Genomic DNA, 71,904 nt, shown 5'->3' on the forward strand with positions numbered 1-71,904 from the left:
GCAGAGACTGATTAGGAATCTTCAATCAATAATCCTTCTACAGCAAGGAACAGTAGAAGCCCTAGTATAAATACCATGTTTCAAGGGACGTTGACTAATCGCACAGATTATCAAAGTCTCTCCGGAGCAAACCTACCCTCAACGTCAGTTGAACCAGCGAAGCAAGGGTAACGCCCTCGCAACCCAGCAAAGCTAAAGTCACGCTTTAGCAAAACCCGTGCTTTCTCCTACTTCCCAGTGATTGCTCTGCTTAACCTACAACGATAAGTATCGATTCGGTGAACGCAAGAGATCGATCACACCACAAGTCCTTATCCATAAGGCGAAAGTCCTTTTCCAAAAGGCAGAGAAAAGAATCTAGTGACGAGGTTGGTCCTCTCATCGTCCACAGTGTTTGGTTAAGAATCTGGTGACGAGTTTGGTGCTCTCCTCGTCCACAGTGTTTGGTTAAGAATCTGGTGACGAGGTTGGTGCTGCACCTATTGGTTGGTGCTTCTTTCCCTGATCATAGCACGCATGTAGCATGCTTGTATGATTATGGATTTTGGCAAAGCCTGTATATTTAATAAAAACTTGTATTACTTTATCTTCATTGATCCAGTGATTACAAAAATTTCTGGCTCACCAGCCATTCGTAAACAAAGATCTGAAGATCAAACTAAACGAAGGTATGAATTTTGACTACAAGAGGGTGTGTAGCTACGCAGAAGACTTATTGATTCATTTCTATACCTGTTATTGTATTACTCCTAGTCTCAATGCAGGAGAGCAACAACTATAGATTGCAATTTAATGTTACTTTATGAACCTTCTTCACTTTTATTTTTATCACAATATAGAGGCAGTCACTTAATCAGGCATCAGACCAGAATATCTGCATTTCACCCCAGTCGCTTTCCTTAACTCCCAAGGCCTTCCAAACAGCTGGAGAGGCATCAACGATGTTGTGAGGACATGGAGGCTGGTAATCATGATCAGGATCACAACCCATTGTGGAGTCACACTCATCAACAACTTTGGCTTTCACACTCCTTCCATTACCATGTATGGTAATGTAGTGTGAACACCTCTTCCTATTGTTGAACCACCCGGTGGACAATGCCACGACCCGGGTGTTATCCGAGTGGAATTTATTGTCACATTCAGACGCTCCACCACCATCACCACCTTTCTCGAAGCTGTTGATCGTCAAGGTTGCTTTTGTATGCTTGGACACCGGAGGAGAGCACTTGTAAGTGGTGTAGAGCTTGCCTTTTTTGCAGCATTCAGACTGGTTCTCAGGGTTACATTGTCTCGGAGGAGGCTTTTTACCGACTATTTTGCCACTTGGATTGCAGGTTTGAGCTTCAATGCTCAAACAGATTGTTACAAGAATGATGAAGATGAAGAGAAAAGCACCGGAAGAACAAAAGTGGAACTTCATGTTCTTCTGACTCTTGCTAGTTTTGTTTTGGTTGGTCTGAGGAAGTTGGATCCTAAGTAAGCTATATATAGAGATCAAGCTAGCTAGCTGGTTTTTAATATCAATTGACTTGATTCTCTCTAGAATGATCATACTGTCTGTGAAAGATACCGCTTCGTAATATTGCTGATAAGTATACTGTCAAATTGTGCAGTAACCTTCCATATACATACAATCTGACTGTCCGCATACAGCTCATTATATCACCATATACAAAGAACCATTTTTGTACTTAATGATAGTTCTGTACTGCAGCTGCCTGTGTAAGATTGGTTTGGTTGATTAATACTAGAATAAGATTCCTTAATACAAGAGAAATTAACTAAAGATTCATTAATGATAGATTACTCCAAAGACCCCTTAGAATCTTAAGCTAGAGTAGCCTCTAACCTACATATATATCACCATATACAAAGAACCATTTTTGTACTTAATGATGATTCTGTACTGCAGCTGCCTGTGTAAGATTGGTTTGGTTGATTAATATATACTAGAATACGATTCCTTAATACAAGAGAAATTAACCAAAGATTCATTAATGATAGATTACTCCAAAGACCCCTTAGAATCTTAAGAGTAGCCTCTAACCTACATGAGAGATCAAAGTCAGGAGTCTATTGAAGTCTAACATGCATGATATTTTTCTTTTGGAAATTGTAACTGCTAATACCAATTCTTGAACATTAAGCTATACCTAATTTCCTTCCCCATATGATGAAATTTTACTTCAGTAGTCAGTAAATTAGGAATCAATTAACATGATAATTTCATGATTCTGATTCTACTAGTAGTAAAAGTTAAAACAGCCAATAGATCCTTTCTGGAAATTCCGCTACGGCTGATTCTATACTAAAAAACAGTACGTCTAACTGAAATGTGTATATATTATACTAAATGTCCTTATTTGTTGTTCTAGTTTTTTTTTTTCATCTGAAGGTGTCCCCTATTTTATTAGAAAAGTGTTTTCTTATTGTTCTGCTAGTCATGTAACTACGGAGTAAAAATTGGCCATGGAGATGTTGAAGGCGATTCCATAAAACTGATGTATGAAACACCGCAAGTTTTCTCATCTTGAATAAAGAAAGTAAGTAGTCAATTCTAAACACAATGATATGATAATTTTCTTTAGTTAGTGTTGTAAATGATAATGACTATTCATGCAATAGGTATTGCTTAATGTATACGATTGACATACTTGTAATGTGCGATTGACAGACTTGTAATGTATGCGATTGACAGACTCGTAATGTGCGAGTGATTAGTATGGCTATTGTGGTATCAAAGCAATACCGCACTGAAGTCAATGCTGGACGGATCACGAGTTTTCATAAGCTTATCAATCTCATATCTGTAGCTGAGAAACATGATAACATACTCGTGAGGAATTACTCCATTGAAGAATGCCAACGTAGAGAAAATTGGCCTAAATGGAAAGATGTGATCCAGGTTGAATTGGATTCACTAACGAAGAGGAAGGATGCCAACACCTCCTAACATAAAACCTGTTGACATTAATAGGTCTTCGTTAGATAGCGTGATGAGAAAAAGAGATGATAATCTCACCTTATGGCGCAAGGCTTCTCACAAAATGCCTGATTACACGCATTTATATACGTGTAATTATTTCTAAAACACTAGAATTAAGCTAATCTTCATGTCAATTATTATGTAATTAATCCACTTTTATTTATTTTGTAGGAAATAAGCGGAGTTACGGAAATTATGAGAAAATGGTGCGAATTGAAGCAAATTGAATTTTCGACAAAAAGATGAAAGTCAACCAAGAGCGATATTATCGGAAATGGCGAAACTTGAACACACAAGGCAAAAGAAAAAATAGGAATGAATTAAACTAATTAAATATTAGTTTAATTGGAAGTGTGGCAGCTTAACTTTTAATTAGTTTAATTGGAAGTGTGGCAGCTTAACATTTAATTAAATCAAATTGGTTTAATTAAGCTATCTTCCACGTGCAGCAATCAAGCTTATTCTCTTCTTTCATCTCCTAGCCACCCATATGCTGACACGTGCCTGGCCCTCTCTCACACCAACCAGACCACAATTCCCATTCATTCCTTTACCTCTCGGTGAACAGGGGACGACCTAACGATATATATACACAGTACCACACAGAGAAGGGGGAGACCACAATTCCGCCGCACACCAAAAATCCCATCAGACCCTCTCACCTGGACCTCACCATTAATTCCAGAGAGATTCTTGCGTAGGGCACCCGCACGGGACACGTGGTGGGGAGGGCCAATCACCGTCCAGCAGGGGGGGTGTTTTGGGTATTGCACATTAGGGAGCAGGGGCATTTTCAGAAAAGATGAAAAACTTTCTTTCCTCTGATTGGGTGGCCGTAAGGCCACGTGGTGGGGAAGCCCCACCTAAGTATTTTTCTTAATTCCAATCTCATTCGATCCCCTTCTTCCTCTTCTCCCAGCAGAACACCGAAACCACCCACCTCCAATTCTTCTCATCTTTTTCTTCACCTCACCAAGATTTACACCTCCTCACCAAAATTCACCAAGATCTACCTCACTAAGATTCCATCTTCTCATCAATTCCACAAATTTCAAAGGGGGAGCCCAAGCATCAAGAAATTCATCACCATTAAATTTGGGTAAAAGTGGGGAGCCATAAATCAAGGCTAGTCATAATTGCTTTATAGCAATTTGTGGCTTGTTCTTGTTACTCCTACTTCTCTTCACTTTGTTCCTCTTTAAATTATGTATATTGATGTTTGTTTAATGATGGGTAGTGAGTAGTGTTGTTGTTGGGGGCTAGGGTTGTGTGCCCTAGTCCAAATCTTGTGTAAAATATGCTTATTTTAATGTAATGATGCAATTTTCATATGATGGATGCTTATATCTATTTTTGTTGGGTTAAAATGCATGTCTAGGAGCCTAGTCAACTCTAGGGTGTGTATTTTGAGCATGTCTAGGATGGAGTTAGAGGCTTGACCTCCTCTAATTCCTAAGCTAGAAACCTTCAATTTCGTATTCGAGGGGTTATAAGCATGGTGATTTACACCCGTTGCGTGAATGCGCGGGCGGGTCGCTTAGTAGTCTAATTCCTCGATCTTTAGGCCTCTTGATGTGAATTAGAGACCCTTGAACCGGCTCTAATTCATGCCAAGTGAGTTCCTACGACCCTTGAACCGGAGTAGGAATACCATGAAAGGGAATTTCGGTCCTTGAGTCTTGAACCGCCTTGGATACGACTACCACCAAAGTAGGAAATTTGCATCTACATTAGATTAGCTTCCGACACATGAGATTTGGGTGAAGTAACCTCCCTAGCACCCGACATTCTCATTATATTGTTCACACTTTTCTAGTTTAATTTCCTTGCATTTTTATTAATCGCTTTGCATTTTATTACTTTTTGTTTAGTTCAAATCAACTCTCAAATATCAAATCCATCGACTCATTTGTGTATTCCCATCTTGAGGCTATAAGTTAGTGGCTTTGAATAGGCTTGGTGTGAGCTAAGCCGAGCATTGCCAAGACTTGGTGCCTTGTGAATATTTTATTTTTATTGTTATTTTTATTTTCATTTCATTGTGTGCTTTTAAGTTATTCTAGTGCTAATTACCTCGGTTAAGTCCAACACCTAATCCCCGAGGTACGATAATCAAGGTTCTAATACTTCCCTTACTTGACAACGATTCGTACGCTTGCGAGAGTTTATGAGTCAAGTCAATGCCCTGTAATCGACTACGAGAAGACATATTCTCTCGTAATGGATGTCATTGCACTCCACTACCTGGTCAGTTTGGTAGTTTCCAAATAACTGAACATGCAGCTTACGAATGTGGTCACTACGTATCTATATGGGGATCTAGATACGGAATATAATGAAGGTTCTTGTGGACTTCATTTACCCAAATCAAGTGGCTCTTGACTACGGAGCGCGTTTGCAATGAGGGTGAAATGCTCATTAAAGTGACTACTTGATTGGGAAGGGATATGATGAACTATGTCCCTGCGTTTTCATGACAAGTTCTGGATTTGCAATTGTCACGGTTTATGTTGATAAATATAATTGGAACCCTTGAGAGTTAAGGGAAACCGCTGAACTCCTTAAATCCGAGTTTGAGATGAAGGACCTTGGGAGAACACGGTTTTGTCTAGACTTAGAACTTGTATACCGTGTCAATAAATGCTTTGCATTTTGATAAAGTCAAAGATGCACTCCCATGGTCGTCCGTAGTCTTGACCCTATGAGGGATACGTTTCGTCCCAGGGATGATGACGAAGACGTGTTAATTGGCAGAAGTGTCTTACCTAAGTGTAATAGGCGCATTATTGTACTTAACACAATACAAGACCGGACACCTCATTTGTTATGAACTTGTTGGCTAGATGTAGCCCTGCGCCAACGCAACGCCATTGGACTGGTATAAAGACAATCTTTCGTTACTTAAAATGTACGATAGATATGGGCTTGTTCTATCTCTGTAGAGAGAAAAGAATGACAGAAGAATGAGAACGGATCTTATTAGCCCAAGTGGCACCGTCCAAGACGCCGTGATCGGCAAAGCCGCCGGCCATCCATCCTCCTCCCTTACATCAAAACGATGATGATGTTTTGATGGATTTTGCTGATGTAGGGTATCTCTCTGACCCTTACAAAGGTCGCTCCCAAACGGGTTATCTCTTTACCATGGGAAGCACTGCGATATCTTGGAGGTCTACAAAGCAGACCCTTGTTGCTACTTCCTTGAATCATATAGAGATTATTGCTCTACATGTAGTTGTGCGAGAATGCATATGGCTAAGGTCTGTAATTAGACATATTCGAGGAAGTTGTGGTTTGAAGTCTACCATAGATGAACCTACATGCATTTATGAAGATAATGCAGCTTGTATTGAGCAAATGAAATTAGGTTTCATCAAGGGCGACAACACAAAGCATATATCGCCTAAGTTCTTTTACAATAAGCAACAACAAACACTTCTAAATATTGAAGTGAATCAAATCCGATCTGAGGATAATGTAGCGGACTTATTTACTAAGTCGTTACCTAAATCCACCTTCGAGCAACATGTGAAGAGCATCGGATTGAGAAAGTTATCCGAACTCCCATGATCGTAGCAATCAGGGGGAGATATTGACATCAGGGGGAGGTATGATGTCTACATGTTCGATCTCGAAAAGTGAAGGACATGTTGTGCTCTTTTTGTCCTTCGACCAGAGTTATTTTTGTCCCATAGGGTTTTTGTTACCTGGCAAGGTTTTTGTTACCTGGCAAGGTTTTTAGTGAGGCAACAATCAAAGAGTCATCACCAAGTTTGAGCGGCACAAGGGGGAGTGTTGAAGGAAGTCGACATCATGTGTGCCTCTTCAAACTAGAGTTGTAATAGGAGAAGGTTCTAGATTTCCTAGTTATGTTCGGATTCTATTACATTTCTTGTACTCTGTAAATTCCCTATATAAAGAGCTCCTATTGTCAATAATACGACACATTTCTCTCTGCAATTCCTTTTTACTTCAACAAGAACCAGAAATTTCTTATAAAGTGCGGCAATTTTGGAAATTTGTGGATCTTGATGGAGAAAGATAAGTATAGGCTCTGTATAGAACCAGAATATAGATACAATGATAGAGAACATGAAAGATATAATGGAAGAGGCTTGTAGATAAATCCCCAACATGCTGTATAACTGTGCACCAAATCCTTGCCCACACAAAGTCTCAAGAGCTCCACTTAAATTAACCGACCTAAAACAAGAAATTAGTATTAGACAATTAAAACAGTTACGAGCAAAAATGGTTGCTACAAATTTTGTCATCTCGGGTACAATGAAGTTACAACAACTATAATCATTTCTTCAGAATTGCTTGTTATTAAAGAGCTTGATACCCCCAAATAGATGTAATGTAGTGTGAATGAGAGGGCTATGGTTTAGGTAGCTACCTTACCATGAAACCGAATCCGGTGACTGTAGCCCATGAATTTGCAAGGGTTGCACCAGCAAGATCAGACTCACCTAGATGGCCAGCAAACATAACCGATACCAAAGTAATCAAGTAATAGGAAAGATTGGTAAGAATCATCGGCAATGAAAACAAGACGTGATTCTTGGCCTCCTCCACGTCCAATACTTTCTTCCACCACCTTCCTTCTTCTCCATGGCCATGACAACCACTACCTTCCCGTAGTAATGGTATAGTACTATTAGTAGTAGTAGTAGTAGTAGTATTCATGGATTCCAAGTCTCGGTTTCTTTTTTCTTGTTTTTCTCAAATTAAAGTGCAGACAATGAGAAATCAAGGAATGAGATTTAAGAGAGGGAAAGCTAGCTTTCTCCTTGTGTAGCCTTTTTCTTATCATCAGTTGCCCCATTTTCCATTTTAGGTTGAGGGATTAATAAAGTAAATTACAAGCTACCACTCCCATACCAGAGGCTATGACTCTCGTCCTGGATTCAAACAAGCTATATATAGAAGCATTAAATTCAGGACGAAAGTCATACCACTCCCATTTTCCATTTTAGGTTGAGGACTTGATAACTCATAATTCAGATGCATGTGTGATATTTATGTAGTGTGCGCACATTAAACATACAAGCCTAGGTCTAAGCCTGCATCTGAATCAGCCATAGTCCATAGAGGAGTTGGAGAGAGTGAGACTTAATAGGTCGTAGGGTATTTTTATGGAGGACTTTGAGGATGGCTTATAGCTATTCGCTTCCCCTGCTTACTTATTTTTCATGGACATTGCATTCTCTGGTGGCTGGAGAACCATCACAGGTGTCCTTTGTGCCAATACCCATTGCCTCATGAGTCATGACTAAAACATATCGTTAAAAGTGGTAGAAGCCGCCTGTTAGCTGTTAATTGCTGCCACATGAGGCAACAGAAGATTGAACATGTAGTACAAATGTGTGAAGAAAGGCCAATCATCAATATTTATGTGGCTGGAGAATAATTCAGACGACACAGTGTTATTCTTGCCAAGGAAGCCACACTACAAGACTGCAAGAATATAGTGAAACCATGGAAGTCCAGTTCTTACAGTTGCAAGGTCAAATCAACAATGGAGTATGTTTCTTTTGCGATGTTATTTGCAGCCTAAAGCATTACAGTTTATGTCATTTTAAACTTGTCTGCATTTCCAAGTCAGAAGAGAACTAAATTGTTTCACCTATGGCTATGTTTGTTTGTTTCAGGTCTTGTTTTCATTGCCGATGATCACGTACACAATAGTTTTCACTTGAATATTGGGTGGTAAGGAGTCACTACATATCCAAATTGCAATCCAAATGAACTTTAAGGCATCCATGGGAGCTGCAAAATCAAGTCCATGCCAGTATACATGTACATAGCTCGCAAATGAACTTTAAACCCTACGCATGTATATAGCATTATAGCTTGCAAAGATCAAGTTAGGACTCTACATAGTTCACTTGTTAAGAGCCCCTTATACTTAGAGGTGCAAAATGTAAATAGCCCCAAGGAACATATATAACCTTCTTTCAGCTAGCTGATTTATTTGTAGAAGTTCTCATCGAGACTTCCAAATTCCCTTCAAGAGATGCATTTAGATTCTTAATGTTTAGAGACCTCCAACATCCAGCCAAAGGCTTAGCTTTGTTTATTATTTTTGCCTGCTCTTCACTTAATTATGCTGCATTATGAGTTAAATCTAATTCAGTCCATTTTGTGCGCAATGTAATCAACATAAGTGCCCCAGCTTGACAGGAAAGACCACAGATTAAACCAATCCACAGACCCTGTACCAACAGAAATTAATCATGTTAATATACAACAACAGATCAACATATCAGTGTAGCTGCTTCTTCCTCACTTTAAATGCAGTTAAGCAACTGATATATACTTGGAATTGATATGCACGTGTTTGTATTTTATGTGCTAACAATTGAATGACTGCCTCACCTTGGCATATAGTGTCAACTTAAATCCAAGAAGACATGCAATCGGCACACCAATCAAATAGAATGTACCCAAGTTCACATACACTGCCAAGTGCTGCCACCCACATCCTCTAGCCACACCTAAAATGATCAAAACTCACTTTCATAGGCATCCAAGAAAAACCTGTTAAGTGGACAAAGTTCAAAGGCAAAGCAGCAGATAGAATTACCCACCTGATAAGACACCTTGCACTGAATCAAGCATTATTGAAATTGCAAGAAATGGTGTCATGGAAGCAAATTCCTTTATTATTGCAGTGCTGTCACTGAAGAAGCCAGCCCAGATATTGTGACCAAGTGCTAGCACCAGAACAACTAAGAAACCAAGAAGCACAGAGAGCTTCAGAGTCACAGCCATTGCATTCTTAGCTCGGTCCGGTTTGCCTGCTCCCAATTCATTTGACACCCTTGTGCTAAAATGTAAGTAAATCTTAATTTTCTTGAATATAGGAAACAGAATGCAGATATCCAACAAATTTTAAATAACAAAAGTGACCTGGGAATTATTGTTCTACCAACCTTGCTGCAGCACTGAGGCCATATGTAAGCATGTAAGCAATTGTTTCTGTATTCACACTGAATAATGAAAAACAACAAAAAGAAATTAAAACAAAGCTTCTTCAGTCAGGTGGCAATAACAGATTTCATGCAGGAAAAAAAAAAGCTAGTGTAGCTTACCACATTGCAATTAGTGAAGTGGTTTGTTCCGAGTTTGGCATTAATCCTGCCAAGAGCACCAGAATCTCAAAAGCCCAGTACTCCAAGCTGGAATATAAAAATGTGAAAAGTTAAATAGTGAAAAACTGAAAATCATGTTTCATCCTCTGCAGAACTGTAGAACCTCAATTCATTTATGTGTCCATCAATCAGGCCATAGAGCTACGTCTGATCAGAATTGGGCTTCCATAGTCCATCCAAGACTATGCCATTTTTCCAAGTCATAAATATAACCTTGATGCTAACAAATTTTACCAAATGAACTACATGTATTTAGCTCACTCAACTAAACTCGAAGTCCGTCTCTCATTTTAGATTTGATGAGCATTTGCAGTTCTATAGTCTATTTACTCTATTATATAGCTGAATGAGGCTACATGCCTCTAAAAGGGCTTTTAAACATTTAAAATACAGAAAAACACTTACCAAACCATTGCTGCAGAGGGGAGGGCAAGTTTCAAGTCAGTTAGGACATAATGGAATGATTCTAATGAAAATCCTTCCCATGTGTGCTCAAACTTCTTAGCATGAACAACATACGTGGCCAGCATGAGGACCGATATCCATAATGAAATCGAAGCTGCTAGTGGAGCTCCCTTGAACCCAAGAGCTGTCCAATGTACCAAACCGTATGCAATACCAATATGAAGAACCACTGGGATCACTGAGAGAAAAACCAATGGCATGACAACAGATTGTGTCTGAAGAAATCTCAATATGTTATTCAAGAATCCATATGCAAATAATCCCGGAATCAGATACTTGATATAAATCGCAGCAGATTTCGAAATTTGAGGATCTTGCTGGAGTAAGATGAGTATGGGCTCGGTGTAGAACCAGATTACAGATATGATGATAGAGAAGAGGAAAGATATGATGGAAGAGGCTTGCAGATAAATTCCCAACATTCTGTATGACTTTGCACCAAATCCTTGCCCACACAGGGTCTCAAGTGCTCCGCTCAACCCAACCTAAACAAAAGGAAGCAATGAGATGCTAGCAGAATCTGCAATATCCATTTGATAATGTAATTTCATTTTCACTTTCAATTCATCTGTTCATATCTATCATATTCCTTTACCATACTGTTCACCATCAGCAGTATTGCGATAAGGAGTGACTATAAGTTCATGGAAAACACCTTCTAGTACTAATGCTATCCAAATCATTTTCCTCTTCCCCTTATCATTATCATCACTATCATATTACTCTTCCATACAAGTATAGATATAAGTGATCAACATAAATAAACATTTAACTTAAACATAATCAAAGCAAAGAAAATACAAACATTATCTCGATATCATGCATAAACTACGATTGGGAAAATGGAAAGCCACCTCTGTCCTCTGAATGCTTAATTATTAGCAACAGAACATCAAAATCAACAATAGCTTCCACTGTTCTTCTCACAGAAGAATGAAGTAACTCTCAGATACGAAAAGACAAAGAAAATGCTAGAGGATGAGAAGGGTGAAAACATATTTTGAAAAGCAATACCCCAAAAATGGTGCTAAAGCCTAGCTAATAACCAACACGCCTATGTTTCACCACTACCTCTGGGATATATACTAGGGAATAGTACTCCAACACTGTTCCATTCATTTTCCTACTTACTAGAATTTGAAAGTGAACACATATCAATGGAAAGCAACACAATAGAGTGACAGAGAGAGTTACCTTACCATGAAAGCGAAGCCAGTGACAACGGCCCAGGAATTGGCCAGTGTTGCCCCAGCAAGCTCAAGCTCACCAAGGTGACCAGCAAACATAACTGAAATCAAAGTGATCAAGTAATAGAAAACATTGGTCAGAATCATCGGCAACGAAAACAAGACCTGGTCCTTCGCCTCCTCCACATCCAAAACTTTGCTCCACCACCTGACTCCTTCAGCTCCATGAACTCCTGACTCCAATAAGGGCACTGCTGCATTAGTATCTGAACTTGCTGTGTTTTCTGACATCTCTCTTACTTCCTGGTCTTTCTCCTATTTCTTGTCTTTATTTGTTTGGTTTGTGGTTTGCAATATGTTCTCTTTCTACTTAAGAGGACATATATCTATATATAGAGATTTTGCAATCTAAGATATAAGAGAGAGAAAGCTCTGATTCCCTGGACTCTTTTCCAACTTGAGACTAATAAAGTTAGAATATACCCTTCATTTGCCGGCCAGGTTTATGGTCTTTGATGGTTTTTATATACTTTTTGTGTTTCGACTCTTCGGTGCTTCCTGTCAGTTTCCCTTTCCTTCTATATTTTTTTTGTTTTTGGGAATTCTCTCCTTCTATATTTGGAGTACTTGGAACAGAAACCTTACAAAATAGTCTGAGCTAGACTCTGAGCCACTGCATTGTTTAAGTAAAATGAAGCTGAAAATGAATCCGAACGGTCCCTGTCCACGTGCCACCGGGGTTGATATTTACAGAATACTCGGAGAAACAAAGACTGATGTGACCAACTTTAGACCGACCGAAGAAGTTGTATTAGGTAGGATTTTCATCAAGTACAGGGGAAATAAGTGTTCATGAATGTGGAATTATCTACAATAACGCATAAAATATACTGATCTATTTAAAGCATGGAAAAACAACTTAATGGGAGTATGAAGTAACTATTTTTACGATGAAAGAACCAAGACTCTGTCTTTCTCGTCTGCTTAATTGTTTTGACCAGGGGCAGCTTGTATAGTTGTATTAGCTGAGAACTTGACTATGTGAGGCAATATATATAACATTTTAAGCTCAATCTTTAAACAAAAGCCACACTTCAAACAAAAACAGGGAGAAAATGATTTTAAGAGTCGGTCTTTTTGTCCTAATATTTTGATCAGGTCAGCTTGTACAAAATGGAGACTTCGGGACCAGCACGCACCCACTACGCTTAATTTTGAAGAAAAGTGATTTGTTAAGACATTTTATCGAACATATTTAGAAAAACTAAAAACGCCAAGCCCTTCAAACAAAAACACAGAGATGAAGAGTTGCTGCTTGTTGAACACCCTGGTGATTGATGATACGACGGGTAAGAATGAGAGAAGGCAGTGGGAGAGACTTTCTTTAAGCCAATCATTATGGTCAGAAACATAGGGCTGAGATTTTCTCTGTTTCTTCACAGTTGGATATATCTCTTTACATCTAGAGAAGACAAATCCAAATTGTGGATCAAAAACAGACAAATCCAGATCGAGACGTTTCAAACACTACTACTTCAGACTACCATAAAATATTGTACAGAAGTAATGACATTTGAGTCTGTGACACTGCATTTTATGTAAATGTGTCTCTTTCTCTGGTCCAAAGGGTTTTTTACTTTTTTATGTCATGCAAATTCAATCCAAGTAAAAATTATATCATGTATTTCACATGCATCTACGTTGTAAATTCTACGAAAGTTATTGTCACAAAGTAGTACTCTTCCGCTGAAACTGATTCTAGAGCGCTAGCATTTCCAGTTGAATACTCCTTCTATTTTATATTTACAACTCTAATTTCTTTTGACAAAAAAAAAAACCAATACTATTTTTTAATGGGTCCTTGACCCAAAGCACCAAAATGAGCCAAAATTGTCCCACTTACCCCATCAACAAATTTTTATTCCCACTTACACTATTTAAAGTAAAATGACAATTTTACCCTTGACTTAATTAATTAATTACACTTACCCTGTCTCTCTCTCTTTCACTCTCTCCTCTCTCCACGATCTGCACTCTCTCTCATCCTCCAGAGCAGATCGGAGATCTCTCTCTCTCTCTCTCTCTCTCTCTCTCTCTCTCTCTCTCTCTCTCTCTCTCTCTCTCTCTCTCTCTCCCCCCTCCCTCCCCAGCACGACGCCGGCACTGCCTGGACCAGGAGTTTCGGAGCTTTCTTCGCAGCTAGCGTCGTACGCGGCCGAGCTTTTCTCCGGTTGAGGCGGAGACTCGGCCTGGACCAGTGCTCCGGCATCAACAGCTTCGTCGCCAGCTTCGCCGTTCCCTTACTCTCCTTCCACTTCATCTCCGGTTGCGGCGAAGAGACTCGGCATCAAAAGCTCGTAAGGATTCTATCTTAATCTTTCGGAAATTTGTTTGAGTTTCTAGGCTTGTATGATTTTGATTCTGGTCTGCGTTTTGGATTTTCGATTTGATTAAATTTGATTTGTGGTGGAATGAATGTATAGGAGTCTGATTTGGAGGAGTTGGAGCGCACGGTGGAGCCTACCTGGCCGAAGCTGGTGGTGCCGGAGAAAATTGTTGAACTCTTGACCGCACATTGTTTGTTTTCGACGGCGGAAGCCGGAGTTGACCTCGGTCACAGGGACAACTACGGCGGTACTGGATCAGAAGGCACCGTAGTTGGTGCATTGAATGCTCCTGATACCGGAAAGCGATGCAAATCAATTTTGGGTGCCCAAATCAATTTTTTTTTTTTTTAGTAAAATATGGGCAGAAGGCCCAGAAAGAAAGACAAAAAAAAAGGTTCTATTGGGGGGCAATAGACGTCTATTGGGGAGCAATAGATGTTTTGAATTGATGTAATATCCTCTATTTTTTCCTTAATCAAAGTTTTATTTGTCTAATTTTACTGAGATTAGTTCCCATTCCGGTGACCAAAAGTTCTACTAGGGGCAATAGACGTCTATTGGGGGGTAATAGACCTTTATTGCCCCTCTATTGGGGGCAATAGACGTGTATTAAGGGAAAATAGACTATTGGGGGGCAATAGACATGTATTAGGGGGCAATAGACTATCGGGGCAATAAACGTCTATTGGGGGGCAATAGGAGGCAATAGAAGTCTATTGGGGGGCAATAGACGTCTATTAGGGGGCAATAGACTATCGGGTCAATAAACGTCTATTGGGGGGCAATAGAGGTCTATTGGGGGGCAATAGATGTCTATTGGGGGCAAAAAAACCTTTCGGGTGAGATTTTCAACAAATTCCGGTGACCGGATTCCGGCGGCCGGTGACCGGATTCCGGCGACCGGTGACCGGATTCCGGCGACCGGTGACGGGCTCCGGCGAAGTCTCCTATGGTTTCTCTCTCATCCATTTTCTCTCTCTCTATAAGTAACAAAGGGGTGAGGGGTAAAATGGTATTAAAAAAATTTAAAAAAAAAAAAAAAAATCTTAATGGGGTATTAGGGAAGACTCCCTTAGAGTGTATTGGGTAAGAGGGAATTAAAAAAACTTAATGGGGTTAGTGGGAAAAAAATCCCTAAAAATGGGGTAAATGGACAAAATCCCTTTTTTAATTTCATGTGAAATCGATAGTAGGTCGTTAAAGAATATTGGGTTAGTCCATATAGTGAAAAATTGTGAAAGTTAAAGTTAAAATTAAGTTAATGTTGAAGAATATTCTTCAATCAAAAAAAAAAAAATGTTGAAGAATATTCTATTATGTGTGTCTTACCAAATTAGGATTATTTTTTATTGTTGTAATAGGAGAAGATTGTTCTAGATTCCTAGTCCTAATTAGAATAGGATTCCTTGTATTCAAAGATTATGTACTTGTAAAAAATTAATCGTTAAAACCCTAAGCGTGCTCTGCCGCGCCTCCAAGCTCCTAAGCCGCTATTGGTAGTGCCTTGCGCACCACCCCGCAGCCGTCTTACGGCCTTTCTCCTCCTCTCCTCCATCTTTGTTCTCAAATGGCTTCTCTTGAGGAAGTTACTGCAAGCTTCCAAGCATCTCTTGCCCTAGCAGGAGATGATGTAGTTGATATCACTATGCTGTCACGTGGAAAAACTAGAAGAAATTCTCAAGCCTACTTGTTGGGAAGATCCCTATCTCCCAAGCCTGTGGAAATCAATGATCTTCGTCGTCACTTTCGTAGGATTTGGGTGGTGGAAAAAAGCTTCAAAATTCAAGAGAGATCAAACTCCCTTTTCCTCTTCTCTTTTGATCACCGTGGCGACCTGCGCAAGGTGATTAGGGGAGGGCCTTGGAATTATGCTCGAGCTCCAATGGTGTTGATGGAATATGATGGTGTAACACCAGTTGAGAAGATCCCTCTGAACCTACTTTACTATTGGGTACGTATCACTAATATCCCTCCTGCTTATGAGAAAAAAGAAACTATCATGGATATTGCTACTGTGGCTGGCCATCCCCTTGAACTTGATGAAAGGCTTTTTAACAACAAAGGGGAGATTAGGGTTAGGGTTAGCCATAATATCCTGAAACCAATTTTTTTGGAGAAAAAGCTGAAAATTGATGATGGGGTTGAAGAGGTAATCCATTACAATTTTGACAATCTCTTTGGACGTTGTGAGGATTGCTTGTTGGTCTTCCATCCTACAGGTTCGTGTACTGCTGCAGGAAAAAATAAAAACACGACTGTGGTGCAAACTCATGTACCAAAAATTGATTTTCTGAATAGGAATTTTCTGGTTGATGGCATGTCATTTACTTTTAAATCCTCTATTCCAACTGCTGTTACTATATCACCTTTTGTGAATCTGAAAGATACAGGGGCTCGTAAGGCCAAAAAGTCTATTGTGCTTCGTGAGCCTGACACAAGAAAAGACAATGGTTTAGCTATTGTGCCTGTTGAAGATCAATTGCCCAGCAAGAGAGGTAGGCGTACTCCTACCCCTTCACCTCAGAAAGTTCAAACCCCAATTCTAATTGATGAAAACAGAGGACAAGTGGCTCAACCAAAGAAGCTCAAGATGCCTGAATTCACCACCAAATTTACTGCAAAATCTTTGGGGCTTCAGGAAACTCCAGGAGGTTTAATGGTGCCAGTCGAGGCTACAGAGACAAAGAAGAAAAGGGGGCGTCCTCTTGGAGCCCGAAATAAAAATCCATCAAAGACCAAGATTGAAAAGAAACCTGCTTCTCCATTGTGTCTCACCGATTCACCATGTTCCTCTAGCCCTTCGGGTAAGGGCAAGGGGAAAGGGATTGAGTAAGCTGTAAGTTGGTCTTTAGCTTGCACACTAAACTCTGCTATGTTTTTGCACTAAATATTTGATCCTTCTGGCGCACCACAATTGCGTGCATTGGCAAAGGGAGGCTCAAGTCCAAAGTATTTTTTGTGAGCCTAGTTGTTTGTTTAGCTTTTTGGCAAGCTCTTGAATAGTTGAGCAAGATGTGTAACAGTGAATGGTACCGGGTGTCCTAATGGACCGTTTGTATGTGCCGTTCTGGCCATTCTATTAATGAAATTTCTTTGAACTAAAAAAAAAAAGATTATGTACTTGTACTCCCTATGTATAGGGACTCCTATTATCAATAAAAGATACAACTATTTTCCCAATTCTCTCTACAATTCTCTTTTCCTTAAACATGTTATCAGCATGAGCCCTAACCTTGATTTTCCCATGTACTGTGCACCACCTTCTTACACGACACCACCATCCTTGCGTGCTACTTTCAAGAAGATTACAAGAAGAACAAGAAAATCAAGCATCAAGAACACCAAGTAAGTTTTAAGATTAAAGTTCCTGCTTTTGAATTTTGTTTCTTCTTCTTTTTTTCTCGGGGACTTTCAAAATCTCTTCTTCTACATCCCACCTTTCTTGTAACATGGGTTCGATTCATAAAAGCGGAACCGTGGGGAGTTCACGCTAAACTACGAACTAAGAGCGTTCGTGAGCATCGAAAATTGACCATTCAAACATCAATGTTTCGGTCTAATCTGAATTTCTTGAAAAAATGATTTATTGGTAGCAAAGAGGCTCAGAAATACTTAATTAGTTGTCGTGGAAGTATTATACTCCGAAACTAATTTATTGTATAAAGATATGAGAGAGCATGAGGCTTATCTCGCAGCTGAAGGAGATGATGGAGAAGGCAATGACGCCAATTTTATAATTAAAGACTTCAAATCTGGCGATGAAAATATGGATTCCGCAGATTTTGTTTAGATAGTATTTTTCTAAGAATTTATGTAATGGCATTTGCCTTAAACTATTATCAATAATGGCAATGGTGATAACTTTTTCACAACTAGGCCCATCCAATTAATATGATGTCTAGGAAAATAGTTGAGATAAGTGGTACTGAAGCGAGCTTTGCTCCACCGACATCTCCTCTTACTTTCCTGGTTGTGCTCAATTGGAGTTACCGAAAGGATTGAGTAACAACCATTAGTCGAGTATTGATTATAACTATTTCGATTAGAAACTTTGATGTAATCATTGGCTATTATTAATAAAGCGTTGATTCTTTTAATTCGAGTTTTATTTACTTAGGCCGTTTTTCAGAGATTTAGAATGTCTCGCGGATTGTGCTACTACGCACACCATACCTTAACATAGGGAATTATTCCTTGGGATGATGCCTGCTCGATCTTCTGTGACTACGATGGCAGGATCATCACAATTGATTCATGATCGAGGACCAGCTCAATTTCTGTTGCCAAAAGGCACATTGATTAATGTCACTAAAGCTCTTTAAGCTCCTGGGACCGGAAGAACCCTTTTAAGCTTTAAAGATATTAGAGCCAACGGTTTCCATGTGGAAACACATAATGAGAATGGACATAAATTCTTTTGCATTACCTCTAATGACTACGGACGAAAACTAGTATTAGATAAGCTTATGTGTCGCTCTAGTGAGTTATATGTAACCACTATTTGAGTAATTGAGTCCAACAACATCATAAGAGATGACCTTTTGAAATTCCGACACATACAAGCTTTGGCATGACTGTTTGGGACATCCAAGTCGTGATATGATGATCCGTATATTAAAGAGTTCACATAAACATCCTTTCTTCATATTGAAGAGAAGTACGAATCAAAGATCGACTCAAGGAGGGAAACGGACCTCAGTCGCACCACACAATGTTGCCGCCATCCACCATCGGCTGGCTAACTCCGGCGCCGTCATCCTCCTACGGCATAGAGATGGCATTGACGCCATATATGATGATTTGTCTCCTCTCTCCACTTCTCAAGTCAATTGTAATTTTGTGGCTCAACCAAAATCCTCATTGGTTGCTTCTAAGGCCCATCTTTCATTTTGCGAAGCCTACTTTTTAGCTAAATTAGGATCGAGACCATCCTATGCAAAGGACACATGTGTTCTCATCGAATGCAAAGGGATATTCTGTGGATCGATTCAACCAACTTGCGGACCATTTAGATGTTTTATGGTGTTGGTTGAATCGCAGACACGCTGGTCACATGTCACGCTATCGTCCACTCATAATGCTGCTTATGATAAACTCCTGGCCTAGATCATATAGCTACAGGCTCACTACCCGGATCATCTCATTCAGTCAATTCGACTTGATAATGTTAGAGAGTTTCCATTGAAGACTTTTGATGGATATTGCATATCATTGGGGATTAATGTTGGGAATCTTTTCCTCATGTACACACATAAATGGTCTCACGGAAAAGCCACCATCAAACTACTACGATGGTAGCCCGGACTTTGGTAATGCGCACCAATATTTCCTCTTGGGGTTATGCAATATCGCATACAGCTATGCTAATTCGTCTACAACCCACCGCCATTCACCTTTCTTTGTGTTACAGCTAGTGACTGGGTGCGAGTCTGATATCTCGTACTTACGCATATTTGAGTGCGTGGTTTATGTGCCAATCGCTCCGCCACAATCGCATCCAAATAGGTCATAAGCAACGAATGCATATATATATATATATATATATATATATATATATATATATATATATATATATATATATTTGTGTTGGATGTAAATCTACAATTGTAAGTCTGTTATGTAGAACCCTTGACAGGCGATCTCTTTACCACTAGATTTGCAGATGGTCACTTTGATGAGATAGTCTTTCGTTGTTAGGGAGAGATTAGAATGTCAACGTTTAATAGGAACAACAAGAATTATCGTGGTCTGTCCCAACTATGTCTCATCTTAATCCTCTAAAAGTGATGATATCACATATACCTGCTGTAAACATGCTTGCAATGAGTGATGTCCCCTCAAGAGGACAATCAGGACATAGCACCACCCAAAAGAGCTGGGCACGTCGCTGCCACCATGGATAGTAGCATGGTCCGCCACAAGGTGGCATAATGGCGTCACAGGTCGTGGGTTCCTCTAGGGAGCGTAGAAGACCCATAAGTTCGATGGATTCTCGCCCAAGGAAGAGAGCGAGTTTGGCACAAACTAATCCATTGATCATTAATATTCAAAATCCGTCTCAGGAGACTATTCTAAATTGTGGTTATGTCCACAAGACATCGTTAGGGGACGCCTCAATGTTAGAATCAATCCCTGAGAATATAGAGATCTCTACAAACTACACTAGTGTACATGAGGATGTGAGATTATTGAGACTAATGACATCGGACCTTGCTCTGTTAAAGAATGTCAACGTAGAAAAAATTGACCTAAATGGAAAGATGCGATCCAGGTTGAATTGGATTCACTAATGAAGAGGAAGGATTTCGGGCCAGAGATGCCGATACCTCCTAACATAAAACTTGTTGACATAAATAGGTCCTTGTTAGAAAGTGTGATGAGAAAAAAGAGATTATAGATTCGCCTCATGGCGCAAGATTTCTCACAAACGCCCTGGAATCGACTACGAGGAGATATATTCTCCCGTAATGGATGTCATTGCACTCCGCTACATTTTCAGTTTAGTAGTTTTTGAATAATTGAACATGCAGCTTACAAATGTAGTCATTACTTATCTTTATGGGGATCCAGAAACGAAAATATACATGAAGGTTCCTAATGGACTTCATTCACCCAAATCAAGTGGCTCTAAACCACAGAGCGTGTTTGCAATGAGGATGTAATGCTCACTAATAGGGAAGGGATATGATGAACTATGCACGCGCATTTCCATGATAGGTTCTGGATTTGCAATTGTCGCGGTTTATGTTAATGACCATAATTGGAACCCTTGATTAGCTAAGGGAAACCGTTGAACACCTAAAATCCGAGTTTGAGACGAATGACCTTGGGTGAACACGGTTTCGTCTCAGTTTAGAACTTGAATACCGTGTCAATGAATGCTTAAGCATTTTGATAAAGTCAAGAAGCACTCCCGTGGTTGTCCGTAGTCTTGACCCTAAGAGGGATCCGTTTCGTCACAGGGATGATGACATAGACGTGTTAGTGGCAGAAGTGCCCTACCTAAGTACAATAGGCGCAAAATTGTACTTACACAATGCAAGACCGGACACCTCAATTATTGTGAACTTGTTAGCTAGATGTAGCCCTGCGCCAACGCAATGCCATTAGACTGGTGTAAAGGCAATCTTTCGACACTTAAAAGGTACGATAGATATGAGCTTGTTCTATCTCTACAGAGACAAAATAAAGGACCAAAGAATGGAATCAGACTCCATTAGCCCAAAGGCCGCCATCCACATCGCTGCTTCCGCCACCAAGGGTGGTCGGCGTCCTCCCTCCCTCCATCAAACGATGGTGATGTTTTGATGAGTTTTACTGATGTAGGGTATCTCTTTGACCCGCTTAAAGGTCGTTCCCAAACTGGTTGTGTCTTTACTATGGAAAGGACCGCGATATCTTGGAGGTCTACAAAGCAGACCCTTGTCGCTACTTCTTCGAATCATGCAGAGATTATTGCTCTTCATGAAACAGTTCATTAATGCATATGGTTAACGTCCGTAGTTGCACATATTCGAAGAACTTGTGGTTTGAAGTCTACCACATATAAACCTACGTGCATTTATGAGGATAATGCAGATTGCATTGAGCAAATGAAACAACGTTTCATCAAGGGCGACAACACCAAGCATATACGCTAAATTCTTTTGTAATCAGCAACAACAAATACTTCTAAAGATTGAAGTTAATCAAATCCGATCAGAGGATAATGTAGCGGACATATTTACTAAGTCGTTACTCAAATCCACTTTCGAGAAACATGTGAAGAGTATTGGAATGAGGAAATTATCCGAACTCCCACGATTTTAGTAATCAGGGGGGAGATCTTGACATCAAGGGGAGGTATGATGTCTACATGTTTGATCTAGAAGAGTGAAGGGCGTGTCGTACTCTTTTTCTCCTCCTCGAGGTTGTTTTTATCCCACATGGTTTTTATTACTCGAGCAAGGTTTTTAACGAGGCAACATTTTGAAGTGCAATGGTCTCACGATGACATCCCGTTTGGACGGCACAAGGGGAAATGTTAAAGGATATTCTATTATGTGTGCCTTACTAAACTAGGATTACTTTTTATGATTGTAATAGAAGAAGATTGTTCTATATTCCTATTTCTAATTAGAATATGATTCCTTGTACTCAAAGATTATGTATTTGTACTCCATATATATAAGGGCTCCTATTATCAATAAAAGATACAACTATTATCCCAATTCTCTCTACAATTCTCTTTTCCTAAAACAGTTAAATCATTAATTTGATCTCTCTCAGTAACAAAAGAAGAAAACACAACACACACACACATCCTGCGTCATTAATCCTCTTGTCTATCAGAAAAGTAAAACAAAATGAAATGAAATGACTAAAAGTTAAAACTTGATCAGAGAGCTTTTAAAAAATAATATAAAGCAATTAAAAAATATTGAACAATATCGAAAGATTTAACTAAATGCTATTTTCTATATGCTTTACATTGAACACAAAAGGCTGAAAAGTAAAACATAAATTAGAGTATGTGAGTTGTGGTTTGTTAGTTATTTATAATAACTGGTAAACTTAAAGCTTAGAAGGTCAAATCTCACTAATATCTTAGGTCACAAGTTCATATCTCACTAAGATCATGAGTTGGGTGGAGCGGGGTAATATTGACATTTTTATTAAAAAAATAATAATAATAAATAATTTAAAAAAAAAATTTCTATACGTACCTAACAAATTTATATTATGTAAAATATAAATCATTCTTGATTGAGCCATATATCTATACCCAGCAAAGAAGCATATCGATCTGTAATTCCATCTGATTCAACTAGCATGTGCCCAGCAAAATTAAGATATTTTTTTCCATCCGATTTAACTAGGATTATTGTGGCAAATTTTTGGATTAGAGAGTAGCATAACCCAATTTTACAAGAGGAATTCCAAGCACCCACTTTATACTTTAGGGATATGAATTTACACGACAATTTTCCATACTGGGTAGATTAAAACAAAACTAAGTTATAATACTGATCAAGGAATACATATCAATTGCTATGAACAATTTACCACTTCTCTATCTGAACAAGAACATAGAGAATGTAACATGAACACGCACCTGTGGGATAGCGTCTCTCTCTAAAACCTAGAGAGAGAAAACAGATCTGAAAAAAAAAACCTTTCTCCCTCCCCCTTCTCTCTTGCCAGATCTAGATCGAAGGCTTGAGAGTTGGGGGCGGCCTCTCTCGTTTGGCTTCTCTGTTTTCTCAGTTCCTCTGTTCTTCATCTTTTTCTCTTGCTTTTCTCACACCCCTGTAGTGATTTACACCCATCTTGTGGTGATTTTGCTGGCTCATGTCCAGTTCTAGAGGACTTTGTTCCTCCTTTCTTTGCCGATCAACCCAAAAAAATTTCAGATCCAAAAAACTCCATGATTCCCCTCACCCATCACCTCACACCAGCTCCCCTCCATCTACCAAAGACCTGCTCCATGAAGGATTTCATGGCTACCTCTTAAAAGTGAGAATCACTTACCAAAAGGAGTATGGGTGCTCACGCATGGGTGTTTCACCCCCCATTCACCACTGGATTTTTTCTTTGCTATTATTGGCTTCTGTCCCATTTCGGTGGCTTTGTTCCCTTCCCGGTTTGAGTCTCTCTGGTGGAGAAGAGAGAGTCAATGTGTGGTATTGGTTCATTTCTCTCATCCCCTTTAACTTTGGTTTTGACTGGATCTGCTTTTTAGGATTGTTCTGGCAACGATTATTCGGTGCTCATCACCTCGATTTAGCACTTCTTGCATCCTCTTGGCTTCTGGAAGCGGCGACGGCGGCGACTGCAACGGCTGTTCGGAAGAGTTTGGGCGGCGGCTGCTGTGTTAGTATTGGAGGAGTTGATGTTTTATTTAATTTTTAGGGTTACACTATTTTGCCCTATCCATGTGGATTATGGTTGAGTTGTAATTTTCCTTATTGGGTTTATTTGTACTTGGGCCTTGTTTTAGGCACCTTCCATTGGGTTTACTGACTTTACTCCCATTGGTAATTATTAATGAAGTTTCATTAATATCCAAAAAAAAAAAAACACGCACCTGTGGGGTTGCTTGGAAACCTTTCCAATGGCTGAAACAATGAATTCAAAAAAAGAAGAAGAGATCAAGATTACTCGCAAGAAGAAGAGTAGTGAAGGACGTCAACGATTGCAGTTTGCCATGTACATTTATGGCAAGTTAATTAGGTTAGGTTTTTTTTTTTGAAATAATTAGGTTAGGTTTTTATTTGTGCTGGGTTTGGGTTTAGGGGTACTATGGGAAAGCTAGTGTGATATATTAAGATGTTAAAAATTTGCTGGGTGCAGAAATAAATTTTCTGGGTACATTTATCACCCAAAAAAATAAATTGATCCCACCGAAGAAGAAATACTCCTTCCTCTCTATCTCTCCATCTACTTGAGAATTATTTGATTTGATGTCCTTTGAAATCTTAATATTTGATTAGAAGTCCTCAATTTCAAAGGACATCAATCGGTACATGGCAATCAGTTATCAGATGAGCAACAAAGTCACCGAAGATTCGGGATTCTATAGGAACCTCTGTAATAAAAAGTATACCTCTTTAATTTGGCTATTCACGATCATTGGGGAAGTTAGGGCTCTGCAGCCAACGAAATAACCAAGCTTACATACAAGTTTTTCTTCTCTCCCCTACAGATTTGCAAGTCGGATTGGAAATGCAAAAGTCTGAACAATTGACATCAGGTTGATAGAACGAATGTGTAGTGAGTACTAAAATAAGGAGTAAACTAGGAAGTATGGTGAAAAAAAGTAATGGTGATGTCTAAATATTAAGAGGTCTGAATAGAGTCACTATTATTGAATAATCACATATTTTCTTACAATAATGATTAATATAACTTGGAAGGTAAGAATAGAGGAGGTTGTTGGAAGTGGTCCTTCTTTTCACTATTTTTTTTTTTGCTGATATCATTTCCTTTTCCCTTGTATGGGTCCCTTTAAACCCAACAGATTCAATAATTTCATATGCTTTTCAGTATGGGTAATGGTCCTCCTTCCCCAACACTAGTGAGGGATCGATCAGTGGAATAGATTTTGATGGCACTTTCATAACACAAGACTCTTCTCATCAATTCACAAAAGCTGTAATCTTTGATAAAAAAACCGAAGAGATGTTCCTTGATTAGATTAAACACTTGCAAACTTTCCTTCGTAAGCTAAATTTCCTTCATCTAGTAAATCAACAAGAGAAATTTTCATTTGCCAAGAGTTATTCTTTGAATATTATTCAGTTTCTCATTCTACTTAAGATGTCAGTCAATCTCAAACCCAGACACAAGGAACTGCACCATTGTAGAATCTGCATTCTTGTATCATCAAAGCATTTTTTTCATGTAAATGAAACTAACCTACACACATAAATTTGCTTGCATCAAATTTAAGCAAGGTAGAATATGTTTGTGTACCTTATCATCTGTCAAAAAATTTCTACCGAGTTCAGATAATCCATTCAAAGCAACAGATTCGTTAACATATGCCAGATCCAGGCAACAATGCAACATATATCATTGGAAGCACTACAAATGCTGCATCTTGACGTTAGTAAGAAAAGTTATATTAGAGAACAAGGACATTGAGAATTATTGATCATATTTAGCATTAGAGATGGATACACAGCGCAGTTTATTACCAAATATATCAAGCTAGCATTAGGATAAACTTGGATGCAAATGCCAACAACAATTGCTGTAACTAATAGGATAAACACATAAGTAAGAAAGAAGGGTAAAGATTCAAAATACATGCTTTCATATGTTTTCAATCTGATACATGAAGATGGCTCAACTGCATTGTCACTCTTTCTTCTCTTCCTTCTTCTCTTCCTTGGGAGCTTCAACCTTCTTCTCTTCCTTTGCTGCTTCCTTGGCTGTAGCCTTCACCTTTGCTCTGCCCTTCTTTGGCTTCATGAAGCAGAAGCAAGAGCAGCAAGGACACTGAAATAAGAACTTCATAGCTTCACCTTCTTTGCTCTCAAATTGTCCTGAGAATTATTTCTTATGTGTAGCAAATGTTGAGCTTTACCTTCCTTCTCTATCTACTTTCTTATCTAACTACTAACGTTGTTTGCTTTTTCAATAAAAAAATAATAAAAAATAATAAAATAAAAAACTCTAACAATTCCCACTGGCTTCCACCTCAATCACTATCAACAAGAAAGATGCCTGCCTAATAATGCCAGAGTTGGGAGTGGGAATAGAGTCTGTGGGGCTAGCCATGATCAATATAATGAAGCTAATAGTTCTTATAGGAACTGTTCTTGATTGCTTTTTCTCACTCTACAGATTCATGAGCTGGTAGGCAATAAAAGCAAAATATATATGTCTCATTATTATTAGGTTGATCAAACTTAATTTTGCTGAGATATGATACTGAATTTTGTGAAATCATGATTTTAACTGGTATTGGGATATACACAGCTGAATCAAATAGATAATTCCAGTCTTGGAATGATCAAGACACCTTAAGCATGGATCTAAGTTTTATTCCTCTAAAGAAGAACCAAGAAGAGTCCAGTGAAAATATTCTATCACCGTTGAGTTACCTTTATCTACCCTGGGATGAAGTTTGGCAAATAAATAATGCAAACTCATCGTGATTTTACATTAGGGTCTGACTTTGGGTCCCTTTCGCCTCCTCTGTTTTGAGTAGAGGTGAGGGTGCCATGTGAGTGTCAATCAGTAGAGGAAAGAATGCATTTGATTGATCAATTTAGTTGTCATTATCACTACCATGTTTTGGTTTCCATAGGGTCGGTAGCTGGTCTTTTGTGATATCACATAGAGCTAAAATCATTCTAGCACCCTGAACTTTATACCTAAAATTATTTGTGCCCCTAAACTTCTAATATAATCGTTTGTGCCCTCATACTCTCCAATGTGATTGATTATAACTAATTCTTAACTAATCCATCAATTTCTTCACATAGTGTTGCTTACTCAAACTAGATTTTAGCCTTCAATCATGCAAGAAACACACCATTTACATGTCCAAAGCTAAAAACTGACCCTAAATGGACTCTCATCCTCACCAATGTATGAAGAAATTCGTAAATTAATTTACTAATAGCTTTAGTTGGAGTATAAGGACATATGTGATTAAATTAAAAGTTTGGAGACACAAATAATTTTAGGTGTAAAATTCAGGATGGTAAAATAATTTTAACTCTATCAAATACAAAGGACGTAGAAGAATACCTCCAAGCCATACCAAGCATGGGGTTGTATCAGTTTACAGGCTTGTGCTCCTTTATGAAGGAAAAGGTTACACAAGCTACAATCAGTTTACAGGCTTCTGGAAACATTCTTCTATCAAGATCCCCCTCTCCTATTAATTATGTAAATACATCTTTATTGGGCTCCCTTTCCATAAAATTTGGTGCATCATGTTTAGCAACTCATGATTAATATCCCACTGCAAGCTCAATGTGAACAAGACTGTAAACAGGGATGGAGCCAGAGATCACAACTTTAAGGGGGGGGGGCCAATACAAGATGGATGAGAAAAAATATATTAAAAAAATATTAAAATATTGTATAATTGTATAATTGATTTGATCAGATTAAACAGGCATGCGGTAAGGAGGCGTTCTCCAAATACCAAGGTGCAACAAGCATGCTCCAAATATTATTTTACTCATGGTTCTGCTTCTAAAATCCAAAAAGTTTTATTAGTTACTATTACTCCAAACTAACCAATCAAAAGATAGGTGAGATATATTATATTTTCATATGAAGCTAATCACGTGGAGAACTAGGGGGTGCCAATATTAATAATTGTGTGTGTAGAAACTCAAGTCAACTAGATTGCAAGCAACAATTACATATGCAGTCAAAAAGTTAAGGGGTGCCATGGCCCCCTCAGGCCCTTGAGTAGCTCCGTCCCTGACTGTAAACAACACAACAGTAAGCTGCTTGGCCACCAACATTTGTTGCACGATTATTCCAAGTGAACTGCGAGGTACTATATAGACAAAAGCAGTTTGCTATTCCAAGTAAGCCCAGAATTCAAAGCTTGGAAGAAGGTTTTACTGCATCAGGCATTTGACGATAATCGTATACCCCAATACCTCGTTTTCTTCCGAGTCGACCTGCATCAACATACCGTACAAGAAGTGGGCAGGGAGCATATTTACTGTCGCCAAGGCCAGCATGGAGAACTTTCATGATTGATAAGCAGACATCCAATCCAATGAAATCTGCAAGCTCTAAAGGACCCATTGGATGATTTGTTCCCAACTTCATTCCCACATCAATGTCTTCCTTTGTTGCCACACCAGTATAGAGTGTAAAAAATGCTTCATTTATCATCGGCATTAGGATCCTGTTTACAACAAAGCCAGCATAATCCCGAGAGCATATCACTGTCTTGCCAAACCTGAAAATTCAACACAGAAGAGTTAAAGTTTATCACACAACAGGGAAGATAAAGTTTTCATCTTTATGCAATTCAAAGAATCCAAGTGAATAACCTTTCTGCCAATGCTTTTGTAGCATTAAAAGTCTCATCTGATGTGTCTGCCCCTCGCACGATCTCAACAAGTTTCATTATAGGAGGAGGGTTCATAAAATGCATGCCAATCACCTTGAAATCACAATAGTAATTTAACATAATCAGATTTCTGACTTCACAGATTTTGACAAAAATAGAAAAAAGAAATCTTTTATCTAGTTTAAGTTTCACAAGCTCTGCAAAATCTCAAAAGCATAATCTCAGGACCAGAAGTAGAAAGTATATTCCGAGCTTAACCTGCTTCGGCCTGCTAGTTGCTGCTGCCAGACGAGTAATGGAGATGGAACTTGTATTAGATGCCAGTATGGCAGAACTTTTTGTGATCTTATCTAGTTCAATAAATAGCTTTTTCTTCACATCTTCAGACTCCACAATAGCTTCAATAATAACATCTGCTGAAGAAAGTTCTTGCAAGTTTGAGGTATACCGCAGACGGCCCAAAGCATCTTTACCAACAGCCTGTTAAACAGAAGTTCAATGATATGTTGATCAATCACTAGAAGAACATCACACTAGTGTATAGGGATGACAGATTTCATATAATAGGCAAATGTTTCTTTGTTCTTTTGGATCTGTTTCTAAGAAGTTATTTATACGTCGAACGAACAGTATGACAAGAGCTCACAATGCCACAATTGCAAAACTTTCCTAGCAATAAATGGTAAGCATTGATAGTGCAATAGATGGTTTTAAGTTTTAACTTTCAAAGAATCAATCGCATCAGTAAAGCCCTGAAATGCAATTCCTCATCACAAGTTCGTTCAGCTTGTAATTGTTTACAAACTTAAAAGCATGAGATTTTGACACAGTGATAAAAAATGCGGTCAATTCTTAACTTTAAATGGTTCAAACAAGTGAACAACCAAAAACTCAGCAGAATATAACACCTATCGACTCCAGTAACCTACTCGAGACATCCAGTTGGAACTCTACTCAAGCGACACAAATATAGCCAGAGCAGTGATGCAAAACCTAGTTCTCAATTTAGTTAAGCTCCAGTTTCTTCGTACTTTTTATCAAACAGATACACAAAATTCCTAACAAAGCAATAGTCTCACGATTTCAACTTCAGTTTCTTTGTACTTTTTATCAAACAGCACCCTTTTGCCATGGATACACAAAATTCCTAACAAAGCAGTAGTCTCACGATTTCAATATCTTTTTTCTTCTTTATACTTGCAAGCCTCACCAAAGTGACCAGAACCAAAGACCAACTTAGCAATAGCAACTCCCACAATCACACTCAACATCTAGCGTATACTAACCACCTAATGTTGATTCCAACCCATCACAATTTCGATAACAAACCGACGGTTTAGCTCATCAAATTCAACATCGACATAAGTACCAAAATTCTCTATCTTTCCAGTATACCCTTCATTAAAATTCTCTATCTTTCTAGTATACCCTTCATTTCTATCTCATAGATTCTTTGGTAAAGGAATCAGAGAAAGATAGGATTTTTTTGACCTGAGTGAGTTGTCCTTTGGAAACGAGGCGCTGGATGGAGTGGGAGATGGACTTGTTGGCTCTGGTTAGAGCACTAGGGTCGGTGTCTAGGAGCCAAGCATCGCATCCGTGCATGGCGGCGAGTTGGGCTATACCAGAGCCCATTTGGCCGCCGCCCACCACCGCAATTGACTTCATCTCCGACATTTGTCCACGTCCCTACAAATCTGACAAATGGTACTCTCTCTCTTCTGTTTTCGGGAAAAGCAAATGTTACGTTTTTAAGGATGATGACGTGTGTGTGTGTGTTTGTGTTGGGTCGGGCGGATCATGTCCCCAGTTTAGGACTGAATTGGGCCGGGTCCAGTCTGCCAGACCCAGAGGAAGAGGAAGCTGGTTGCTTCAACCTATGATTTGTAATTTGTTACATTGAAGGAGAAACGAATCCCTAAGACTATCTTCGTTACTGGGTTTAAAGTCTAAATTTCAAACCCTAAATTTTTAAAATTCATCTCCGATGAAAAGTTGGATCTTTTACAGAAATACATATTTGGGGGTTCAAAGTCCATCCATTAGTCTACAAATAAACATTGGTTTAGACTTAAATGGACTGTGAAATCTTCAAAGCCGGCTCACATGACAAAATTTTGAAAACTCAATTTTTTTTTTTTAATTTGTTTGTAACTGCTATTTTAAAAATTACCAATTTTTTCCTATAAATTCTCACTTCACCTCATCAAAAAAATTTCACACCTTCTCCTATTTCTTTTCTTTCTCATTTCACCCACACCCATACTAAAGTTTCTATTTCTTCCAAAATGGCCCTCAATCCATAAAAAATAAAAAATGAGAAATTGAACATCAAAGGAAGAGGAAGCTGTAACTATTACTCATGTCAAAAGTTGATAGGACACAAAGTATGACGTTTTTAATATGTATTTTCCCTCATTTGGCTAAGTTATTCTCTTAAAATTACTAACTCTAACATAGTTTCTATTTTTAGGTACTTCAAGCATAGAAATGGAGAAAAAAGGCGAAGAAGAGTAGAAATGAGCGTAAATGAATGATAAGTTATTTTAGAAACTTTCCTCTTTCATTTTAGGAAATATTTCCTATTTTATTTTAGGGAACTTTCTTCCTTTGAACTTTCCCATTTCTGATTTTCCTGTTTTAAAGAGAGAATTTAGGAGTCCATCCTATTGAGGACTCTTGAGTGATGAAATCAAGGAAACTTGAAGGAGAAGATGACGCACAAAAATAAGGAGGAAATCAAGGAGTTTTATTCACATAAATTATCCTTATTTTGTGGAAATAAAAGGGGAGTGTTTGTATTCAATATTTATCCTAATTATTTTATTTCCTATTGGTTATAAACTCTAATTGATTTCTGATTTTCCTTTATTGTAGGAGTTCGTTGTATGCACAACTCTTGGAGGAAGAAATTAATGTAATTCAAAGGAGGGAAAGGTGGAGTCTGCCGTGAAAAATTCTAGGGAATTTAAGAGGATATGTCGTGTACTCCTTATGGAATAAAATCATAAAATACTAGAGAGGAATAAGGGATGTATATGGTCACTATTCAAGGGAAAGAGAAGGAGCATTGCATGATTAACTCTACAGATATCCAAGAAATATACCGTCAGTCATTAAGAGAAAAAGAGATCAGAAAATTCAAGACTTTATCATGAGAAAATCAAGGAAACTTGGAGGATAATTCACCTCTAGATGAATGGCCAAGATCGCATCACAAGAAAGGAGGATTCCTCTATAAATAGCAGCAATTCTTGACTCCAAAACGATCACTTCTTGACGCAAAATCCAGATCATTAGCCTACCTCTCTTCTCTCCAAAACCCTCTCCAAAAATTCAGAAAAAGCCTCTTGCCGTGAAGAGCTTTAGGACTTCTCCAAGGCTGTTCGTGTTCTTGAAGGCCTAGCTGTGTGTTCTCTTGATGTTCTCCAAGCTTCCTTGAAGATCAAAAAGTGTAATCCATGGCCCTTATTTCTGTTTTCATACTCTTTAGTATTGAATTGGGCTGGGTCAGGCGGATCATGTCACCAGTTTAGGACTGAATTGGGCCGGGTCCAGTCTGCCAGACTCTTTGCACAATTTGAGTTATGGTTAAATAGAAAGGGGAGGAGCTTAGGGATGCAATAGTTCAAGTTCGATAAAATTCAGGTCGTCGAGCCGGTCAAGTAATCCACTGGTGTCTTTAACAAAAAGAAAAGCTGGTTGAAGCATGAGCTGTGAACCTATGATTTGTAATTTGTTACATTGAAGGAGAAACGAACCCCTAAGACTATCTTCATTACTGGGTTTAAAGTCTAAATTTTAAACCCTAAATTTTTAAAATTCATCTCCGATGGAAAGTTGAATCTTTTACAGAAAATACATATTGGGGGTTCAATAAAGTCCATCCGTTAGTCTACAAATAAACATTGGTTTAGACTTAAATGGATTGTGAAATCTTCAAAGCCGGCTCACATGACAAAATTTTGAAAACTCAATTTTAATTTATTTTTTAAAATTTGTTTGTAACTGCTATTTTAAAAATTACCAATTTTTTCCTTAAATTCTCACTTCACCTCGTCAAAAAAATTTCACACCTTCTCCTACTTCTTTTCTTTCTCATTTCACCCACACCCATACTAAAGTTTCTATTTCTTCCAAAATGGCCCTCAAACCTTAAAAATAAAAATAAAAAAAAATAAAAACAGAGAGAAATTGAACACCAAAGGAAGAGGAAGCTATAACTATTACTCATGTCAAAAGTCTCTGAAGATACCTTGGAGATGGTCTAATCTTAACTCAATCTTCAATCCTCCCTCATCACTTAAGCTTAATTCCAATAACTAGTATAGTAGGACGCATGTGATATCTTAAACCCACAGACATTTTAGATTGTTGGTAAGTGCTTAATTGGTCATATTTCATGCAACTGACTCAATGATAACTGTTAGAATTTGTGCCACCTTTAAGTACATGTAAAGGGCACAAGTTATAGTACAGTGATCAAGAGATAAAGAGTGTGTTAGTCACTTTGTTGAGGCTAGAATTGAAAGCCTAAGTCAATCTTGTATGGATTAATGATATAATATAATGTAATGTAATTTTATTAAGAAGCCTACATGCTAGTTCAGAAGTCAAATGCATATGCTTAAACTTTATCACTTTGAATATGTGTATTTGCCATGTCATGATAGAATGTTTAGAGATTGGTAACCTTTCAATGTTAATTGATGCAATAAAGTACATCATATATATTTTCATGTAGGGTGGTGAATTAATATAATAACTTGGTTGGTTTGTATGTATTGAGGAAAGAAATCCTTCGTGAGTTGGAGTCTTAGTTGTCATGATCTTCAGTATCACCACAAGTTAATTAGAAGATTTTTATTACTATAATTAGTCCTACAATTTTGGAGTAGGAGACGTATCCTTCTTGTATAAAAGCTTGTAAACTATTCTGTATCAATTAAGAGAGATATTATATTCTTCACACTATCAAATTCTTTATGGTATCAGAGCAATCACTCTTGAGAACCTAGAAACCTATAACACAAATACCCTATGGCTGGTGAAGAAGAACAGAAGTCCCTTGATTCACCAAGAAAGGGCTCGGAGACTTCCAAAACCTCAGGACCATGGGAGAATGCAAATCACCCCCTTTTCCTCCATCACTCGGATCAACCGGGTGTTGTTCTTGTCTCACAGCCGCTGGTGGAAGACAATTACACAAACTGGGTGCAGTCAATGACTATGGCACTCACAATCAAGAACAAGAAGGGCTTCGTAGATGGAACCCTCACAAAACCTACACACAACCCTGATGATCGAACAGAGGCAGTGGGAACGCTGCAATACTCTTGTTAAAACCTGGCTACTAGGTGTGATGTCGAAGGAAATTTCAGGCAGTGTCATTCACTGCAGAGATGCAAGAGGTATGTGGTTAGAACTGAAGGAGCGCTTTTCTCACACTAACACGGTGTCCTTGTTCCAGATAGAAAACATCATCCATGATTGTGAGCAGGGTACAAACTCTGTCACATCATTTTTCACAAAGCTCAAGGCCTTATGGGATGAAAAACATGCTCTATGTGGTTTTCCTCCTTGCAGTTGTGAGGCTGCTACTGAAGTTAAGGCCTACATCGAAACTCAAAAAATCATGAAGTTTTTGATGGGGCTCAACGAGAGCTATGCGCAGACACGAAACAATATTATTGGCATGGATCCTCTCCCATCTTTGAACAAGGTCTATGCAGCAGTGTTGCGGCATGAAAAACAGACAACAGTGTCAAATGTGAAGCCCGCGTCCTCATCTCTGTCAAAAAGATTGCACGTGATTTTCAAACAACAGAAGGAGAGGCCAAGTTTTATGAGAAGTGTCACATGACTAACCACAATACCAAATTGGATGTTAAGTCTGACTATTTGACCCACTTTGAGGCTAAAATGGTCATTTCAAGGAAAAAAAACAAAAACCCAAAATAAAAAATAAAAAAACCTTTCTCCTTCACTCTCTCTCTCTCTCTCTCAAATCTGCCGAAATCTATCTCTCCTTCACTCTCTCTCTCTCTCTCATATCTGCCCAAATCAGTTTGGGGTTTCCGCCGTCCTCTCCTGCTTCTCCATCTCCAAGTCCTCCGGCCACCATCTCATCACGCTACCACCTCCAATCGATCCAGCACCCAAATCCGACCCAAGCTCAAGCCTTATCGTCGACATGCATCTCCCACAACCACTGTACACGACCACCACAGTCGCAACACCACTGCCCCTCTTCGTTCATCGATTTTCGACCATCACCTCGCCACACCGACACCACCTTCAGACTCAGCAAGCCCTAGAGAGCAAATCCCGAACCATAGCCTCAAGCTTCGATGCCGGAAAACGCTGAACGCACATCGCCGGAACCCGAGACTCTGCATGTCGTCATTTTTCAATTCCTAGCCATGTCTGAGTTACACGACCACCATGGATGAAGTCAGCACCTCAAAGAGCATAACCCTCTAACTCCGACCTCCAATTTCGGCAAGACCCGCCGTACGTGCCGCCGCCGTGCATAGCCGCCGAACTCCCAGACCTTCTTAACTAGGTAATTTCGTCCTCTCCCTTTGGATAACGCCTTGAGTCATTGTGAATCGAAAACCCTAATTCACTACTCTCTGATTGGAATTTGAGGTTTGTGGAATCTGGAAAATTGAAGCTTTGGAGAAGAAATGAGCTACTGGGTCAGTTTCGATTGAAATCGAATAAGGTAAGAATCTCGACCTGTGTTTGGATGAAATATTGGATGAGGGTTTTTCAATGATTGTGTATTGTTTGCTAGGAATTCAGATGATTAATAGTTGTGGATTTCTGCGTTTTTGGAGTGTTGGAAAAGAGAGAAACTGTTGTTTCAGCCCAAATGATTTTGGAAATTGGTAAGGGTATTCTGTAGTTTCTGTTTTAGATACAAAAACATTGGTGATGGGTTGATTGTTGAGCTTATACTGTCTGCTAGGGATTCGAAAGATTGGTGAGGATGGGGCACAACTATGTGGGATCGAGTTACGGTTTGGAAAAGCAGGAGAGGGAGAGTTGGGAGTTGACGGAGGACTTGGAGATGGAGAAGCAGGAGAGGGAGGCAGAGGTGGACTCAAAGGAAGGGGAAGGGTCGGAGGAGTTGGCGGCGGCAAGGCGCGTGAGGGCGGTATCGAGAGAGAGATAGATTTGGAGATGCAGATCTGAGAGAGAGTGTGTGAAGGAGAAAGGTTTTTTTTTTATTTTTTGTTTTGGGTTTTTGTTTTTTTTTGCCTTGAAATGACTATTTTAGCCTCAAAGTGGGTCAAATAGTCAGACTTAACGTCCAATTTGGACGGAAAATGAGAAATTGGGCACGGAAGACAAAAATTGGGAAGTTCAGGGAGTAAAAAAGTGAAATTGAGAGTTTGGGGGGTGAAATGATGACACCCCCAAACCTCAGGAGGTAAACTTTAATTAACCCTTAATAATACATGTCATTCCACTTAATTAACGTATTATTTTTCCTTCATTTATAAAGGTAAAAAAAATTGATTTATTGCATAATGATGTTTGATTCATGATTGATTTGCTAAATAAAAAAAGAAAAAGAAACATAATTACAAGGGAGGGTAGTTTTTTTTTTTTTTTAAAGAGGATCAACGGATTTCACTCCTACCCCCATGGTGACTCGAACCTATGACTTCGTCATTAGGTAGTGGGTACTCTAACCACTGAGCTTTAGGGTAATTGTAAACAAACATTGAATTAAAATAATAGAAAAATAGAGGGGGTGTATGAATAGAGAAAATGAGTGTGTGAATAGTGTTAAACAGCGACAAGCGTGGCCCGTGGTCCACTATTGTACGGATATTGTGCCAACTTAACCACCTGTTAGGTGTTGGGTTTTAATTACAAAAGGTCTCGGTACAATTGGGTGTGATCCACCCACTTATAAGTTATATTTTATTTGTCACTTTTCCAATGTGTGATCTTTCTTCTCCAACACGCCTCCTCACGTGCAACTTAGATCTAGGTCTGCACGTGAAATTAATTAACAATCCAATTCCCACATTGGAAATTGGAACACAAGTATCATATCGGAGACTTGGCCAATATAACAATCCAAGGTCCACATCGAACACTTAGTAAAAATCCAATCGGAATATTCCGATGGCAATATAAGGAATCCAAATTCGGGCCCATGACAATTGGAGACGCAATTGGAGAGAGACTCGCTTTGATACCATGTTAAACAGCGACAAGCGTGGCCCGTGGTCCACCATTATACCGATACTGTCCCAACTTAACCACCTGTTAGGTGTTGGGTTTTAATTACAAAAGGCCTCGGTACAATTGGGTGTGATCCACCCACTTATAAGTTATATTTTATTTGTCACTTTTCCAATGTGGGATCTTTCCTCTCCAACAAATAGCACCACCCTTTTAAAATCTTAGAGCAACTCCAACAGCTTCCCTATATTTAGATTTTTCTCTACTTTAGGGAAAAATGAGCCTCTTTTGCTCCAACAGATTCCCTATAATTATCCCTATTTTAGAGAAAGTGAGGAAAGAGAAAACCAAATTCCCTATATTTACAGCAATCTCTAAAATTTAAGGAAGAATATGGAGATTTTAGAGATTGCTGTAAAATAGAAAATCTGTTGGAGTTGGAGAAGAAAAAGATGCTAAAGCTTTGACTTTTGCTTCTCTATTATACAAAAATTATAGGGAAGCTGTTGGAGTTGCTTAGAAGCATCAAGTTTTTCAACTTGAAAAACAACAAAGGTAAGAAAGTTAAGTTATTCAATCTTCTAGCGATATATTAACATCATTTATGTGAGAAAGAAGGGTAATTAGTAATTACCATATTGATATGTGCCAATAGAAAACAAAAAAGAATGTATTAAATAAAAATTTATGATATATAGTCGACCTATTTTTTTCCTTAAGTTTTTCCCATTTATTTATTTAATGAGGAGGGGCATAGATGAAAATTTGATAAAAAAATGAGACAAAAAAAAATCAGGAATGTGCATTTAGACATTTAGTAATTGAGGGGTGTATTTAAAATTTTACGTGGAAGTAATCTAGCTAAAAATCATTAACTAAGACAATTTTTGGGGAAAAAATATTAATATTAAGAACTTATCAAAACAATATTGTTCATTTCTAATTTGATGTTTTTTGTCGCAAAAGGATCAAAAGAGGAAAATGGAAATATTTAAAGCTAGTGTACTATGTTTTTACTCATCAAGTTATCAACAAGTGATCAATGATGTTCTCTATCGTGGGATCTGTCATCAATTTTAGGATGAATGCATCCTTGATTCGTGTATGCTTTCCCTGGTAGGTTTCAGACTTAATCATGAGAGGTGCCAAAAGTTGTAACACAAAAGAAGAAAGAATGGTGACCTGCCATAATGAGGTTTTCTAACCTTATATTCACTTTGCTACAACTTTTACTAAGCCGTTGACATTTACTGTGTTAATTTTTTTGGTCTAATAATGATTTATTACATTGTGTTTTGGAGTTATTTTTGTTATATATCAGTGTCCTTTAATATCATTGTTGTATCTCCCTATTTGTTTCTTAGTCAAAATAATTTGCCTTTTACTAAAATATGGCGTTATTTGAGATTTATTGTGGTATGATCAGTTGCTCGATATAATCTTACTTGGACTTCATGACGACACAAAATCAAATCTAGGCGCGTACATCGGAGACTCTTCTTTGTAAACTTCCATTTTATCAAAAGTATTGAAATGCGTAAAGATGCAACAACAACAATCCATCTTGGGAAGCCTCGCAAGATTTCTGGTATGATAGCAGAGAAGAGACAAGTCGGTGAGATATGTGATTTTTGGTTCCAGAGCTTCATGGTTGCAAATCAGAATCAGATTTGAGCAAAGGAAAGGAGAAAGATATGAATATGGATGTAGGTTTTTTTAGCGCTCCTCCTTGTAATATTCTACTTTTGGAAGCTCATTTATCAGATTTGTCTAACTTAAGATTAGTTGTATTTTAGAGTCTTTTGCATACGTATGTAACAATAATAATAATAATAATAAACTTTTCCCCATGAGATAAAGAAGAGATTAAAATGGGGTTGGGTGAATTCACGTGTGGGAAGGTTGAGTAGTTGACCCGAAAGTCCGGTGGCACAGTGGTATTCACCAATCTTGGATCACGCTCCTAACCCCCGTGACGTCCGCCTACCGCCGCCCCAATCCACCACCACCACCACTCTCCCTCCTCCACCGTTTCCATCCACCCCTCGCAGACACCGCGCGTGCAAACCACTCTCGCACCCTCCTTCCGCCTAAAATGACCTAATTCCTTCCAAGTGTCTGCAACGCGCGCCATGCAAGCCTGGGACAAACAAATCTCCACCTCACAAAATGATGCAAAGAGACAAAAATGTAGAGGCCATTGTCATTGACAATCAGTGTGACTTTTGCTCACAGTAGAAAAATCCAAGAGAGAAAAATTTCTGCCCAGAGAGTCAGCTCTTTGTGCCCTCAATTCAAAATCAAACCAACTAAATCAGACAACACTGTAATTAGGCCAATTAAAATAAAGATTCTCAAGAAAGAAGCTTCCTTTTCCTCTACTGCACTAACCCAAGTAGAACTAGTGTGTGTTTCTGTCCTAGAACTGGTACTGTTTGTTTGATTTGAAATATCTGCCCCCTTCTTTCCTTTTCTTCCTTTTTTATATTCTGCACTCATCTTTTTCTTTGCTTTGAAAAATGAGGGGAGAGGGTGAGAGAAGCGTCTGGATTTTGAAAATGGGGGAGACCCATTTGTGGAAAAAGTGCCCTCCCACTGTTTGGAGTTAGGTAATGTATAAAGGGTCTTGCTTTTCTGCCAATTGATGGCAATGCTTGTGAAACCTCGAACCTTTTTCAAATTTACTGTGGGGTGGTTTTTGGGTTCAGAAAAGCTTTCTTCTTTCTTATGATTTGTGTTGATGGTTGGTGTTCTGTGATGTGGGTGTGAGGACTATGGTTTTGGTCAAGGGTTTTTGAGTTGAGGTGGGGACTGGTGTTGATTACTGCTCCACTTTTTAAAGAGGTCAGTGGCGCAGTGCTAATTGCTTCACGTACAAGTTGTTGTTAGTTTGTTAGCTCTTTCTGTGGTTTTTGAGGTGCATTGGGATGTGGCCTCTGGGTATTTAAATTTAAATTTAAATTTCTGCTTTTGGGTAACAATTTGAGATTGAATTGAGTTTCTTTGATTCCATATACGTGGTCTAGGGATCTGATTCCAACTGGGTTTCAAATTTCAATACTTGCTTGATTTCAAGTAGCAAGTTGCTGGTTTTAAAGTGAAGCTCTTCTGGGATTTCAGTGTAGAAGTTTCTTCATTTGGATTTTTTTTTTTCTTCCCTGAAAGCAGTGCCTGATTTTCTCTGATTCAGCTGAGTGTTATGGGAGTGTTGGTCTTAGCTTGAGTTGGATATCTGCTTTGGTTTCAGTGATGGTGGTGCTGGGGATCATTCCAAGGACATTCCTCAAATGGGTTTTCTTGGCTTGCTTTCTTGGTTCTTCTTTGGGTCTTGATGCCCCAATCCAATCCTGTGATCCAAGTGATCTTCTTGCACTCAAGGGGTTTGCAGGAAACCTTACAAGTGGGTCTATTATCACAGCATGGTCCAAGAACTCAAATTGCTGCCAATGGGATGGTGTGGTTTGTGAAAATGTGAATAATGGTACAGCTGCAAGCAGAGTCACCAAGTTGTTTCTTCCCAACATGAGTCTCAATGGAACAATTTCGCGCTCTTTGGGTGGATTGGGTCAGCTGCAATTGCTTAATCTTTCTCTGAATCATCTTGGAGGTGGATTGCCAGCAGAGTTCTCAAACTTGAAGCGGCTGCAAGTTCTTGATTTGAGCTACAACAGGCTTTCAGGACCAGTTTCAGGTGTGCTTGCTAGTTTGAAGTCCATTAAAGTACTGAACATTTCAAGCAATTCAATCAGTGGTGACTTATCTGAGCTTGGGGCTTTCTCAAATCTTGTGGTGTTCAACATAAGCAATAATTCATTCACCGGTCAGTTCAATCCTCAAATTTGTAGCTCTTCCGATGCAATTCATATTCTTGATATGTCTAAGAACCATTTCACCGGCAGTCTTGAAGGCTTAGGCAATTGTAGCACCTCTCTCCAGCAATTGCACTTGGACTTCAATTCATTTGCAGGCCAGCTACCAGAATCTTTGTATTCCTTTTCGGCCTTGGAGCAGCTTTCAGTCTCTGGGAACTCTCTTTCTGGCCAGATAAGCAACAAACTGAGTAAGTTCTCTAGACTCAAGACATTACTCATTTGTGGAAACCAATTTGTTGGTGAACTTCCAAATGTGTTTGGGAACCTTAGTCGACTAGAACAGTTAGTTGCACATTCAAATTTGTTATCTGGGCCATTGCCTTCAACTTTGGCACTCTGCTCAAATCTTCGAGTGCTTGATCTTCGAAACAATTCTCTATCAGGTTCTATTGATCTTAATTTCACTGGCCTTTCCAAACTCTGCACCCTTGACCTTGCTACTAATCGTTTTTCGGGCTTCCTTCCAAATTCACTGTCATATTGTCGTGAGTTGAAAACCATAAGCCTTGCTAAGAATGAGTTAAGGGGTTCAGTCCCTGAAGACTTTGCCAAACTCACATCCCTATCCTTTCTCTCATTGTCAAATAACAGTTTTGTAAACTTGTCTGGGGCACTATCTGTGCTACAGAAGTGCAAAAACCTCACCACTCTCATTCTTACCGAAAATTTCCTTGGTGAGGAGATTCCCAAAAATGCAAGTGGCTTTGAAAATTTAATGGTTTTAGCACTTGGAAATTCTGCTCTTAAAGGCCAAATTCCAGCTTGGTTACTGAGTTGCAGGAAGTTGGAAGTCCTTGATTTGTCTTGGAATCACTTGGATGGCAATATCCCTCCATGGATTGGTCAGATGGAGAACTTGTTTTATGTGGACTTTTCAAATAATTCTCTCTCTGGAGAAATCCCAAAAGGTCTAACAGAGCTGAAAAGCCTCATTTCTACAAATAGCAGTCGATCATATCTTACTGCCTCTGCTGGTATCCCGCTATTTGTGAAGCGAAATAAGAGTGCTAATGGACTGCAATACAACCAGGCCTCGAGTTTTCCACCTTCAATATACTTGAGCAATAATAGAATTAATGGATCAATCTGGCCTGAAGTCGGACGACTAAAACAGCTCCATGTTTTGGATTGGAGCAGGAACAACATTACTGGGATCATTCCTAGCTCAATCTCAGAGATGGAGAACTTGGAAACGTTGGATTTATCATGTAATAATCTGTATGGTTCCATCCCTTCATCACTTAGCAAGCTCACATTCTTGTCAAAGTTTAGTGTGGCAAATAATCACTTGCATGGAGCCATTCCCAATGAAGGACAGTTCTTGAGCTTTCCCAACTCAAGCTTTGAAGGCAACCCAGGACTTTGTGGGGAAATATTTTCTCCATGTAATGCCACGAATGCAGGTCTCAAGCCTGTAATGCCATCAAGTTCAAGCAGTAGATTTGGTCGGAACAGTATCCTTTTAGTAACACTCAGCATAGGAGTTGGGATTGCACTGCTTCTTGCAATTGGTCTACTTAGAATGTCAAGGAGGGAATCTGAAAATCAAATTGATGATTTTGATGAGGAACACAGCAGGCCTCACAGGTTATCAGAAGCACTTGCATCTTCAAAATTGGTGCTTTTTCAGAATGCAAGTTGTAGGGATTTCACAGTTGCAGAGTTGTTAAAATCTACAAACAATTTTAACCAGGCCAACATAATTGGTTGTGGTGGTTATGGGCTGGTTTACAAAGCCAACCTACCTAATGGCACAAAAGCTGCAATCAAGAGACTTTCTGGGGAATGTGGACAGATGGAGCGTGAATTTCAAGCTGAAGTGGAAGCCCTCTCAAGAGCTCAGCACAAGAACCTTGTCTCTCTTCAGGGCTACTGCAAGCATGGTAATGACAGGTTGTTAATTTACTCTTACATGGAGAATGGAAGCTTGGATTATTGGCTGCATGAAAGTGTTGATGGGATTTCACCTCTCAAATGGGATGTAAGACTCAAGATAGCTCAAGGTGCTGCTCACGGATTGGCTTACTTGCATAAGGGCTGTCAGCCAAATATTGTCCATCGAGATATAAAAACGAGCAACATTCTTCTAGATGAGAAATTTGAAGCTCATCTGGCTGATTTTGGTCTCTCAAGGCTACTTCGTCCTTACGACACCCATGTCACAACAGATTTGGTTGGAACTTTGGGCTATATTCCTCCGGAGTATAGTCAGACGTTAACTGCAACCTGCAGGGGCGATGTTTACAGTTTTGGTGTTGTTCTTCTTGAACTTCTTACGGGCAGAAGACCTGTTGAAGTGTGCAAAGGGAAAAATTGCAGAGATTTGGTATCATGGATGTTTCAGATGAGACGTGAGAAGAGAGAGGAGGAAATTATAGATTCATCAATCTGGAATAAGGATCATGAGAAGCAGCTTCTGGAGGTACTTGATGTTGCCTGTAAATGCCTAGATCCCAATCCCAGGCAGAGACCCTTTATCGAAGAAGTTGTATCATGGCTTGATGGTATTGGATTGCAGAGTGAGAAACAATGAAGATCCTTGCTGCATTTCACCTTATGGAACCAACCTGAGGTTTGATTAGGATCCCAAAATGAAAAGGTATACCTCTAAGCAACACTGATGCAAAGTTTATGGTGTGCAGTCTCAAATCAACTTTGGTTCCTTGTAGAAACACCCCTTCGTACTATATACTCACAGATGTAATATGTATACAAAGGCTATGTTGGCCCTTTCTATCTAAATTCAGCATTACAAAATTTCCAGAATTTGCCCCTTTTCTGTTTTCTGCATTACGTGCTTTGCTTTGTTCTCTGATGAAATTGCCATTGTCCAAGGCGTCTAGCAGTCGAAATGTGTTGGCTTTTTGTTTCATTTGCATAGAAATTGATTTTGTTTCATTGTACGTACCTGACTTGGATACATTGAGTACAATCACATTTTGGAATGTTTTCATAGCTTTGCATTTGAAGATCCCTTCAGGTAAGTATACTGGTAAGAAAATCTTTTCTTTTTTTCTATTTTTCCCTTCTTCTCAGTGAATGAGAGCCTTATTATTATTATTATTATTATTATTTTTTTTTATCTCAAGTTATTGACAGCTTCAATAGATGTTCTCAGGTATTCATCAGTATGGAGTATGGATGCCAATGTTAAGGCATATTAACTCTTAACATACAGTGATTTATAATATTAGATTTCTGTGATCCTCGGTTAATTTCTGACTGTCACTGCATTGCTTTCTGAAATTTGCTCCACTGTACTTTTCAGTAGTTAAACAGAACACAAATATCTCCATCAGCTGAAAGCTGGTTTGTCCAGAATAATTCAAGACTTGGCGTGTAAGCTTATTATACTTTTCCCTTTCAACTAAGCTTCATCTTTGTACCTTTAGAAGGAGAATAATGACCATGTTTTAAGCTCAAGCTCACTTTTTGTGAAGCTTGTTTTACTGACCTGTGAATAGAATCTATGACCAATCTATTTGGGCCTCAATTAAGGCCTGCTTTTGTGTGAGCCCAAATTCATATATAAACAAATTGGAATATATGATGGAATTCTGAAAGATATAACCAAAAAAGAGAAAAAAATTTCTCAAACAGAATATAAACAAAATATCAGATTGGGAGGGTCACTCTGTGCTTCCAGAACGTGTCCAAACCCTTCCACGTTTCACTCTCTTTGTTGTGCCACCTTAATTTCCATAATATGGGACATATATAATCATCCGCAAGAATAGTTGACGATGAGGAAGAAAACATTAGGGTCACAAAGTCACAAACCAAAAAACCAAGCCAAAATAGCAGCCTAGCAACAATGTTCATAGCAAGAAGAGCTATTGCCTCTATAGCTGCCGGTACTCAACCCTCCACCACAGTCTCTGAGGCTTACCTCTCCACTGCTTTTGAACGTGCAGAGGTAAATTTCATATGGTAAAACTTGACCTACACGTGGGTTTTCAGATTTGGTTTTTACTTGTTTCAATTAGTATTTACAGTAACGTTCCTTCTCTTGCAAGATATCCGTAATTTTATCTTGTCAAACTGAATGATCCGCAACGATATCTGATCGTAAATTAACAGTTTGACAATCTAACATATCATACAAACATTTCTTACATAATAATCTAAGTTTTCAGGGAGCTAATGAAGTGGCGGAGGCAAGAGAAAGCCGGAGTGATGTTAGTATGGAAACAGTTATACCCCATACTGATCCGGTGAAGGAAGGCTTGTTTGAAGCCAAGCATCAAGACATGGCCATGACCACTGACGCCGCAAGAGAAGGACCGGTGAAAGCGGCGGAGATGGAAGACACGGTGGGAGACACTGCGAAGCGCACTATGGTGGAGGGAGCGAAACAGGTCAAAGAGGCCGTATTGGGAGAAGATGAAGAAGAAGGGCCGAGCAAGAAGAGCTTGAGTGATGATGATACTGATAGTATTGAGGATCTGAGGAGGAGGGCAGGAGGGTATGATAAGAGGAATGGTTGAAGAGAGTTTATGTACTACGTTTGTAGCAAATATGTATAGAGTGGTAATATTAGCATAGCTATAGCAAGTTTGTAATGAATGTCCATTTCAGCTGGGTTGTAAGGACCCGATAACAAGCTTTGGTTACAAAATGGTTAATTAAGTTGATGTGTTGATTTAATCCTTTAAAGGTAAACTAATATATTCCAGGGGAATTCTAGAAAGATCGAAGATACGGTCAGATTGAAATGAATTCCACGAAAAATTGCTGTTGTTCGTTGGTTTATTTCTCAGAAATGACCATTAGGTTGGTAAGTTGGTCTAGATTATAAAGGTTTAACATACGTCTTCATGCGCATGAGGTCTGGACTGGGGTAAAAGTGTAAAACCATCTTAAATCTTCGATTGTGGCACCTTTTAATACAAACATTGGATCATATCTAAATGGGAGAACTTTAATCATTCTTTACTTGTTGGAGATAAATTTGGCTTTCTATATATAGTCAAAGACAAAGAGGAAAAGGATTTCCTTATTTCTCACGGAGTCCAATTAATTACACACGAGGTGGGAATATAGCTTGGGCTTGAAGCAATTTTTTAAATTAAATATTAAACAGATGCAAAGATATTCTGGTGATTTTGATTCCTCTATCTTACAGTCATGTTTTTGATAGAGTATGGTCAATTTGTGGAGAAAGGCATTACCGGAGAGAAATGATTCAAACACAAAGGTAACAACAATATTGGACCCACCGGAAGATGTCATGGTCGACATCCTATTGAGACTGCCGGTAAAATCACTCTGCGCCATCCAATGTGTATCTAAGACCTCTTTTAACATAGCTCGCAGCCCAGGCTTTGCTACACTGCAAAACTTGTGCTTGCTTAACTCTGCTACCAACTCGGATATCTCTGAATTCCCCAAGTTTATGCTTCTTAGGGAATCGCTCAATAAAAATTATAAGAGCATAGTGGCATTGCAGTCATTCGAATACAGTAGCGGAAGGCACACATTGACGAAAACCAGACAGTCTGCTCTTGTATCAAAGATTTGCTTCCGGAACCATTCTTACAACCAAGTAGACTTTGTTTACTGCAACTTGCTTTGCTTAAAAAGGATTTATGGAGTTCTATGGCTCTATGCCTCTTAGTCAATCCACTTAGGGAAGAAGTTTTAAAAGGTGGTGGAATCGAAGATGATTCCATTAATGTATTATGGTTCTGCGTGAGTATTATCTTTCCACAGGCGATTGTCAAAACCCATTCCATACCAATTACTATAGGTGATTGGAACTTCGATGTTACTAACTGGTAGCTTTAAAAGGTGATGGAAAGCCAAATTTATTAATGTATTATGGTTCTGCGTGAGTATTATCTTTCTAGTATGTTGCCAAAATTGTAAAGCAAATAGAGTAGGCAGTCGTGCACTCTTTGCTAAATGGTGCGTGTTAGAATACACAGGATTAGTTGAGACTCATGATATTATTTCGGGACGTTCTCTTCAGGCTTTTTGTCATATGGGGTTTAGGCTCTATGCCCGCCCCCCCCCCCCCCCCCTATGTATTCTATGTTTTCATTATTGGTTAAGGCTTAATGGTAGCTGTTTTGGCCCTACCTCAAAAATTTTTTTTTTTTTTTTTTGAATTAAGGGATTTGGAACCCAGTCAGGCTGGGGGGGCTCATCCCCACGCCCATATTATTATTATTTAAATTTTGCCGCATCGGGGGGGGGGGGGACGTAATACCTATACCCCGAGCATGCATAGTTGCGTTACAATTGTCTTCATGAAGGATATCCTGTAAAACAGTCCTGATCACATGGTCAGTTACTGACCATGGATTTTCTGGTCACTGACCGTCCGATTGAGATCGGACGGTTGACAGCTCTCATCTTAAATCTCATTACTTAGCTGTCAACCGTCCGATCTCAATCGGACGGTCAGTGACCAGAAAATCCATGGTCAGCAACTGACCATGTGATCAGGATCGTCCTGTAAAAAATCAGGAGCCTCCACTAAAGAGAGATCCACAACACGATCAAAACTAGCAAAATGTGCCAACCTATGGGCCACATTGTTTGCTTCACGAAAGATATGACGTATTCTAATAAAATCAAAAGCTTGCATATACTCTCTACAATCATCTAGAATACGACTTACCTCAGAATTGTCCTCCCCTTGATTGTTAATAAGAGCCTCAACAAGGGTGGAACAATCACTTTCAAACTCAAACCTGTCTCCAACCCAGGCGAATAGCCATCAGCAAGCCCACTCTGCAGGCCTCTGCTTCACTATGGTAGGCTGAGCATATATTAGAGATGGATCGGGACCATGCTCCCTTGAACCTGCCCTGCTCATCACAGACCACCACCCCAACACCACCAGCCTCATTATTACCCCGGAATGCCCCATCCACATTGATCTTTAGTCGGCCTCGAGGAGGGTAGACCTATTTTGTCGTCATCCTCCTATTGTCCCTTCCCACCGCTCGACGAGGATGGAACCGCTGATACTGATCATGTAACAAATGCATAGACCAGGTCACTGTATGCATGGGGTTGAATTGACCACCATCCCATACTAATTTATTTCTTTCAGACCATAAAGACCAAAGTAGCATATAGAAGACGTCCACCTGTGGCTTTGAGAGCAAGCCTATCATGTCAACAACCCATTCCTTCAAGGACGTCGTTGCATGGTTTCTGGCACGCAAACCCAGTGGGCTATAAAGCCAAAAACATGCAATAACATTGCATTCCTTAAAAACATGTAAACTGTGGTCATTCTCATGCCGACAAAACACACAAAGATGATCACCCAAGTGGACTCTTTTATGTAAAGCGACTTTACTAGTCTCCATATGAAGTTACGTACCTTAGGTTGGATTTTTGTAAAAACAACATTTTTAGCAATGCTATTTTTAAGTCAAATTTTAGCTAAAGTAACTAACAAGTCATTTTGGCGAGCGACTTTAGAGCATCTTTAACAATGTTAGTCATTTTTAAGTCAAATTTTAACTAAAGTAATTAAAAAGTCATTTTTGCTAACCACTTTAAAAATATGTCTGCATCAATGTGAGCCTCAGAAATATTTGAGGTAGTAGAGCGTGGAATTATTCGAGATTGAATTTATAATCTCGATAATTAGCAAGATGCTTGAGATTATTTTTCAAAATTTTTCACAAGGTTAAATCTTCAAAATTTGGATTCTGTAATAAATTACGCGATGCGACGAGTCTGTGAGAATTTTCGAGGAATTTTTCAGACACGGGAACTATTTATTATGAATTTCTAAAGTTGGAGAATTATAGAAATTCATTTTAAGTAAAAAGAAAATCCACGGTGCAATCTGAGGCGTCCAAAATTCCCACCGCTTCATCGTAGCCACTGAAATTCAATTCCTCTGTCCGGTCACGAGACGCTGACGGACCACCAGCGTTCGAACCACCTCAACGTCGTCGATATCCCTCTGGTATCGATTTGGTCGTTCATCAACCGTGGAGCGAGAATTGATGTCGTGAAGCTCTGAGTTCTCCGGTGGGTCTTCGGCAGGGGCATAACTAAGTCAAGGGCTGGTTGGGCTATAGCCCAACCCATGTTTCGACTGAAAATCTCTCAAGTATACCTATGGCGCAGTCCCATATCCAGCCAAATCTGGTTACTTCGAGAAAGGAAAAAAATTATGTGTGAATTAGCCTTCGTCGGCTTGGTTCTTTATCTGAGTTGGTTTAAATGAAGCAAAAATGAGTAATTTGGTTTGAAGTTTTAACGTATTGGTGGAGATGAATTATGGTTGAGAAGACAATCAACCCTACTCTTCTACCATTTCCACAATATATACACACACTAATCAACCCTGCTCTTGCTGCACTAGTTGTTGGGATTGTGATTGCTATGCCCATTTCAATTAATGATGCATACTCAACTCCTACACGTGTGTATAGTTGTACTAAAAAAAAAATTTTGGGCTTCGCCCAAAGAAAGAGATCTAAAAATATAGCCCACCCCATTTTCAGATCCTAGATCCGCCACTGGTCTTCGGCTGTTTCCGGCGACGGAATGATCTGCATGAGGTAGGAAAATCAATCCTTGTGTCGAGCTCTACGTTGTGCTATGATTTGTTTTTTAAATCGGTTAAGTTTTGAACGATTTGGTTTTAGGTGCTTTCGGATTTGACGGGCTGCTGTCAACGACAGCGATTCCGGTGCTTTTGGGTTCAGCACCTACATCCTAGAGCATGACTCGAGACCTGGTTGCGCTCGATTCATCGAGTGGGTGCAACTTGGTGAATTCGAATTTGCTGGGTCGCCTCTGTTCGTAGTTCACCGAGTTGTTTGCTGTGGATTGATGCATGTTTGGAATCCTCGTCAAGTCAGTTAGGCCGGTTAACTATCAAAGGTAAAATTCTGAATCTTAAGGTTCTGTGCGATGCGATTGTTCTTCTCAGTGCAGAATTGGAATGGATTTGTGGATATATGCTTAATTTGGCTCTATTGTATGTTGATTGATTATGCTGGACAATGGAATTGGCATGTTGATTAGCTACTAAGTTGAGAACTGGAAAATTAACCAAGGTATACTATGATATATTGGATAGAGGTGAAATCATGGTTTGTTTATCATGGCTTTATCTAGATGTTATGAGACTTCAGTGTTTAAATATAAAGTTTGTCTAAATGTTGGGTGCCTTTAGTAATTTTCGGGGTGCACCTAATTGAAAAAGAAATTGTGTCGATTTGAGAAATATCTTGATATAGTTCTGATAAATGGTAAAATATTCGGTAATTAGGATAATTATCGAATTTGTAGTTATTGGTCAAACCTTGGTCAACTCCTTGTCAAATCAGGAAAAGTTGGTTGGACGATTTATTAATCGTTGAGACTTCAAATAATTGTTCGATATATTATTAACGATCATTATGTCGGAATTAGGACTCCAGTTACCCGAGGAACGGAAGGTTTGTAAATTCCGGACAACGCGGAACGATAAAGCTTCGGAATCCAGGTAGGGGATTTGAGACTCACTCGGTTAATTGTTTTTCGTATTTAATTTAATGGTGATGCATGATGAGTTAAATGGCTTGGTTACGTTAAAATGTAATGCATGCTAACCAAACAGTTAGAGAATTTGTGATGGCTTGAGAGCGCAGGGTGGCACTGACTTCCTTGGGTTCAATCCCCTTAACCTCCGGAGGGTTAGCTACACCGGTCGAACGGTGCAATTGCAATGACGACCAGGTTCCGTGTGTGTAGCTAGATAGTGGACGCTTTTGCTACGCTTACCTGGTTTTAAATTATTGTTTGGCTCCAGTTTTGTTGCAGCTAGTCAACAGTCTCTTTTTTGCGCGGGCGTGCCAGCATCGTTTGGGTGCGGTCGTTGGGGGTGTCCCTTAACCTGACTTCTTTTGAGCGATTGTGGACGAGGAGAGCACCAACCTCGTCGCGAGATTCTTCTGTGCCTCGTGCTGGAGGACTTTGTCTTGTATCACCAAGTCGATACTCAACGTTGTAGGTCGAGCAGAGCGAAATCACCGAGAAGTAGAGAGAACTTGCCAAAGCGTGACTTTAGCTTAGCTGGTTTGCGAGGGCGTTACCCTTGCTTGGCTGATTCCATAACCGTTGTGGTAGCGGTACTACAGTCGGCTCCCGAGGAGACTAGGACCGAAGCACTTTGACAGAGAGTTTGGTGGCACTAACAGTCGGCTCTTGAGAAGAGTAGGACTGGAGTGTGATCATCGGTAAGAGAAGAAGAGGAGTTGCTCTTAGAGAGGGGTTGCTCTAGAGAGGCTTGGATAATCTTAGAGATTGTTGTTGAATTGTGTTGTCTGCGAGGGCGTTACCCTTGCTTGGCTGGTTCCGTAACCGTTGTGGTCGCGGTACTACAGTCGGCTCCCGAGGAGACTAGGACCGAAGCACGTTGACAGAGGGTTTGGTGGCACTGACAGTCGGCTCTTGAGAAGACTAGGACTGGAGTGTGATCACCGGTAAGAGAAAGAGAGGGGTTGCTCTAGAGAGGCTTGGATGATCATAGAGATTCTTTGATGAATTGTGTTGTTGTCTTTTGTTACTTGTTGTAGCCTCTATATATAGGCTACCAAGCCATAGTGGTTGGCCTTAAACAAATCATGATGGGTTAGGTTTGAGCACTTAAAACACTAATGGAATGTTAGGTTTAAGCACTTAAACACTAATGGAATGTTAGGTTTAAACACTTACTGCTCCAATTTTTCTGCAGCTATATCTCCACCAAGAACTCAAAATGGGCCTTCGACTTCTTCATATCAAATGATCAATGAGTGTAGATCATTGTGGCAAATTTTCAGAGCTTTCTTCCATGTGGTTGGGCCGTAAATGCTGCTGGACTCTTTACAGGTCTAGTTTTCCAGTTTTGCTTCTGCAGAAAATTGGACTGATTGTTTGAAGGCTTTCCACTCATAACTAGCTCTGGAACTCTTCATAAGAAATGATCCTTGGGATGTCTAGAATTAATCTGGAAAGTTTTAGCTCATTTGGATTTCATTTGGTTAGTCTGCCGCCCCTCCTTCCTTGTTTAGCTCGGTTTCTCCTAGCCGAAGTAGGAAAATGTGCTAAAGTTGACTTTTCATTTCCATGCTTCCATCATTTCCTTTTCTTGCAGCTCGCATAATCTTCCATAGCAAGCTTTATTTAGCCTCTAAATAATATATTTCGAACTTGTCGACAATATATAGCTTGAGCCACTGACTTTGGCTCAATTTCTCCAAGACACGCCTTGTCAGGCCAAAATGCTCATTTTGGGTCCAAACAATTATAATATAAGGTAAGGTCATATAGTTAGGGCTGGGCACGGGCCGGGACGGGCCAAAATTGTGGTAATCCCGATCCCGGAATTATTAGTCGGGACGGGCCGGTACGGTTGAGGCCATTTTGAGAATTGATCCTGACAGGCCCGAACCCGATCGGTATCGGGCCGGGACCGGGCCCAATCCGGGACAGGCCCGAAAAAAAAAAAAAATGACAGGTTGCCTGAGTTTGGAATGTGGTAAAATTTCACAGTTTGCAACTTTGCATTTCTACTTTTCCATTATTTCAACACTACATTCAAATGATCATTTCAAAGAGAACAAGTAAGAGTGCAATTCCCTACAACACTTCATCATTCCATAATCCAACAAGCTGATCATCATTCCAAAACTGAAAGAAAAAAAGGCCAAATCTACATAGTGCATACTGCATAGTTCCACACTTGCAAATTGCAATTTCATACCAGCCTGCCAAAGTACCAAACCTGCAAGCTGTAGCTAAAAGCCTAAAAGCTAAACAAGAAGAAAAACATGACCAAATCTGCATAGTGCATAGTTGCATACCAATGTACAAAACCTGCAACTCCCTGCAAGCTGCAGCTAAAAGCTAAAGTGCTAAACAAGAAGAAAAAATGACCAAATGTCCAAATATTGCATACCAAATTGGCAAATTACCAAACCTGCATACCAAACAAGACCAAATTTGCATAATCCATTACAGTTCACACAACTAAACACTTCAATTCCAAATTGTCAAAAATTAAGTTCTTAAACACTCAAACCATAACTGAAAATGTGCAAACAACCAAATGAAATCTTCAAACTTCAAACTTCAAAGTTCAAACATCTATCACATTACCAGCTGCCCCAAGCTTTCCCTTGCCTTTTGCTCTTGGAATTGGAGCTGGACACACATTGGTTTTGCTAGATGCAGTGCTTTCATGGTCTGCAAAATAAAAGAAAAAAGAAAGAGTGATGTAAAATGTAAATGCCTATGCACTGAAAATACTAAAAACAGTCAAAACACATGTAAAAACTAAAAACGAAAAAGTAGATACCTTTCTCAACGTCTTCATAAAACTCAAGGTCTTCATAAAACTCAAGGTCTTCAATTGAGCAATCATCAACAACCTCTGCAATATCATCACCTAGCAACCAGTTCTGCATGCAAATCAATCCCTCCACTGTTTTAGGAGTTAATGAGCTCCTAAAACAGTCAATCACTCTGCCTCCTGTTGAAAAACAAGACTCTGAGGCCACTGTGGATGTCTGAATTCCAAGCACATCCCTTGCTATTGCTGCCAATACTAGAAACTTGCAGCCATTTATCTTCCACCAGCACAGGATGTCAAAGCAATCTTCATCATTAGTTGGGTCCAATGGAGCATCCAGGTATTGATCCACTTCATGTGCTACCACTGCCTCACTGCTTTCTTCAACAACCTTCTTCCAATTATTGAGCAGCTGGCCTCTAACTCCTCCTCTGCTGCTTCTACTTGTAACTGTGCTAGACGAAGAGCTTGGAGATTGCTGCCTTTGCAGGTGTCTACCTCCATCTACAACTAGGACATACTAAGACAAAAAGGACAGAAATTAATATATATTTGAAACCAAGTAAGCAACTGAAATAGTATAACAATGGAAGTATGGAACTAGTGTAATACCTGATCATAGAGAGCAAGTAGAAGGGTTTTAATTTCCAAGGTTCTTCTCTGCACCTCATCATCATCTAAACCTTCAGTTTGAAAGATGTGAGTCACATTCTTCAACTTGAACCTTGCATCTAATACAAGGCCAATGATGATCATGTGATTGATTTCATGAAATGAACCATAGTACTTTAACCATCAATATTTTCTCAGTTTCTGATCCACTAGCAATCTCAGGTGCCAAAAACATGTTCTCTATGTTTTTTTCCATGGTAATCACATCATGGAAAGTTGTGTGTACAGTGGGGTGCAATGATGCACTAACTCTCAATGTGACATCATAGAATACTCTTAGAAACTCCACAAAGACCTCAGCCTTCTCCCAATCTCCCACTTCTTGAGGTCCAACCCTATTTCTCTTATTCCTGCTTGGCACAAGATTTCCATCTTCATCATATTCTTCATCTGGTTCCTTGAAGTAGTTTGCAAAATTGCTATCTTCATCTTCAGCCATCATTGTAAATGCTTTCTTGAACTTCAAAGCTGCTTCCAACATTAGATAGGTGCTGTTCCACCTAGTTGGGACATCCAAACACACAAGTCCCTTACAGGGAAGCTTCTCTCTCTCCACCGTCTTCTTAAAAATATCCAATCTGTTTGCATGAAGATCTCACAAACTTCACTGCATTCCTAATTGCTAACACAGACTTTTGCAACCTCTTTAAGCCATGCCCCACTATTAAGTTAGTGATGTGAGCAGTGCATCTCACATGCATGTATTTGACACTCAAAATCTGCTGATAAGATGCAGACTTGTTCATTTTAGACACAAGCCACTCTAAAGCAGACTTGTTTGCAGAGGCATTATCAACTATAATGCACATGACTTTCTCAATTCCCCAATGCACTAAACATGACTCAATAAGCTTCCCTATTGATGACCCTTGATGATTTTGAATCACACAAAAATTATTAACCCTCTTGTGCATCTTCCAATCTATGTCAATGAAATGGGCAGTAAGCACCATGTAATTGACATTTTGAACACTAGTCCAAGTATCGGTGGTTAGACTCAACCTATACTTCCTCAAAGTCTTCCTCAAATCCTTCTTTGAAGTATCATACATACTTAGAAAGGTCCTACACAATTTCCTTCTAGAGGGAACATCAAAAAGAGGACACAGTTTAACACAAAATCTATTAAAGCCTTTCTTCTCCACAAAACTAAAAGGAAGCTCATCAATGACAACCATCTCTACACAAGCTTCTAAATAATCATCTTGACTGTAACTTACTGTGGTCAGTCTATTGCCCTTAAATTTATCACCAACAAGATTTTTCTGCGACTTATCCATATTAGGAGGATAATATCTACAATTCATGTTAATGTGCCTAATCATACCAGAAGTGCCATTCTTAGAACTGTCAACAGCAAAATCACCAACCTTTCCCCTAGGACAGTAGATGCAATGAACTCTCTTATGAACTATCTGAATGTCTTTTCCATCAGCATCTTTTGCATGTTCAATCTTATCATACTCTTTAAAATGGTCCCAAACAAAGCTACGTTTTATACCTGATTTTTCAGAAGGAGCCTCACCTATAGATGCAGCAGCTTCGCTTCCAGAAGGTTGACTTGCAGCTACTTGACCTACTTCAAGAGTTGGATTTGGCCGATTTGCAGCTTCAAGTTGGCTTGTAGCTTCGAGCTGTGTAGGAAAAGCTGGTGATGTGGCTGTTGAAGAATCCTCAAGACCAGAAGCATCTGATCGAGGTCGAGCTATTTTCTTCCCTCTAGCCATCAGCTTCTTCAAGCTGCAAGATCTTGTTGAACTGAAATTGATGACTCGAAAGTTGCTAAATTTGGGAGTCGGTGATGTTGTTGACTTGATGTGTTGAATTGATGAACGATGAATTGGGGATCTAGGGTTCTAAGCTTGGAATCGATCAGAACGGTGAGTGATTGAGTGGTTATCGTTGGGATGAGAATTGGGGATTATCTTACCGTTAGGATCAGCCTATCCAGTGTGCTCGAGTTCATATTAAGACTATAGACTCGAAAATCAACCAATCAACTGCCATATAAATAGAAAAATAAGAAAAACAGAATAAATAAAATTAATTCGGGACGGGCCGGGCCTTAGCGGGATTCCTACGTTCCGAACCGAAGCCCGTCCCGTTTTAACGGAACGGGACGGGACGGGCCCAAATAGTGGATTTTCATATTTTCAAACCGTTCCGTCCCGCCAATTTTCGGTACGGGACCGGTTCGGGATCGGTATTCCGGTTTGAGGTGCCCAGCCCTACATATAGTGGGTCTATGGGACTGGCCATCAGGTAATTGTAGCGCCATATTTATTTAAGTATCATGCATCAGTTTTGAGTCAGAAAATATTTAAAAAGTTTGTCGTTTCTTAAAATAAAATGGTTTGAGTATGTTTTCATACTGGTGCACCATTAAAATTAAAACTTTTCAAATCTAGCCAAGGTGAAGCCCTTATTGAGCAGCGAGGACGAACACTCACCCCCTACAACAGTGTGGTTGCAGGTACTGTGCACTGGTAACGGGATTGTAGCAGACAGAGCTGGGTGCGTGGAATTTATAACTCTTCCTAACGGAAATCAGGTTCCTGGTGTTACTCTCGACCTTTACTTCCAGAAACTTGTTATTCCGGAACTTCTTGTTCAATATTTGTTGTGGTTGTTAAGTCCATTATTCCTTGATTATTTCTAGACGAACAAAGTGAACTTAATAATTTTAAGAAATTTTCACCTCAAAAGTATTTTCAAATCTCCGCTATGCATTTTACGAAAAGCTTATCAAACAAAATGCCTTGCGGTTCTCTAGAATGTAAATTGAGTATTCGGTTTATGTTTTAGAGACTCACAGCACTGTGACGTGCTCGAGTTGATGAGGTTAGGCCTTGTACATACATGTACATTTGCAAGCATAATTAGCTATAATGGGCCACGCTCATTGTACCGCTAAAGGTACTAATTCCAACCAAAGGAATGACATGCAGGTACACCGCCAGGCGGGCTACAACCTTAGCGTCGGATCACCGCCGACGCACCGCCACGCGCCATGCCAAAATGGCATCAGTAGCTCCCAGAGCTGGGAACTGAAACACTTCAGTCCCACATCGAAAACAAAGAGAAGAACCTCCTCTTCCTCACCTATAAAAGGTTCTCTCCTCTCTCCTCATTAATTATGCATTCAATACTTACCTACTGTTACTTTGTCAACATAAATACATTGACTAACTTAGGCATCAGAGAGTTGAAGACCGCCCAGCGCGGTCTCCCTCTAACGCCCTTTGTATTTTACTTGACAGGTAGCGGAAGCTTTAAGAGCATCACAAGTATCGATCTGCCCACCGGTTCAGCGTTAACAAAGGTTCAGCTACTGCCGAACTTTTAGATGTTAACATTGGCGCCGTCTGTGGGAATCCTTGAACGAAAGGTCATCCCACCACAATCACCATGACTAACGATAGCGGGGGAAACGCTGAAGAGCAGGCAGACCATTCCGCCGTCCCCCAACCCTCCGACCCAGCGGTAAGCGTTAACCACGCACTATTCACAACCCCGGCGTTGAGGCAAATCCAAGCAGCAGCCGCCCGCCGGGCCAAGATCTCATCACTATGTACGAGCTGGCACTGGCGGATCTTTATAAGGCAAACAGAGAACGTGAGGAGGAGCGCAAGGAGAAGGCTGAGGCCCAAAGACAGTTGGCTATGCTGATGTCACGTTTTGATGAACTAAAGAGGACGCTGGAAGCCACCGCCAATCCAGCGCAAAGCGAACAGTCTCGTAGCACTAGACGTAGTCGGCCCGGCACTGGCACATTGGTACCGGGGCCAGTCATACAGATGCAGGTGCCGCTGGACCCACCTGAACTTTTGGGGATGGGACCACCGCCCATCCCCCAACTAATGTTAGAGCAGGAGGCGGAATCACTGCCGCGCACCAACCGCTCAGAAGCTAGGGCGAGGACCGAGGGCAATCCACCTGCGCCAAGGCGTAGACAGGTCCAGCGGAATATCCAAGTTGGTTCCGCCGACGATGCAACCGTCCAGATATTGGAAAGGATGCAACAGATGGAGCAGGGATTAATCCGGGTAGAGTCGGGCGCCCCAGCGCCAACTCAGAATCCACTTTTCGTCTCCAGGCCTGGGCCCTTCACCGCTGCGATTCTGCAAGCTATCAGGCCGGCGTACGCAAAAACCCCAAAGATGTCGCATTACGACGGAACTTCTGATCCCTTCGTCCACATGGACACCTTCAAGAAGGTCACCAACAACAAGGGGTTTGACGACGCCACCCTGTGCCACTTGTTCAGCGAAACATTGGACGGTGAGGCAATGAGCTGGTTTTTCGAATGTCCGCCAGGGTCCATTGACTCATTCCATGCACTATCACACGCCTTCCTCTCTCGGTTCATCCTATTGTCCGCCGGACATCACAACACAAGTCAGCTATTCGGCGTCAAGCAAGGGGCGGACGAATCACTGAAGGCATTCGTCACAAGGTGGCGGGCGGCAGCGTCTCAGTGCCGTGACCTAGATAAAACAATGGCATCGGCGGCCTTCAAGCAGAGACTTCTCAAAGGGCCATTCCTCTATCACCTCAACTACAATCATCCTAATGCGGCATATGACCACGTCATGAGTGAGGCGGTCATCCACGCCCAAGCGGAATTCCTCACGTATGGAGAAACCTCACCGCCACCACCAGCAACTCCAACAAAGTCAACACAGCCATCCTCCAGTCATCAGGAAACCGCTAACAAGACCCCTTCAGCACCGCCAACTGACAAGAAGAGGGAGTGGCAGCAGGGCCACCACAAGAACAAGCAGCAGAGGGACCAGCATTACAACAAAGGCAACCGCCCAACCCATGGGATAACCGCAACAAGCAGGCGGAGTCCTCTCAGCGGTATGCAGTGTTTACTGTCCTCACGGCCTCATATGAGAAAATATACAATCAGTGTAAAGATCAGATCCCACCGCCACCCCCACCAAGATACCCAAAAACGGGAAAACCAAGAAATATCGGCAAGTGGCGCAGATACCACGAGGACAGCGGCCACAATACCAACAACTGCAATGCTCTCAAAACGGCCATTGAGACCTTGTACCGTGACGGCAAGATGGAGCAGTTCAAGGTGCGCCAACCGCCACCTGTGATCGCCAATGTTGAGACTTTGGGCCGTATCAACACCATCGACGGCGGTGCCCCAATCACTAGCATGTCCCACAGGGCAAGAAAGCGCTATGCACACGCTAATCATCCAAAGGAGGTCTGCAACATCCGCTACGAGAGGTCCGCCAAGCTCCCAAAATCAGGATGAGAACCTATTACCTTCTCAGAGGAGGAGGAACGCGGGGTGGATCTACCACATGACGACCCATTCTTGGTCGACGCCATTCTTGGCAAATTCTCAGTGGGGAGAATCTTGGTGGACAGCGGGTCCGCTGTCAACGTCATCTTCAGCGGGTGCTACAACCACCTCAAGAGGAACAAGAAACTACTTCAGGATCACGAGCCACTGCTCAGCTACTCCGGGGACGTCACGCAACCACTGGGGTCAGACTACATGCGGCTGGTTATTGGCACTAGTCCATGTATGGCGGAGGTACATACGGAATTCATAATTGTCGATTGCTTTAGTTCGTATAATGCCATCATTGGACGGCCGACACTCAACAAGCTCAAGTGCATCATCGCCGGCTACATACTTCTCATGAAGTTCCCCACGCCCAACGGCACGGGCTGTGTGAGGGGAAGCCAGCAGTTAGCACGATAATGTTATTCAACGACTATAGCACGGTCAACGCGCCGCCATGAAATTCTGACGGTGGGTAATCGGGCACCGCCACCAAACATCTTTGAGGATCCTAGGGATGAGGAAAAGAAGTATGTCAAGAAGGAACCGGTCAACCCGGAGACGTCGTTGAAAGTTGTCTGCATCTCGGACGAGCACCCTGAGCGGACGGTCCGCATAGACGCCCAGCGAGACCCAGAGGTAGCGGCGGAACTCACCCAATTTCTACGTGACAATGCTGCCGTCTTTGCATGGTCATACGCGGACATGCCAGGTATCTCTCATGATATCATCACACATAAGTTGACCATCAAACCATCTTTTTATCCCATCAAACAGAAGCGGAGGGCCTTTGATGAGGAAAAATACCGGGCAATTGGAGAGGAGGTTGCCAAGCTCCTGGGTATTGGGTTCATCCGCCAAGTCATCTACCCCCAGTGGATTTCTAACTTGGTCATGGTCAAGAAGCCCAGCGGAAAGTGGAGGATGTGTGTCGACTTCAAAAATCTCAACAAGGCATGCCCAAAAGACAGTTTCCCACTACCTCGCATTGATCAACTGGTTGACGCCACCGCCGGACACGAGCTCCTCAGCATGATGGACGCTTTCTCCGGATATAATCAGATCAAGATGCACCCCGGCGACCAGGAATGCACCACCTTCACCACCGACAAAGGCCTCTACTGCTACAATGTCATGCCTTTCGGTCTGAAGAACGCCGGTGCAACTTATCAACGGTTGATGAACGCCATGTTTGCTGAGCATCTGGGAAAAATCATCGAGGTCTACGTGGACGACATGCTAGTTAAGAGCATAAAGGCCAGCGGACACGTGGCAAACCTCAAGATCATAGTAACCATTCTCCTGGCCTATAGTATGCGCCTCAACCCAGAAAAATGTTTCTTTGGAGTCACCGCTAGCAAATTTCTGGGTTACATCGTCAGCGAGCGAGGCATCGAGGCTAACCCGGACAAGGTACAGGCCATCCTTGACCTAGCGGACCCCGAGTATAAGGTGGACGTCCAATGCCTCCAGGGCAAGTTAACCGCCCTTTCTCGATTCATCTCCAGACTCACCGATAAGTGTGCCCCATTCTTCAAGCTCCTCAAAACGACTCACAAGAAAGTCATCAACTGGAACCCAGAGTGTCAAGCGGCGTTCCAGGGACTGAAGGAATACTTAGCGGCAGTCCCTCTCCTTTTTGTCCCTATGCAAGGAGAGACACTGTTCATCTACCTAGCGGTCTCGGCATCGGCGGTAAGCTGCGCCATTGTCCGGCGGCCAAGACGAGCTCCCAGTGTTCTACGCCGGCAGAGGCATGAACGGAGCAGAAACAAGGTATCCTCCATTGGAGCAACTAGCTCTCGCACTCATCGTTGCCGCCAGACGCCTCAGCCAGTACTTTCAGGCTCACACAATCCATGTGCTAACCAATCAACCGCTAAGGCAGGTAATGCAGAACCCTAAACATTCGGGACGCCTCAGCAAGTGGGCCATTGAGCTCAGCGAGTTCGACATAGATTACAAGCCAAGAACCGCCATGAAAGGCCAGGCGGTGGCGGACTTCATCGCTGAACTCACCGAGTGTCAGCCAGAACCCGGTACTGAGACAGAGCCCGGAATAGAAATGGTCACCGCTAAGGAAGCAGCTCCCCCACACTCAGATTGGAACCTTCATGTGGACGGCTCCGCTAGCGCTAAGGCCAGCGGCGCCGGGGTCATCTTGACAGGACCCGGGGGACTGAACGCAGAGTACGCGTTGAAATTCAACTTCAAAGCTTCAAACAATATGGCGGAGTATGAAGCACTCATCGCCGGCCTGCTCCTCGCCATTGACTCAGGGGCTGACAGCGTCAACATCTTCAGTGACTCTCAATTAATCGTTAACCAGGTCAACGACAACTTCCAAGCCAAGGACCAACAGTTAGCGGCATATTTGGGGTACGTCAAGACGTTGCTTAAAAAGTTCAAATTTCACACCATCACACAAATCCCCAGGGAAAGGAACGCCAAGGCTGATTCATTGGCGAGACTGGCAACCGCCCAACCACATCAGAGTCCAGCGGACACAAGAGTGGAGTGCCTTGACAGGCCAAGTATCACAAAGACCCTGGCGGAAATCTTCAACATTGAGGTCAATCCCAGCTGGATGGACGAGATTATCGCATACAAGCGCAGCGGGAAATTGCCGGAGGACAAGGTCCAGGCGCGACAACTCAAGCGGAGAGCAACCCGCTACAACATCCAGAATGGCAAGCTTTACCGCCAGGGATTCACCCATCCCAACCTCCCTGTCTAACCCCGGAAGAGGGAAAGGTTGTTCCAGGAGAGATCCACAGCGGAGAATGTGGAAACCACTCCAGCCCTAGATCCTTGGCCAACCGCACAATGCGGCAGGGCTACTTCTGGCCCACACTTGGTGATGACGCCCGGCAGATTTCGAGGTCTTGCCACAAATGCCAACAGTTTGCAGATCTCCCACATGCACCGGCAGAACCGCTGTCAATCATCATCGGCCCATGGATTCATTCCACATGGGGGCCTCGATTTGATGGAAAAGTTCCAAACCGCCAAGGGCCAGTTCAAGTACATCATTGTTGCTATCGACTACAACAGCAAGTGGATAGAGGCGGAGCCACTGACGACAATAACTACCGCCAAGGTAATTCACTTCCTCTGGAAGAACATCTACTGCCGCTATGGTGTCCCACATACAATCATTACAGACAACGGCACGCAGTTCAACAACAAGGAACTCATCTCCTTTACAGCCAACTTGGGCACTAAGTTGAGTTTTGCATCTGTCGCCCATCCCCAAACCAACGGCCAGGTTGAAGCAGCAAACAAGATAATCAAGAAGTTGCTAAAAAAGAAACTCGACGACGCCAAGGGTTTGTGGGCGGAGAAACTTCCAGAGGTTCTATGGGCCATCCGTACAACTCCAACCGCCGCCACCGGCGAAACACCCTTTTGTATGATGTTCGGAACAGAGGCTATCCTACCCATCGAGGTCACTCAACCTACCGCTAGGGTCGAAGGCTACTGCCCAGAGACCAACAGCGACGACATCAACCTGGACAGGGACCTCCTAGAAGAAAAAAGACACAAGGCCCATTTGCACAACTTGCAAAACAAACAGCGGGTATCGCGTTTCTACAACGCCAGAGTCAAGGCCCGGAACCTCCAACTGGGGGACTGGGTAATGAAGGAAGTCATTCCACCGCCAACAAAACTCCGCCCAACGTGGGAGGGTCCATACAAAATTGTGGAAGTCGTTAGCCCAGGAACCTTCTACTTAATGGGCAAGGATGGCGTCACGACGACCCACCTTTGGAATACCGAACACCTTCGGTATTACTACAAATAGTCATACCGCTACCCAGGAGCATCTTGACTTAGCTAAATTTTTGTTCAATATTTAGCTAAGGGAAGCTACCCAACGGGTACTACCCCACTTTTGTACACGCTGATCAATCAACTATCAATGAAACGAGGAATTATTCAAACCATTGTTACCAAGTCTAGCACCGAGGGCAACTGGCAACGCCAGCAATCGTCAGCGGACCACGTCCGCTACGTGGTGCACTTGGACCAATCTTAATTCCTTTAATGTTTCATTGATTGACAAAAGAAAACTCTAAGTCAAAATACTAGCGGTACAAGCACATCATAACAAACACAAATTCCAAAACTTCATTCCATTTCAAAATATTTTTTACAAGTTGTTATGCCTCAGCGGCTACAAAAGAAAAATAAAGGAAACATAGTAAAGGTTCCAGCATCAGGGGTTGCCCTCGGCATCTTCTGCTTCAGCATGCGGCGGCAGGACTGCGCGGCTCGTTTGATCAAACCCTCGGGCTGTGGGACTTGGGGTCTCTATTGTGTCGTCCGCCCGAGTGTGCGCCGCCAGGAAGCCAGCACGTGACACCTCCGACTGGGTAGGAGGAGGAGTCTGCTGAGACCCTTCCGCCGGGCGTGCGCCACTTTCTCCACTGCCTGAGCGGGCACCTTCCGCTGGGGCAGGTACGACATCCTTCTCCGGCGGGGCACTCTTGGCCGGAGGCACATCGGGCTGGGACGCCTTTGCGAAGTCGATGACGCCCTTCCGCTTCAGCAGCTCTACGTTTGCTAAGGCCCCAGCCTTGGCCGACTCAGTCAGGGCATTCTTATACTCCGCCGACTTTTTGAATGCCTCAACAGCGGCGACCGTGGCGTTATTCCCTTCAACCCTCAGGCGGGCAACCTGACCCTCCAGCCGCTTCACCTCCGTCAGTCTGGCGGCTGACTCCCGCTGCAGGATAATGATCTTCTTATCCTTAGCGGCTACCCGCTCCTGCAGCAGGGCGATGTCCTGATCCAACTTGGAGACGCGTTCATTCCTCTCCAAGTCCCGCTGGATGGCCACCGTCAGCTTGCCGCGGGCGTCCGCAGCGTCACAATCCGCCTTTGCAAGACGCCGTTCCGCCTCCGCCAGCTTCTCTCTCGCCTCCGCCAGCTCCCTTTGGAGACTTTGGATTTCCTCCCTGAGCTCTCCTTCGACCAGAGGCTGCTTCGACGCCGCCTGGAACATGTTGTGCAGCCCTGCGGATATTTGACCAAACGCCGAGCTGTAGGGCGACTGGTCAATCGCCGTTGGGCGCGAGATCCCTGCTAGGCCGCCAAACCCTAGCCGTTCACAGAGATGGAAGAGGAACTCCCGCTCACCATCCATCATAAACTCCGCATACGCGGCAAACGAGTCCAAGTCACTGGCGGCTGGTGCCTCTCCCTCCACCACGGCAGCCTTCGGGGGAGCTTGACGGGCCCCGATGGTCTCCACATTCTCCTCTTCTTCGACGGGGGAGTCAACCTGCCGGCGCTTTCTCTGGAGCACCCCTATGTTCCAGGCAGTGGGCTTCCACCCCCTCGCCGGCTGATCCTCCCTGGCAGCAGCGACAGTCTCCGTCGGCTGCACCACTCTCTCCTATTGAGGGCCGCGCCTGTTGGCAGGCACCTGCTCCTTCTACGGCACGGCGGTGGCGGATCCCTTCTTCCCGCCAGCCACTTGGGCCCCCGCCTGAACGACCGGCAGGCCGTCATCACCTAGATGGGAGTGGTGCGGCATGGATAGCACCACCGGAACCTCGGACGGGCTCAGCGCCAGCGTCTCGGGGTTCACCAGAGTCTGCTGGGCCGCCAGCCCTTCAACGTACATCGACTCCAGGAAGTTTTCGATCTCGGCGCGATCCATGGCCTTGTCGAAAGCGTTGCGGCTCGCTTTGTTACCTGGCGGAGTTTCTAAAAAAAAAAAAAAAAATTTATATACAACCAGTTAGCCTGAGATACTCTGATCGAAGGAACACTGGCAAATATTTCTTACCAATGGCGCGAGTTAGTCGTTGATCGACCAGCAACTCCCAACCGCTAAGAAGACGGAAGTCCAGCAAATTGCGATTCCGCCAGCAGCCTCTTATACGTGCCACGCGACACTCTTCTTCGCGCGTCAGATTATACCGCAATCCCGCTGCACAAACACAATAATCGTTAGTAAAGATATAAGTCCACGCATCGGAGATACCGCCAGCTATGTTCAGCGGAGACCGGCAAACAACCTCTGATATGTTGAAACTCCGACTTAATCCTAAACGTCGGCTCCCCCTCGTTGGACCCAGCCTGATACTCCCACCCCTCCGTGGCGACGCAGAAGGTCCCCCGCCAGTAGGACATAGAATCCCTTAGATTCTCTATCAGCTTGGGCGCTCCCTGGCGGCGGCTCAAGTTCACTTGCCCTCTGCATCCCTGGCGCTTCACATACACAAACTCGTAGAAGTGCAGTACTTCTGCCACGGTTGGCCCTTCACAACTAGACAGCCGCCATAGGAAGTTCAGCCCCAGCATCAACCGCCACATATTGGGACAAATTTGCCCAAAGGCAAGGCTAAACTCGCACACCAAAATCTGAAGGTTGGGCACCAGCGGGAGTGTCACTCCTTGGTGGAATATCGCCTCGTGCACGGTGGCAAACCCCTCCGGGAGAATTGACGCCTTCTCATCCACCGTCGGCGGGCGCAGCTTCACCGAACCCGGCAGCTGAAACATACGCTTCACCCGATTAACGGCGGCAACATTCATCCGCCCTCCTGCCTCGTCAACAGGGGTGCCATCCTGGAGGAACCACGCCGACTCAGCGTCCTCCCCCGCCTTTTCTTCTCCCCCAGCAGAGCCGCTGGTAGCGCAGTTGCTTGCCAACCGCTCGTCGCACCTACTTTTGGCAGCAGCGGCCTCACCAGCCCTAGAGCTCTCTGAACGTGAAGCACGACCCATAACTACTTCCCAAGGTATGGTCTGTAGCGGCTCAACCTCTAGCGGTTCTGGCAGTGAGGTTCCTGCATGGGCAGACGGACGTAACGAGTCAATAAATATTTTATCCGCCGCGCTGAACGACACGTCAGACCCGGAATCCTCACTGCTCGAAATCTCTATGACGTTAGCCATCCCAAACCCTAAAACCCACACCAGTTAGCACAAACACAGATCTAGCCTATTCTTACATCAGTTATAGCCAAGAACATCAGCAGCAGTTTACCCAGAAAACACCAAAACAAGAACAAACAACCTCCAAACACTTAACCCAGATTCTACCATCTAGTAAATCCCGAAATCCCAACTGTGTCAAAAACACCAAACCCATCCCCAAAACCCACTTTACACACTCAGAGCACGCCAAAGAAGAGCAGAAAGCATCCCAAAAACAACAAAACCCGGAAAATAGCAGATCCAATGAAACAGGGAAAAGGGAATCTGAGTACCAACCTCAGTGGTGAGGCCTACGGTGTGGTGGTGCGCAGTACTCTTAGGTGGGAGAGATTGTCGTTTCTCCGGGAACGATATCTCCAAGCTCCGACAATCTCTTTCTTCAGTCTCGGACTAATAGAGCGTGAAGACGACGAGTGTGAGTTTGAAGCTTTTACCAAAGTGTCAAATCTCGCTGAGTTCCCCCCCTCCCCTTTTATATCAACATCAGCGCATTCTAGGCCGTCCGCTCAAAAACGACATCACACACCAGCCGTACACGTGTCGCAAATCTCCACTTACTCTCCGGATTAACCGAGGCGTCGCCTTGGTTACGAAATCCATAATTACCAGCATTAATGGCGAGAAGACGGCCAGGCTGAGGAGACAAGCCTCCGCACGCTAACCTTCTACGGGTTGGACACGTGTCAACCACCACCAGACGAAGCGTCTAGTGGAAGTAACCACTTGGGATGAATCCACCAACCGTCCGAAGTCTCCGCTGAGCGAAACCCCGCCAGCGGAACTTCTCCCGTGTCATCTTCCAAGTGACGAAGTCTCCGCTGAGCGAAACCCCGCCAGCGGAACTTCTCCCTTGTCATCTTCCAAGTGACGAAGTCTCCGCTGAGCGAAACCCCGCCAGCGGAACTTCTCCCTTGTCATCTTTCAAGTGACGAAGTCTCCGCTGAGCAAAACCCCGCCAGCGGAACTTCTCCCTTGTCATCTTTCAAGTGACGAAGTCTCCGCTGAGCGAAACCTCGCCAGCGGAACTTCTCCCTTGTCATCTTCCAAGTGACGAAGTCTCCGCTGATCGAAACCCCGCCAGCGGAACTTCACCCTCGCCATTTTTCCAGCGGGAAACCTTCAGGTCATCTTGCAAACAGCATACGATTGTTCAGAGCAATATCGCTCAATAACATACCGCTAAGCACGTCTACTGGACACTGCTTCCTGCTACAGTCAGCGGGGGGATATCCGCCAGCGGCGGATCCCGAGGCCACGCCTCACTCTGACAAACGACCGCCACGCGGCGTTACGGTAAGACGGTCCCTACGGGACACGGGGACTTGTCAACAGTCTACGACGGCCCTGATCAGGCACGTTGACCCCCGTCACTCGGGTACTAAGATTGGGTTCGCTACCCAACACCCTCTACTCCGTGCAGCTGCTCCTCAACAAACAATTCGCCGACCATCCAGAGGTCTACCTTGGCCGGGGAGTGGGGGACTCCTTGGGGGGCCTAGCAGGGGCCCACCCGAAAGGGTATAAAGCGTTTGCTCACTAAAGTCCATGGTTGACAACGCACTGACGCTAATTATGCTCTTGCAAGTCTAGCGGAAGAAAACGCTTCAAACTGCCGAACAACTCCCCAACCAAGATTGCCCTCCTTGACTGGGGACTTGGGGGACTTGTACATACATGTACATTTGCAAGCATAATTAGCTATAATGGGCCACGCTCATTGTACCGCTAAAAGTACTAATTCCAACCAAAGGAATGACATACAGGTACACCGCCAGGCGGGCTACAACCTCAGCGTCGGATCACCCCCAGATCACCGCCGACGCGCCGCCACGCGCCATGCCAAAATGGCATCAGTAGCTCCCAGAGCTGGGAACTGAAACACTTCAGTCCCACATCAAAAACAAAGAGAAGAACCTCCTCTTCCTCACCTATAAAAGGTTCTCTCATCTCTCTTCATTAATTACGCATTCAATACTTACCTACTGTTACTTTGTCAACATAAATACATTGACTAACTTAGGCATCGGAGAGTTGAAGACCGCCAAGCGCGGTCTCCCTCTGACGCCTTTTGTATTTTACTTGACAGGTAGCGGAAGCTTTGAGAGCATCACAAGTATCGATCCGCCCACCGGATCAGCGTTAACAAAGGTTCAGCTACCGCCGAACTTTTAGACGTTAACAGGCCTGACAACAGTGCGGTCACGGGCGGGCTTAATGGGTTGGCGGTCTTAACGGGCTTAACCCGTTATAACCCGTTAAGATAACGGGTTATAACGGGTTGAGCCCAACGGGTTCGCGGGTTACCTGTTGGAACCCGTTAAGACCGCTAAGGTTTTTTTTTTTTTTTTTCCATTTTAAAAATTCTTTTCTAATCAATTTCCTTTTTTTTTTTCTTTTTTTTTTAATCCGTTTCCAACCCATTACCCATTGAAAATGTCTGTGACACCAAACTAGCCTGGTTATTAATTATTATGAATTTTCTACAAAAGAATTAGAGAAGATATTCAAATTAAGAATTGAATACTATAACACTATAACAGTGCTCGGCTGTACAGGATGGAAGAAATATGCTTTCATAGAATATTTTAGTTTTTAGTGGTTTTTTTCAGTCTCTCAACCCATTTAGATCCTGCTGAAAAAGAGAAGTTGAAATTCATCCATAAAGTTTTCTTCAATATATAAGCCAACAGAAGACAAGATTAAATCATATTAGATTCACAATTCTCATAATAGGTTAAATCCAATGTTACTTGAAACGAAAATATTACAAATTCAAAGCAAATCATTACATGAAACTAAAAAAAGTCTTTAGTTGGTGTGGCCTTGTCCGTCCAATGTCAAATCCAACACATCTTCAGTAAGTTGCTCCAAATCAGTTCGGTCTTGGTCTAAATTACACAAAAAGAAAGAGAGGCAAATTAAAATAAATATTCACATGATGAAAAGATAAGAAGCTAATACAATAACCAAGTGATATAGAATTTACCTTTTTTTACCGAAAATCCAATCTCGAGTACATAGCAATGCTTGAACAGTAGCAGGCAATAACATAAATCAGAGCCCAATTGGGCAATATCACAATCCAATTCACAAAATCACAAGAGAAATTGCATATATCAGAAACCCCAATCCTAAACAACAAACAAGATTGAAACTTTGAACACCCAAAAGAAAAAAGAAGAAAAAAAAACCATGATTAGCAAAATATTCAAGAACCAACTTTAAATAACCCAATTCCTACAGTGGAATGTATATACATATTTTTCAAAACTAGCCATGCACATACAGATTCTTGATAAAAGAACTTCAGTTTTACGGCTTTTATCACTTTATCAAGTAATAGCAGCAAAACAAGTAATAGCAATCTTTCGGAAAATTTTGAGGAGTGAGTACCGGGCAACTGATGGATAGCTAATAGTAATGAGTAACTTCTAATTGTTCCTAGGACGAGTTGCAACTTTGTAGAGTTCACCCTATTGTTTTGCCAAGTTAGCATTGGAATTGGTCGATGTTGTCATTTTGCTAACTAAGAGCCTTCTTTACAAACCGATGGGGTTTCATCCATAGGCATAAATCAAACTAACAAGAACATACCAAAGGAACCAAATTGAATAAACCTTCTAAGCTGCAGAGAGAGCAAGCACATACCAAATAGGCTGCCAGAAAGTAATGAATGAGACGATTACCAAAACTTTGAACAACAATCGTAGGATGAGATTCGAACAATACAGAAAAATATGCAAACCTCAGAAAAATCCATATATATTGGCACATCAGAAAAATAAAAAAAACCCAGATCCAAATAGTAAAGATTTATATCAACAGAGGAGAGATAAGACAAGTTATGAATCTTCTTCTGATTCGACCTCCAAACTCCAAAGCCAGCTTGCAATTTGCAAAACATTAAAACTTTATATATATATAAGGTCAAGTACACATAACCTAGTTCGCAAATCCCAGAAAATACAAACACCCACCAGTTCGCAAATCCCAGAAAACAAACAATACAGAGATCGATAGAAAGAAAGCTAAGAAAACATAAATGAAACAGAACAAGCATGACTCACCATGGAGCCACCCCAAAGCTGAAGATGAAGAGTTGCGAGAAGTGAAAGAAGCCAAGCTCGTCGGCGAATTCTTTGGCAGCGCCGGCTAAGAGTGGCGGCATAGATATGGGTAGAGTTTTGGGCGGCTAAAGTGGAGAAGAGGAGAGTGATCTGCGACTGCGAGAGAAGCAAGGCTTAGAGTGTCAGACTGTTTTTTTTTCTTCTAACTGGGCTCCATGGGTTCCGTCGTGCAGCCCGTTTCCGCCCGTTAACTAACGGGTTGTTAACGGGTTGGCAGCCCGTTAACACGTTAAGTTATTGGGCGGAAATAAATGGGTTTTTAGCGGGCGGTTAATGAGCGGTTAACAGGTCATGGGCTGAATTGCCAGGCCTAGATGAGGTGTAGTTTGGGGCGTTACAATCAATGCTCTCTACTTTAACTAGTTTTGAATTTATATTATTTTTTTAATGAAGATTAAATAGTTTAAATGTATTTATAAATTATATAAAATAACTCAAAAGGAATGTTTTAAATTATAAAGAGCCTCATCTCGCTCTCTATATTTAGGAGCGAGATAGCTAAAAGTTATAATGGAGAGCCACTTAAAAGTCTGGTGCGCAACTACTAAAATATATAAAAAGCTAAACATGCTCTCCAAACTAGCTAAGGAGCCAAATTAAATAGAGAGTCTGCTAAAGTTGCTCTAACATCTCTAGCTAAATTTAACTAGAGAGGAGAGAGAAAATAACTAAAAGATAAACAGTGTTGGAGCAAAAATTAAAAATTTGCTAACCAAATTTAACTTTTCGATAATTTAACTGAAAAATTCGCTTTCACTGTCAAAAATGCGCTTAGTAAATGCGACAAAGATCGAAGAGAGACTTATTTAAAGCATATTCTATTTTCATGAAGAATGAAGGTCTTAAAATCAGTCCTTGCTTTGCTGTTAGGATTGAACTCCTTTTTCTTTTTCTTTGGTTTATAAAATCCTGAACTCTAGTTCTATATTTTGGTATTACATACATTATCTATTGCAATGTACATGTAGACTTAAGCCTGCAAGGCAAAAAATTAATCAGTTCATATGCTTTTTTCATGTTCTGCACATCCTTCATGGGACTTACCTTAAAGCCTAGTGGCCATCGCAGAGAACTTACAATAATAGAGCTACTTCATGAAGAATGTTGGTCTTAAAATTAATCTTTGCTTAGCTGTTAGGATTGAACTCCCTTTTCTTTTCTTTGGTTTGTAAAATTCTGAACTATAGTTCTATATTTTGGTATTACATACATTCTCTATTGCAATGTAAACGTAAACTTAGCCTTGCAAGGCGAATTAAATCAGTACATATACTTTTTTCATGCTCCGGTGGCCGACATTGTCCCTCATCTATCGAAAAAGAACCCGCCTTGGGACTGACCTAGAAACAAGTCGCAGCCAGAAGAACCGCTACACCACGATCATCCCCACCTAGTCAAAAACCGATAGGCCACTCCAAAACCCCACACCTCCTCCGTCAACAAGAAAACGTAGTCGAGCTCCGAAGAAATTCAATGCCTCCACAAGAAGCGAGCAAGACTTGAGAGATGATCAACGAGGACCACCACACCAGACACCAGACACTGCACCAGACTCAACGGAGTACATGAGAACATTGCTCGCCTCCTCTAACAGTACCCCCAGAACAAAGCCCTTAGTGGAACTACATCCTTAGTGGAAGAAAGCCAACCAAAGTGTTGGTCTCCTTTGTCAGGCGTATGATTCTAAGTGATAAAGTGAAAACAAGTGAAAAAACAATTTGAGTCGTTGCATTATTTTTTT

At 41.4% G+C, this 71,904-nt stretch overlaps 5 protein-coding genes across 6 annotated transcripts; 1 reads left to right on the forward strand and 4 right to left on the reverse strand.

Annotated features, from left to right (window-relative positions):
- Positions 1–559: 559 nt before the first annotated feature.
- LOC133733755 (kiwellin-1-like) lies at positions 560–1,467 on the reverse strand. The gene has a single exon (XM_062161392.1). It carries the CDS (start codon positions 1,421–1,423, stop codon positions 854–856), a length of 570 nt encoding a protein of 189 aa, XP_062017376.1. The 5' UTR covers positions 1,424–1,467; the 3' UTR covers positions 560–853.
- A 7,250-nt stretch (positions 1,468–8,717) lies between these two features.
- LOC133732076 (protein DETOXIFICATION 19-like) lies at positions 8,718–12,420 on the reverse strand. Its single transcript, XM_062159537.1, has 7 exons — positions 11,811–12,420; positions 10,552–11,096; positions 10,087–10,173; positions 9,928–9,984; positions 9,583–9,821; positions 9,371–9,489; positions 8,718–9,207 (listed from the first exon to the last, which is right to left on the reverse strand). The coding sequence occupies exons 1-7, from the start codon at positions 12,087–12,089 to the stop codon at positions 9,097–9,099; spliced, it is 1,437 nt and encodes a 478-aa protein (XP_062015521.1). The 5' UTR covers positions 12,090–12,420; the 3' UTR covers positions 8,718–9,096.
- A 13,386-nt stretch (positions 12,421–25,806) lies between these two features.
- Positions 25,807–26,294, reverse strand: LOC133732128 (uncharacterized). The gene has a single exon (XM_062159597.1). It carries the CDS (start codon positions 26,183–26,185, stop codon positions 26,027–26,029), a length of 159 nt encoding a protein of 52 aa, XP_062015581.1. The 5' UTR covers positions 26,186–26,294; the 3' UTR covers positions 25,807–26,026.
- A 1,627-nt stretch (positions 26,295–27,921) lies between these two features.
- Positions 27,922–30,457, reverse strand: LOC133732078 (uncharacterized). The gene is made up of 4 exons (XM_062159539.1): positions 30,213–30,457; positions 28,980–29,201; positions 28,702–28,814; positions 27,922–28,607 (listed from the first exon to the last, which is right to left on the reverse strand). Exons 1-4 carry the CDS (start codon positions 30,396–30,398, stop codon positions 28,238–28,240), a joined length of 891 nt encoding a protein of 296 aa, XP_062015523.1. The 5' UTR covers positions 30,399–30,457; the 3' UTR covers positions 27,922–28,237.
- An 8,752-nt stretch (positions 30,458–39,209) lies between these two features.
- On the forward strand, positions 39,210–43,766 carry LOC133728034 (phytosulfokine receptor 2). 2 transcript variants are annotated; one of them, XM_062155458.1, is made up of 2 exons: positions 39,210–39,770; positions 40,174–43,766. In XM_062155458.1, the coding sequence occupies exon 2, from the start codon at positions 40,176–40,178 to the stop codon at positions 43,329–43,331; it is 3,156 nt and encodes a 1,051-aa protein (XP_062011442.1). In that variant the 5' UTR covers positions 39,210–39,770; positions 40,174–40,175; the 3' UTR covers positions 43,332–43,766. The 2 variants fall into 2 exon arrangements, with proteins under 2 accessions (XP_062011442.1, XP_062011443.1); XM_062155459.1 differs by having other exon boundaries at positions 39,210–39,535.
- Positions 43,767–71,904: the final 28,138 nt, after the last annotated feature.

Source organism: Rosa rugosa, chromosome 2 (genome assembly GCF_958449725.1).
Source record: "Rosa rugosa chromosome 2, drRosRugo1.1, whole genome shotgun sequence".
Classification (NCBI taxonomy): domain Eukaryota; kingdom Viridiplantae; phylum Streptophyta; class Magnoliopsida; order Rosales; family Rosaceae; genus Rosa; species Rosa rugosa.

Bases quoted from the DNA above. Each gene is read 5' to 3' on its own strand.
- LOC133733755 (XM_062161392.1), bottom strand. From the start codon at position 1,423: ATGAAGTTCCACTTTTGTTCTTCCGGTGCTTTTCTCTTCATCTTCATC.
- LOC133732078 (XM_062159539.1), bottom strand. From the start codon at position 30,398: ATGTCGGAGATGAAGTCAATTGCGGTGGTGGGCGGCGGCCAAATGGGC. The intron at 29,202-30,212 runs GTCAAAAAAATC...TCTGTTTAACAG, and splicing joins CCAAAGGACAACTCACTCAG to GCTGTTGGTAAAGATGCTTT. The intron at 28,608-28,701 runs GTTATTCACTTG...TTGAATTTTCAG, and splicing joins ACAAAAGCATTGGCAGAAAG to GTTTGGCAAGACAGTGATAT.
- LOC133732076 (XM_062159537.1), bottom strand. From the start codon at position 12,089: ATGTCAGAAAACACAGCAAGTTCAGATACTAATGCAGCAGTGCCCTTA. The intron at 9,985-10,086 runs GTAAGCTACACT...TTCATTATTCAG, and splicing joins ACTTCACTAATTGCAATGTG to TGTGAATACAGAAACAATTG. The intron at 9,822-9,927 runs GTTGGTAGAACA...CTTACATTTTAG, and splicing joins GGCCTCAGTGCTGCAGCAAG to CACAAGGGTGTCAAATGAAT.
- LOC133732128 (XM_062159597.1), bottom strand. From the start codon at position 26,185: ATGAAGTTCTTATTTCAGTGTCCTTGCTGCTCTTGCTTCTGCTTCATG.
- LOC133728034 (XM_062155458.1), top strand. From the start codon at position 40,176: ATGGTGGTGCTGGGGATCATTCCAAGGACATTCCTCAAATGGGTTTTC.